The sequence below is a fragment of the Pantherophis guttatus genome, chromosome 3, assembly GCF_059756535.1.
Source record: "Pantherophis guttatus breed Tessera chromosome 3, ASM5975653v1, whole genome shotgun sequence".
NCBI lineage: Eukaryota > Metazoa > Chordata > Lepidosauria > Squamata > Colubridae > Pantherophis > Pantherophis guttatus.
The window spans coordinates 207,730,203-207,802,291 of record NC_142065.1 but is presented as its reverse complement, the minus strand read 5'-3'; the positions used below and the strand labels follow the sequence as shown (position 1 = coordinate 207,802,291).

The 72,089-nt window shown below is 42.8% G+C and overlaps 1 protein-coding gene and 1 long non-coding RNA gene across 2 annotated transcripts; both read left to right on the top strand.

Moving 5' to 3' along the window:
* Positions 1-18,659: 18,659 nt before the first annotated feature.
* On the top strand, positions 18,660-29,131 carry LOC148114967 (uncharacterized). The gene is made up of 3 exons (XR_015733455.1): positions 18,660-18,759; positions 26,162-26,306; positions 28,999-29,131. It is a non-coding gene; the product is annotated as an uncharacterized LOC148114967 (long non-coding RNA).
* Positions 29,132-54,515: 25,384 nt separating this feature from the next.
* LOC117676515 (mas-related G protein-coupled receptor member A6-like) lies at positions 54,516-59,110 on the top strand. Its single transcript, XM_034436026.3, has 2 exons — positions 54,516-54,618; positions 57,950-59,110. The coding sequence occupies exons 1-2, from the start codon at positions 54,529-54,531 to the stop codon at positions 58,961-58,963; spliced, it is 1,104 nt and encodes a 367-aa protein (XP_034291917.2). The 5' UTR covers positions 54,516-54,528; the 3' UTR covers positions 58,964-59,110.
* The last annotated feature ends 12,979 nt before the right edge of the window (positions 59,111-72,089 follow it).

The window sequence follows — 72,089 nt, the reverse complement described above, 5'->3', positions numbered from 1 at the left end:
AATTGTAATCTATTTAAACTCTGCTGGATGGAAGGGACCATTCAACACCCACCCATCTAACAGCTCGCTGTCCTCAGATTTAGGTAAAGAATAAATAACTTCATTCATTCTGTCAGATTATTCATGAACTGGCAGAGACATTGTAACAAGGTCAGCCAATGAATAGGCATAGCAACTAAGTCAGCCAATGGGAGCTGAAACAGTTGGGAGACTGGGCGTGGCTGAGCTCTGTGCTGTGCTGAAAAACAAAACTGAAACCAGTCTGGACTTGCGTCTCTGCTGTACTGGTGCCTGTGTGTTTTGCTTGTAACTGCTACCAAGTTGAAGAAGAATCTATATTGGTATTGTACATTTGTCTTCATGTGTTATTATGTATATAAAGAAATTAAGGAATCCTGCTGCATCAGTCTGCCTGTGTGTGCTTTCTGGATTTGATGTTTGCAAGAAACTCTGACACATTCATCGGTCTGTTTATGGCCATTTTTCACAGTTACGATCTTTGCAGCATTCCCGTGCTCATGTGATCAAAATTCAGACATGTGGCAACCGGTTCATATTTATGACCATTGCTGTGTCCCAAGGTCACGTGATCATCTTTCGTGACCTTCTGACAAGCAAAAGTCAATGGGGAAGCCAGATTCGTTAACAACCATGTTACTAACTTATCAACCGGAATGATTCATTTCATAACTGTGATAAGAAAGTTTGTCAGGTTTCGATGCTATCTCAAAATAAATGAACTTCCAAACTGCCAATCTTTAAGGAAATTTTCTCTTTATTCGAGCACAGCAATCTGATCCTGGCTCTTTCACGGTCAGTACTGACCTTTGCCCCCCAATCCCTCCCTTTCCGATCCCCAATTCTCTGCTTCTCATTGGCTATCTTCCAAGTCACTTTCCTGATCCCTTCTTCATCAGGTCACAGGAATGTCTCCCCCCTCCCCATCTCCGAGGAGACCGAATCTTCAAAGGGATTTAGCAGGCATAAAACGGGGTGAAACTCATTTAACAAATGTCTCACTCAACAAAAAAGATGTTGGGCTCAGTTGTGGTCATAAAGAAAGGATTAGCTGTATGATTTCCTCCATTTGCTATTTATATGTCTACTCTTCCAATGTTGTTCCTTCCACCCTGCTTCAGTTGAGACTCTAGAAAGAATTGAGAAAAGAGCAACCAAGATGATGAGGGGACTGGAGGCTAAAACATATGAAGAATGGATGCTGGAACTGGGCATGGCTAGTCTAGTGAAGAGAAGGACCAGGGGAGACATGATAGCAGTCTTCCAATGTCTCAGGGGCTGCCACAGAGAGAAAGGGTTCAAACTATTTTCCAAAGCACTTGAAGGCCAGACAAGGAATAATGGATGGAACTAATCAAGGAGAGATTCAACCTAGAAATGAGGAGGAACTTTCTGACAGTGAGAACAATCAACCCATGGAACAGCTCTCTTTCGGAAGTTGTGGGAGCTTCATCACTGGAGACTGTTAAGAAGAGACTGGACTGCCGTTTGTCAGAAATGGGATAGGATCTCCTCAGGGGTGGGTTCTAAATTTTTTTACTACCAGTTCTGTGGGCGTGGCTTATTTTGTGGGTGTGGTTTGGAGGTCATGTGACTAGGTGGGCGTGGCTAGCTGGTCAGAGTCATTTCTGGAAGGTCCTCGCACTTACGACCAGTCCTCGTACTTACGACCCGACTCATTTGTTTGCTTTTAACACTGATCAGCTGTAGGACGGCCCTTTGAAGCCCCGCGGCAAGAGTTTAAACAGTTTTTTTTCCCCTCTAGTCATCAGCTGGGACTCAGGAGGCAGCAATAGATTGGGGGTGGGACCAAATAAAAGGTAAGAATAACGTGGGGGGTGGGGGGATGGGAGGGCGCTGGGGGGGAGAACCGGTTCGGTGACATCATATTGTCACCGCTACTAGCTCTGCCGAACCGGACCAAACCGGGAGGAACCCACCACTGGATCTCCTGCTTGAGCAGGAGGTTGGACTGTAATGCCTTGGTAAGGCCACACTTGGAATATTGCATCCGGTTTTGGTCGCCACGATGTAAAAAAGTTGTTGAGACGCTAGAAAGAGTGCAGAGAAGAGCAACAAAGAGGATTAGGGGATTGGAGGCTAAAACATATGAAGAATGGTTGCAGGAACTGGGTATGTCTAGTTTAATGAAAAGAAGGACTAGGGGAGACAGGATAGCAGTCTTCTGATATCTCAGGGGTTGCCACAAAGAAGAGGGAGTCAAGCTATTCTCCAAAGTACCTGAGACAGGGGTGAAATGCTCCTGGTTCGGACCGGATCACCTGATCTGGTAGCGATGGAGGTGGGTGGTTCAGAGAACTGGTAGCAAAAATCCCTGCCCTACCCCCATGCCCAGCTGAGGCACACAATCATCAGAGGCTTTTTTTTTTTTTTTTTACTTTTAAAAGCATTTTTTCTACAATCTCTTCTGATGAAAAAATGCTTTTAAAAGTTAAAAAAAAAGCCTCTGATGATCGCGTGGCTCAGCTGGGATCATCAAAGGCTTTTAAAAGAAAAAAAAACCCTTTTTTTCTTTTAAATGCCTCTAACGATCAGGTAACTCAGCTTGGATCGTCAGAGGCATTTAAAAGAAAAAAAGTCTCTGCCTTTCAGGCAACTCAGCTGGGATCGTCAGAGCCTTTTGAAAGCATTTTTTTTACAACCTCTTCGCCGAAGAAGTAGTAGAAAAAATGGTTTTAAAAGTAAAAAAAAAAAAAAAGTCACATTACCCCACCACCACCAAGCCACGCCCACAGAACCGGTAGTAACAATTTTAGATTTCACCCCTGACCTGAGGGTAGGACAAGAAGCAATGGGGCGGAAACTAATCAAGGAGAGAAGCAACCTAGAACTAAGGAGAAATTTCCTAATATTTAAAACAATTAACCAGTGGAACAGCTTGCCTCCAGAAGTTGTAAATGCTCCAACACTGGAAGTTTTTAAGAAGAGATTGGATAACCATTTGACTGAAGTGGTGTAGGGTTTCCTGCCTAAGCAGGGGGTTGGACTAGATGACCTCCAAGGTCCTTTCCAACTCTGTTATTCTGTTAACAGTTCCTGCACAGAAATCACAACATCCCGGAAGCTCAGCTGCCATTTTAGATAACAATGTTGTGAAAGGCTTCACATAATGGGGTGTGTGTGTGTGTGTCTATTGAAGCAGCTGAGTTTCCGGCAAAGGTATAAGTAGAGTTTTGAGGTTGTTGTTTTTTCTTTTTTGTTTTGTTTTTTTGCTTTTCAGTACCTGTCACTCATGAAATATTAGACCTCATTGTTTGGGTTACAAGCACAGACCCATGGAAAAACGCAAATGGTCTTGATAAAAGGATGGTTTTGATACCTACATTGCCTTTGGCTTTGGAGTCAGCTGCAAATGGAAACTCTGGCTGATTAACATGCAAGCACGTTACTCTAAATAACACCTTTAGCCACTCCTGCGATGATACTGACAACATTATTGCAGGCTGACACCCGGGAGCACTCACCTGACACACAGTTGTGTTTGTCTACAAAACAAAGGGGATCGGAAGAGTGGAGGGGGGGTGGGTGAGGAGAGGGAGCGTTGGTTCAATGAATGTCACGGGCTTCTATTTATACACATTGCATATTGTTCCTGCCAGGAACCTTCCCATTAAGTGCCTCCAGATGATTTGCACGATAGAAGGGGCGCCTGGATTGAATGGCTGTAAAAAGAACCGACGCCGGTTTTTAGAAAGAAAGAACGTTGTGCTATCTTCTTTCTTTGCTCCATAGAACACATGGCCAAGAAAACTGGAAGCATGTATAACTAAGCAGTTTCGGTAGGCTCAAGATGTAGATGCTCACAGATGACAAAGCTGCTTAGATGTTCCTTCAAAAAGGCCACCAGCGACTTCTCGGAGATTAAGAATAGCTGGCGTAAATGATCAGAGCATCGATGTTCCTGTAAAGCTTCAAAGCTATAAATCTGCATGTGGTATGGAGGAAGGGTGAAATTCAGCAGGTTCTGGAGAACCGGTAGCGGAAATTTTGAGCAGTTAGGAGAACCGGTGGCGGAAATTTTGAGCAGTTCGGAGAACCAGTGGCAGAAATTTTGAGCAGTTCGGAGAACCAGTGGTGGAAATTTTGAGCTGTTTGGAGAACCGGTGGTGGAAATTTTGAGCAGTTCGGAGAACCGGTGGCAGAAATTTTGAGCAGTTCGGAGAACCAGTGGTGGAAATTTTGAGCTGTTTGGAGAACCGGTGATGGAAATTTTGAGCAGTTCAGAGAACTGGTGGTGGAAATTTTGAGCAGTTCAGAGAACCAGTGGTGGAAATTTTGAGCAGTTCGGAGAACCAGTGGTGGAAATTTTGAGCAGTTCAGAGAACCAGTGGTGGAAATTTTGAGCAGTTCGGAGAACCAGTGGCGGAAATTTTGAGCAGTTCGGAGAACCGGTGGTGGAAATTTTGAGCAGTTCGGAGAACCAGTGGCAGAAATTTTGAGTAGTTCGGAGAACCAGCAAATATCATCTCTGGGTGGCCCCAGAGTGGGGTGGGAATGGAGATTTTGCAATATCCTTCCCCTAGAATGGGGTGGAAATGGAGATTTTGTAGTATCCTTCCCCTGCCATGCCCACTAAGCCACGCCCACCAAGGCACACCACAGAACCGGTAGTAAAAAAAATTTGAATTCCACCACTGGTATGGAGCCTTTCCTTCTTAGGTTTAAAAAAAAACACCAGAATAACAGAATGACAGAGTTGGAAGGGACCTTAAGAGATCTTTTAGTCCCACCCACCCCCACTAAAGCGGGAGACCCTAGACCAGGAGTGTCAAACACAAGGCCCATGGGCCAGTTTCGGCCTGCGATGTAGTCGGATCTGGCCCGGTGGGCTGTCCTGGAAAGTGTAAGGGGCTGGCCCATGTTGCTTCAGCCTGGTCTACCCAATGCGAAGAGGAAATTTTGGGCCAGTGTGGCCCGGTCTACCCAGTGTGAAGAGGAAACATGCCAGCAATTTGGGGAGTGGTGTCAAACTGATCACGCCCCCCCCAGTCAGCCACGCCCAGTGAGTGGCATCAAGCTGGCCATGCCCACCCAGTTGGACACACTCACCCAGTCGGTCATGCCTGGCCGGGCCCCCGAGGTTGGGGGGCCAGCCAACCACAACCCTGATGCGGCCCTCAATGAAATTGAGTTTGACACCCTGTGCCCTAGACCATTTCAAACAATAGTTATCAGATCACTTCTTAAAAACCTGTATTAGAGCACCCACAATTTTTGGAGTCAATTCCACTGATTAATTGTTCTAACTGTCAGGAAATTTCTCCTTCGTTCTAGGTTGCTTCTCACCTCGATTAGTTTCACTTCTCACTTCATTCACAATGCTGGTAGCTCATTGTTTAAGCCCATTTCACCTACTTTTAAGACAATCGTTTTGCTTTCTATCAACATTACCCTGCATTGCCTCTGTTCCTTTTATCTTAAGGTCACTCTTTGAATTCTCAGTAGCTCCCTTGGATCCTGCTTGCTGAAACATAACTTTTTCTTGCCATTTTGAGAAGGATAGGACACACAACTGGAGTTTAACATCCAAACTAGGCGGAAGAAACATCTCTGAACATTGCCACAGCTTCAACTCTGCCCACGGGTAATGAGGTTCCACCATCTAAGCTCCTAAGACTGTCCTCAACCCAGTGGTGAAATCCATTTTTTTTACTACCGGTTCTGTGGGCGTGGCTTGGTGGGTATGGCTTGGTGGGCGTGGCAGGGGAAGGATACAGCAAAATTCCCATTCCCTCCCCACTCCTGGGGGAAGGATATTGCAAAATCTCCATTCCCACCCTACTCTGGGGCCAGCCAGAGGTGGCATTTGCCGGTTCTCCAAACTACTCAAAATTTCCGCTACCGGTTCTCTGAACTGTTCAAAATTTCTGCTACCGGTTCTCCAGAACCTGTCAGAACCTGCTGGATTTCACCCCTGCCTCAACCGACCTTAGCTATAGATAGACAGTTAGATGTAGGCAGTGACTCAGTAGGGTAGTGATGGCTAACCTTTTCCAGACCAAATGCCTAAAGCGCCTGAACCCCCAAAATGCAATGTGTGCATGGTCCCCATGCATGCGCCCCACCCCACGTGCATGTGCGCATGGCCCTCGCACGCGCCAGGCATCCCACACATGTGAACACGGGCCCCCACATACTCCCTGCACATGCACGTCTGGCCCTCCTGCATGGGCCCTGCCCCTGCACGCATGGACCCCATGCGCACTCCACCCCCATCCATGCACACATGCCCCCTGCATGTACCCCGCCCCCGCGCATGCACGGCAGAGACCCTAAGACCAGCTAGCCAGCGGGAGACATGCGTGTATGCGTGGCAGAGCTGAACTGGGGTGACGGCTCATGTGCCCACAGAAAGGGCACTCGGGGTGCCACCTCTGGCATGTGTGCCATAGGTTTGCCATCACGGCAATAGGGCGTTTTCTGGAAATGGATATTAGGCTGTCCTTCTACTGAACCAAAGAGGCTGTATGAATGTGTCAATGTTAGCGCTACCATTTCCATGCTGCAAAATTCAAAAGTTTTCTGCCTTTCTTTGCTCCTGTTTAGTCATCCTCTCAGTTTTTTGGGGTTTTTTTTTTTTGCAGCCCAGATACAGTTGCCCTGTTTGGTGGCTTAAGCAGCAGTGTCATAACAGAACAGATTTGGGGCATAGCTAGATTGGATTGCCTTACTTGCAAATTCCTCCAAACGGCATTCGGTCCAAAGCTTTCCCCTGATGTACTAAGCTAGCAACAAAAATCAAAGAAGGAGATTAGGTTAATCTGGCACAATGTGTTTGCGATGAACTCCTGCTGGCTCCTGTGAATTGTAGCATGTCTATTCAAGGGCTGCTTGATAATCTGTTTAAGCACCTTGCCTGGTGTAGATGTTAAGCTGACAGGTCTGTAGTTTCCCAAATGCTCCTTTTTCTCCTTTTTGGGTGATAGGGATAGCATTTGCTCTCATCCAGTCTTCTGGGACCTCATGAGTCCTCCCGAAGTTCTCAAAGATAAGTTTCTTCTCACAATCACTTCTGCTAGTTTCTTCCGTTCTGCAGCATAATCCTTGCGGCTCGAATCGATTTAAATTAGACAAGTTTTCTCTCACCAATTTTAGTCAAATCTACCCCGCCTCCTTGTCAATCCTTCGTTTCAACTCCCTCCTTCCCCAGCGGTGTCATAATAATCAAGGATAACTCCATTCCTGTTTTGATGCAAAATAGGAGTATTCGATGTGCTTTCTCCTCCACGGTGGCACAGTGGTTAGAATGCAGTATTGCAGGCTGGCTCTGCTCACAGCCATGAGTTCGATCCTGACCGGCTCGAGGTTGACTCAGCCTTCCATCCTTCTGAGGTCGGTTAAACGAGGACCCAGATTGTTGTGGGCAAAAATGCTGTCACTGTAAACCCCTTAGAGGGGACTGTCAAGGACTATGAAGCGATATATAAGTCTATTGCTATTCTCACCATTATTTCCTCATTGTTTTCTCCTTGCAACTCACTTTTCTTTTTATTTATAATTTACCCAAGTAAAAGTGTTTCTAGCAAGCTCAGCTCATTTCTGAGCTTTATCCTTCCTGACACAATTCTTACAATTTCTGAAAGCTAACTTGTATTCTTGTTTGGGTACGTTCCTCTCTTTCCATTTTCTGTGGATATCCTTTTATTTATTTTTTCCCTTCAGCATTTTACAGAACTCTGCACAGCATCTCTACTTCTTCTTCTTTCTTTCTTTTTTCCCACCATTTTCTCTTGGGATGGTTTGTGATTGTGCCTCCAAGGTGTCTTTTTAGTAGAATTTTCACCTTCAGGTTTCAAGTCTTCAGATCCAGCTTAACTTCCTTTAGAAGAAATCAAAATTCACTCTACTGAAGCCCAATGTGTCAGCCTGACTCTTCTATCTTCTAGGTACCCCAACTTTCAAGAATAATAGGATCCCTCTCGCTTTGGGTGCCAGTTGCCTTCCACCAATTCCTGATGTTACTGAGGATAAAATCTAGAATAGCAGCCTTACTTATTCTTCCTTTTACCTTCTGACACATTGTCAGTAAAAGATTTCCAGTAGATGTGAGGATAATCGAAGATCAACATCTAAAGAGCACCCGGTTGTGGAAGGCTATACATAAAAGGGGATAGCTAAATTATACAAAACTGAAAAAAAAAAATTAATGGAAGCAAATGCCATTCATATAATCTATATTGCAACTGGAATTAAGTTTTAGACATAAGATCAAGCTGATAAGCAGATCTGTGGGGTTTTTTTTTTGACAGCCTAACTTTCTCTCAAACATGGGAAACTAGATCTAAGACGATGGGACAACCTAGGATTGTCAACTCTTATAACAAGGAGTACATCGAGTCTGACAGGTGATTTTGTGTATGGTTTTTTTTTAAAAAAATAACATTTCTGGAGATATTTTTTTTAGCCGAAAATGGAGGACCAGCCACAAGCAACTGCAAGAAAGGAAGAAGAAGGGAAGTGAGGAGGGGAAGGGGGGAAATCGGTAGAGATTACTGTCCAGCAAGGTTGCACTTGACTTTGATATAGACGAGCTGCTCTCGACCATCACAAAGATGTTTATCCTTGTGGAAAATTGGCAGCGTGGGGGTGGATTGCTCTCAGCTCACCGCACAAAAGATGTGACAGTGACTCTGAGCTAATGGAAAGCCCTCTACGGCATGAAAAGGGGGAAAAAAAAAAACGGCAAGCCGTGGCTTTTGAAAAGCAAAAGAGTTTTCGACTTGTTTGAACTTTAGTTTTATCTGATGGAAACATTTGCTGTCAGCTCAGCTCGGCTTTTCTTTCTTCTTTACCGAGACTGCTAGATGGCCCCTGATGGAGATAAGCTTTAGAAAAAGAGAGAGATAGAGAAAAAAGAGAGAGAAGCAGAGAGAGAGAGAGAGAGAGAGGAAAGGGCAGAAGTAGGCAGCAAAGACAGCTCCGCCAACAAAAGTGAGGGAATGAGAGTTGATGAAGAGGGTTTTGATAGAAATGAATGAGTAAGTAACTCCGGGAGAAGAGGATTATTAAGGAACTGTGAGTCCATTATACTTTCGGCCTTGACCGCGGGAGTCATGTTTCCATGCTCCTCTTTTGAACAATTGGCTACTGAAGGCCGGAGGAAGCCAATGTTGTTTCAGTCCCTGGTTATTGAACAATATACGTTCGGTGTTTGATCGTCAAAATAAATTACATTTCGAAATTGCATGAAAGAGCTAGATCCCTGCACTGCAGCGCCGAACTATTCTGGAACAAACACACAAGGAATCAAGAGTTTGTTCTCCTTTGCAGGTGATTGATGGTGAGAAGGGGAGTGAAACGGCTCAGCGGTTAAAAGGCTGAGGTTGTTAGCTGGAGAGCTGTCAGCCTGGGTTTGAGACCCGAGCTCTGTGCGGCTTGCCCCAGCTCCTGCCCACCTAGCAGTTGGAAAGCATGCTAATGCAAGTAGATTAATAGGTACCACCACTGGAGAGGTAACAGCATTCCATGTCCCTTTGTTGAACAGCCATGCTGGCCACATGACCATGGAAAGTAAGCTAGAACTAACTTCCTGACAGTTAGAACTATTAATCGGTGGAACAACTTGCCTCCAGAAGTTGTGAATGCTCCAACACTGGAGGTTTTTAAGAAGAGATTAGACAACCATTTGTCCGAAATGGTATAAGTTTCCTGCCTGAGAAGGGGGTTGGACTAGAAGACCTTCAAAGTCCCTTCCAGCTCTGCTGTTCTGTTCTGTTCTGTTCCATTGTATATTCTATTCTTCTATATTCTTCTATATTCTCCTCTCCTCTCCTCTCCTCTCCTATTCTATTCTATATTATCTCCCTCTCCTACACACTCCTCACTTTCCAACCTAACTCTAAGGTAAAATGAGACCTGTGAAATTCCTAGCAGGATTTGTACAAGTGAGGAAGGGACACAAATTTAAGTGTACAGTTCATTGAAAAATGTTCCAGTTCCTAGAAAACACAAAACTTTTGGGTTACTCTGGATAGGCTTGATAGGCTCTATGTAGGCCTTGCTTGTTTTCCTCAGACACTTCTGTTGCTTTTCATTGTATGAAAAAAAAAATACATTTTTTAAAAAAGATTAAATTACAAAATGAGGAGAAGAGGGGAACATTATCCCAGAGGGTTGAGGTCATTCCAAATTACCGTTCCACAGGGTGCCTCATATCTGTTAATCCAGCAGCGGCTGGAACAACTTCCAAAGCTCCCCCATTGTGTTTTTTGAGATAATCTTTCTCTCATTCACTGCACCCCATGCGAAAAGAACATTGTTGTCATTTCTCTCTTGGCAGCCTGCAGAACATTGTTTACTACGCAGCTGAGCAATTGTGGAATGCAGAGAATTAGCTATTAACTTTGGGAGATGACGCTGATATTGTGAGGCAAAATACTGGGATTGTTATACACGATTAAAAATTACGGTGTCCAGAATGACGGACTGGACAAAGCATGTGCAATTTTCAACTGCTGCCAGTTGGAAATATGCCCCCAAAACAGTTCTCCAGCAATGACAACAATAATATTTGTGGAATCTTTGCAACAGCAAGTAATGTTTCAGTGCGGGCAGTTTGTGTTGTCTGTCTCTTTGTGGTGTGCTTGGGGTCATATGTGTGCGTACCAAATACTTTTAAATTAAGCTTGATTCCTGATGTTTACATGTAAGTAGCATTTCCCAAGGAGTGTATGTAACTCAGATAGTGGTTGAAGTGTTGTAATCAAAGAGGTGTGTGTGTGTGTGTGTGTGTGTGTGTGTGTGTGCAGGTGTACATTTGTATGTGTTTTCAAGTCATTATGGACTCCTGGCGACAAATCTCTGCAGTTTCCAAGACAAGATTCTTTAGAAGTAGCTTGCCATTGCCTCCTTCCTAGGGCCAAGAGAAAAGGACTGGCCCAGCGGTGGGTTTCCAATATTCTTACCACCGGTTTGCTGTGTATACACGTGCCATCCACCCATGTGCCCAGCCTTCTGTGCATGTGCTTTGCTTGCGCACGCACTTTCCGCGCATGTGCCCAGTCTTGAAAACGTGACTAAATAGGACGGCATTACGTCCGGGTGGGAGGCGAGTGGGTGGGCCCAGCTGCAGTTGCTGCTACCGGTTCACCTGAACTGGTATGAACCAGCTGAATATCACTTCTGCACAGCTGACCTCTCTACCAAGGTTAGCTAGTTGGCTTTGTACCTAAGGTGGGACTAGAACTCATGGTCTCCCAACTTGCAGCCTAATACCTTAACCACTATACCCAACTGATTTGGAATACTGCACAAATAAAAGAAAACATGGAATACTGCATCCAATTTTGGCCACTACAACATAAAAAAAATGTGTAAACTCTGGAAAGAGTGCAGAGAAGAATGACAAAGATAATTAAAGGGCCAGAGGCTAAAACATATGAAGGACAGTTGCAGGAATTGGGTATGTCTAGTCTAGTAAAAAGAAGAACTAGCGGTGACATGATAGCAGTGTTCCAATACTTCAGCGGCTGCCGCCAGAAAGAAGAGGGGACAATCTATTTTCCAAACACCCAAAGGCAGGACAAGAAGCAATATATGGAAACAGGACAAAGAGAGAAGCCACCTAGAACTAAGGTGAGTTCCTGACAGTAAGAACAATCAACCAGTGGAAAAATTTGCCTTTAGAAGTCGCGGGTTCTCTAACACCATAGGTTTTTAAGAAGAGACTGGATAGCCATTTGTCTAAAATGGTATTGAGTCTCATGCTTGAGCTGCGCAATGGACTAGAACATCTCCAAGGTTCCTTCCAACTCTGTTATTCTGTTATTTTCTGATTTTCAATGTTCTAACTGTGTGTAAATCCACCTTTTTGTCAGGCATGAAAGACAAGGGAAGAAAGGGATTCAAAGAATTTCCACATGACTTAGCCTCACTACAGCTAAAAGGTTGGGAATTGCCTCTTACAATTTTCAAAATTTCTATCTACCCAGGTTGTCAAGGAAGAGACCTCCTCAAATTCCCATCGTCCTTGCTACTATGATCTGTGGGGCTTAGTCCAACCTCAACACCATTTACAGACATGCCACATAAATCATCATCTTCTTCTTCTTCTTCTTCTTCTTCTTCTTCTTCTTCTTCTTCTTCTTCTTCTTCTTCTTCTTCTTCTTCTTCTTCTTCTTCTTCTTCTTCTTCTTCTTCTTCTTCTCCTTTTCTCCTTCTCCTCCTTCTCCACTGCCACCTCCTCCTCCCTCCTCCTCCTCCTCTTCTTCTTCTCCTCTTCCTTCTCCCTCTCCTCCTCCTCTTCTTCTTCTTCTCCTCCTCCTCCACTGCCACCTCCTCCTTCCTCTTCCTCCTCCTCTTCTTTGTCTCCTCCTCCTTCTCCCTCCTCTCCTCCTCCTCCTCCTCCTCTTCTTCTCCTCCTCCTCCACCGCCACCTCCTCCTTCCTCTTCCTCCTCCTCCTCCCTCCTCCTCTCCTTCTCCTTCTCCTTCTCCTTCTCCTTCTCCTTCTCCTTCTCCTTCTCCTTCTCCTTCTTCTCTTCCTTCTCCCTCCTCTCCTCCTCCTCCTCCTCTTCTTCTTCTCCTCCTTCTCCCTCCTCTCCTCCTCTTCCTCCTCTTCTTCTCCTCCTCCTCCTCCACCGCCACCTCCTCCTTCCTCTTCCTCCTCCTCCCTCCTCCTCCTCTTCTCCTTCCCCTCCTCCTCCTCCTCCTCCTCCTCCTCCTCTTCCTCTTCTCCTTCTCCTTCTCCTTCTCCTTCTTCTTCTCTTCCTTCTCCCTCCTCTCCTCCTCTTCTTCTTCTTCTCCTCCTTCTCCCTCCTCTCCTCCTCCTCCTCTTCTTCTTCTTCTTCTCCTCCTTCTCCCTCCTCTCCTCCTCCTCCTCTTCTTCTTCTTCTCCTCCTCCTCCATCACCACCTCCTCCTTCCTCTTCCTCCTCCTCCTCCCTCCTCCTCCTCTTCTCCCTCCCCTCCTCCTCCTCCTCCTCCTCCTCCTCCTCCTCCTCCTTCTCCTCCTCCTCTTCCTCTTCTCCTTCTCCTTCTCCTTCTCCTTCTCCTTCTTCTTCTTCTCCTTCTCCTTCTTCTACTTCAGGGTCATTTTCAGTCCTGCTGATGTCGACAAAGCACCTACAAAAAAAGTTGATCAATTGAAGTAGAGCAGCCAAAGCCAAGTCAATCAGATGTTGGCAAAGAGTAACATGAAGGACAGGGCTGTCTCCTATATATCCCCCTCATCTTTCAGATCTGGGATAAGGAAGACAACAAAAGAGGAGACAAGGAAGGAGAACCCTCGGCTCAGCTCTTCCCTTCTCCTAGTATCTTGCCAACCAGGGCCAAGCAGCAAATTAAGCTACTACAGCACTTCTTTTCAAACTTTGCTTAATGGCATCTCCCGCAATTACATTTCTTGCTGAATGGAAAAGATAAGCTGACACAGCTTCGACCGGGCTCCTCTGAAGTTTTGTTCTGCTTTTCTATTGGCAAGGCCCAGCTGTTTGTCTCAGCCACTTGTAAGAAGAGATGATGTGATATGCAAATAGACACGGCAATATTGAACACGGGAAGCCATTCAGATTTTGCATCGCATTAAAGAAACCCGTCGCATGTAAGAAATAGATTATTTGCTCAGCATGGCTTCCCTTCGCCCACTGAAATTTTCTTTTAATAGTGATGGGTGTGTGTGCATGTGTCTGTGTATGTCTATGCATATATAGCCTCTGTGTCTGTGTGTCTGTGTGTCTGTGTGTCTGTGTCTAATGTCATTAATGATTGACTTTCCCTCCACGTGAAGTAAGTGCGTGTCAGTTTTGAAACTTTGCTAGGGGAAATTGCTAATGGTAATCAAAAAAACTCCCTTCCCCCAGAAAGTCATATGCGCTGTGAAATTGTTGTTTTAAATAAGATTGGCTAGAGTTTATGAAGGAGGCTCCTTGTGGTTAGGAAATGTCAGGGGCTTTAAAGCATATTATTTTCTTGAAAGCTATTTTCTAAAATAAAGAAAGGAGCCTCTCTTCGGTGAATAATATTTAGGCCCAGCAAATGAATTTCCAAATCAGGCATTGAGAAGAAAGAAAATAAATTCGATGAAATAATAGTCATTTGAAGAAGGCAGCTCGATGCCATTGTAAGTGGTATGGGTCTCGGAATTATTCCATATGTATTTCTTTCATATGATTTATTTAAGAAGTCTCACCCAGCTTTTTATTTAAATTACATCAATGCAGTTTGCGGGATAAATTTAGACTCTTTTAAGGCAGTTGAATAGTTTTAAAATAGAGAAGCCCATAAACAAATAAACAAACAAACCTTCAATAAGATCTATGTCTAGAAATGCACAATGCAGTTATGCTAAAAATGCAATTAGAAAATCATATGATGGGGTCACATGTCCTAGATCTACATAAATCTAGTTTATTGGTGTTTACGACTTAAAGTTTCTCCTCCCAAAAGTTTATTTATTTTTTTAGGTAAAACTGTTAAAGAAAGTATTCTGCCTATTTTACATCTTCTTATACAATCAATAATTCACGGGAGAACTCTTTTCAGAGAAGGGAATTTAAGAGCAACTCTTATAGGGATGTGGTATGTTCTCATTGTTATATTATTATGGGGTAGCCAAGAGGTGTGCAACAGTGCCTTTCACATTGCACAATCATACCTCCCACTCCCCCTCCATTTTGCAGCCTCCCGGGATTTCCACATTCCCACTAAGACTCAATCACTAAGACTCAAGGGTAGATACTGAGAACCAGTTTGGTTTAGTGGTTAAGGAGCTGGCCTAAAATGCAGGAGACAGTGAGTTCTAGTCTTGTCTTAGATATGAAAGTCAATTGGCTGACTTTGAGCCAATCACCAAGAGACATTGAGTCCTAAGTACCACCTTAGGAATGAAAGCCAACTGGGTTGCTTTGAGCCAATCACCAGGAGATGCTGAGTTATAGTACCACTTTAGGAATAAAAGCTGGCTGAGTGATTTTGGGTCAATCACCAGGAGATGGTGAGTTCTAGTACCACCTTAGGAATTAAAGCCAGGTGAGTGACTTTAGACCAATCACCAGGAGATGGTGAGTTCTAGTACCACCTTAGGAATGAAAGCCAGCTGAGTGATTTTGGGTCAATCACCAGGAGATTGTGAGTTTAGTTTAGTTAGTTTAGTTTATTTGATTTGTATACCGCCCTACTCCCGAAGGACTCAGGGCGGTGAACAGCCACAGGATAAAAACACATAAATACAAAATTTAAAACTGGATAAAAACCGAATTAAACAATTTGGCCAAAGACAGATTTAAAACCCCCCAATAAATTAAGAACGAATTAAAATTTGCATTTAAAAAAGGGAAAAAAGGGAAAAAATTAGGCCAAGCCAGCCTGGTGGAATAAAAAGGTCTTGAGAGCGTGGCGGAAGGTGCGTAGATCCGGGATCCTCCGTGTCTCTGGGGGGAGCTCATTCCAGATAGTAGGTGCCCCCACAGAGAAGGCTCTCCCCCTGGGGGCCGCCAGTTGACGTTGTTTGGCCAACGGCACCTGGAGGAGCCCCTCTCTATGAGAGCGTAACGGCCGGTGGGAGGCTACTGATGGCAGCAGGTGGTCCTGTAGATAACCAGGTCCTAAGCCATGGAGCGCTCTAAAGGTGGTAACCAAGACCTTGAAGCGCACACGTTCTAGTACCACTTTAGGAATGAAAGCCAGCTGAGTGACTTTGGGCCAATCACCAAGAGACATTGAATCCTAAGCACCACTTTAGGAATGAAAGCCAACTGGGTTGCTTTGAGCCAATCACCAGGAGATGGTGAGTTCTAGTACCATTTTAGGAATGAAAGCTGACTTTGGGTCAATCACCAGGAGATGGTGAATTCTAGTACCACCTTAGGAATGAAAGCAAGCTGAGTGACTTTAGGCCAATCACCAGGAGACTGTGAGTTCTAGTTTCACCTTAGGCATGGAGACTGGCTGGGTGAATTTGGACCAGTGACTCTCTTTCAGCCTAACCCCTTTCACTGGGTATTATTGTGAAGAAAATAGGAAGAGGAAGGAGTATGAGGTATGTTAACAGCTTTGAATTCCTTAATAAGTAAGTCAGAAAGTAAGTAGTGAACTCTTGACACAAATTCTTTTCCCCAGAGTTGAGGGAATCAACATCATCGCTAAAAGGTACTCCTCCCTTTGAGTTGAGGGAAGAGAATTTCTCCTGAAATTAATGAATTGGTGTTGAATTTAAATAAAGCTCTTTCTGCACACTTCTCATTCTAAGTGTGTCTTTTGGGCACAAATGTAACAGTAAAGGAACAGTAACAGAGTTGGAAGGAATCTTGGAGGTCATCTAGTCCAACCTCCTGCTCTTGCAGAAGACCTATAACATTTCTGATAAATGGTTGTTTAGTCTCTTCTGAAAAGCACCCGGTGATGAGAAACCCACAACTTCTGAAGGCAATTTATTCCACTGGTTAATTGTTCTTGTTGTTAGGAATGTTCTTAGTTCTAAATTGCTTCTCTCCTTGGTTAGTTTCCATCCATTGCTTCTTATCCTGCCTACAGGTGCTTTGGTCAATAAGTTGGCCCCCTCTTCCTTGTGGTGGCCCTCCAAATATTGGAAGACTGCTATCATGGTCCTTCTTTTCACTCAACTAGCTATACCCAGTTCCTCAATCATTCTTCGTATGAGTTGCTTACCCCTGGCCTACCAGACCACAGTAGTAGTGGTGAAATCCAAATTTTTTTACTACTGGTTCTTTGAGTGTGGCTTGGTGGGCATGGTGTGGCTTGGTGGGTGTGGCTTGCAAGGGAAGGATACTGCAAAATCTCCATTCCCACCCCACTCCTGGGAGAGGATATTGCAAAATCTCCATTCCCACCCCATTCCAGGGGAAAGATACTGCAAAATCCCCATTCCCTCCCCACTCCTCGGGGGAAGGATATTGCAAAATCTCCATTTCCACCCCACTCCAGGGGAAATATACTGCAAAATCTGCATTCCCAGCAGTGGTGGGTTGCTCCTGGTTCGCACTGGTTCACAAGAACGGTAGTAAAAATTTGTAGTAGTTCGGAGAACCGGTAATAACATTGGCTGCCCACCCCCCACGAACTGGTCTCCAGCCCGGTCACCACTCGCTTACCCCGCCCACCTCATTAGAGGCTTTTTTTTTTTACTTTTAAAAGCATTTTTTGTACAACCTCTTCGGCTGGAAAAATGCTTTTAAAAGGAAAAAAAAACAACCTCTGATGATTGCGTGGATGTGACCAGCACACATGTGCAGGGGAGCCTTTATCTTACCTGTACTTACCTGGGAAAGGACACACAAGGATAAAACATTTGAAAAATAATCAATATTGCACTACTACGATACAATTTGATTATTTCCAAATATAGGATCAATCCACTCAAGGCTGTCAATAGAGCAGGACAAGAAGTAATGAATGGAAGCTTATTAAAGAGAGATGCAACCCAGAACTAAGAAGAATTTTTCTGACAGTGAGAACAATTGATCAATGGAATAGCTTGCCTTCCATTGATCAATTGTTGGTGCTACAACACTGAATTGTGGCTGCTACAACACTGAAGGTTTTCAAAAGTAGGTTGAGCACCCATTTGACCAATTCTGAGTGGTGTGGTGGCCTAGAGGAGGAGCTCTTGCCTCAGAATCAGGAATCTGTGGGTTCAATCCTAGGTAGGAGAAAACATTTCTCTCTCTGGATGCAAAAAGAAAATGTCTGCTGCAAACTCAATGTAGGCATCAGGAAGGGCATCCAGCTGGTAAACACTCAGCTCAATTCAGTTGCCCTAATTCTGGTTGTGCATAACATCAAGTCATGGTAAATCTCCAAGAAATTCATTTCCTCCAAATGAAACTCCACTTCATAGAACGGATTCTGTATTTTTCTACCGTGGGGCAAAAAAATACGTTCAAACAACACTTTCACCTTCTTACTTTTGAATTTGGAATGGGCAGATCCTTATCAATATTGAGAAGAGCTAACCTTGATCCTAGGTGAAGAACTTAATGTGTCAAAAAAAAATTAGGGAGTTAAAATGTAGTATATCAGATATCTGCCATAAGTATTAGAAACGCACTTCAGACGTATTTTGTAAACATTTTACTCAGAAACCAGTGGTGGGTTCCTCCCGGTTCGGTCCGGTTCTCCCGAGCCGGTAGCAGTGACGATATGACATCACCAAACCGGTTCTCCCCCCCGCCCACCCACCTCCCCACCCCCCACGTTATTCTTACCTTTTATTTGGCCCACCCCCAATCTATTGCTGCCTCCTGAATCCCAGCTGATGACTAGAGGGAAAAAAACTGTTTAAATTCTTGCCCTGGGGCTTCAAAGGGCCGTCCTACAGCTGATCAGTGTTAAAAGCAAACAAATGAGTCGGGTCGTAAGTGCGAGGACTGGTCGTAAGTGCGAGGACCTTCCAGAAATGACTCTGACCAGCTAGCCACGCCCACCTAGTCACATGACATCCAAGCCACACCCACAAAATAAGCCATGCCCACAGAACCGGTAGTAAAAAAATTTAGAACCCACCCCTGTCATAAACCCCTATCGAGTGGTGGGATTCCAGTAATTTAACAACTGGTTCTCTGCCCTAATGACCAGCTGGGTGGGCGTGGCCATGGTGGGTGTGGCCAGGGGGTGTGACAGGCAGCACTCGGTCTCCTGCACCCCCCTGGGGGTGAAAATAGGTCATGGGGGGCCGTACCGCACCTCCCTGCACCCCGTTTTGGGCCTAGGAGGCTTCCTTGCACTTACCTGGGAGCCAAAAGGGATGCGTGGGGACTCCTGGAAGAGGTAGGTCAGGGAGGGGTGGGGCCAGCCAGCAATTTAACTACCGATTCGCCCGAACCGACCTAAACTGGTTGAATCCCACCAGTGCCCCTATCAGGAAAGGCTCTGCCCTTGTAATGGCATAGGGCCTAGCTATCTTCGAGACCGCCTACTGCCACCGACGACCTCCCATCGACCCGTGCACTCCCACAGAGAGGGCCTCCTCGGGGTGCCATCAGCCAAACAATGCAGGCTGGTGACCCCCAGGGGGAGGGCCTTCTCTGTGGGGGCACCTACCCTCTGGAATCAGTTGCCCCCAGAGATAAGGAGAATCCATGACCTCAGTGCCTTCTGCCGAGCCCTTAAAACCTTCTTTTTCCAACAAGCCGGGCTGGCCTAATTCTTTTTAAGTGTTTTTAATTGTTTTGTTTATTGTTTTAATTAATGGGGCCAAATCTATATATATATTTAACTGTATTTTAATATTTGTATTTGATGTTTTTATTTGGCTGTTCACCGCCCTGAGTCCTCAGGGAGAAGGGCGGTATACAAATTCAAAATAAAATAAAAAAATAAAAATAAAATAAATGCCCCGTCAGACTGTAGAATGCCCATAGAGGGTTAATTTATCCTACCATTAAAAAATGGCAAAGTATCGTAAGATTTGATTGCTGTAGTTCAGGTAATGTTTTCTGCTCAGCTCTTCTTTTATTTCAAGTTGCTAAAACCTGATCCGATTTTATTCTTTGCCTCTGGCTGTTGCTGGTGGTACAGGCAAAAGTAGGTCAACGATAAATATGTTTATTCTGTCTAATATTTTTAGTGATACCGAGCAGTTAAATAGAATCCACCCACACTGATTTCTCAGGCCCTGCCATCTTCCTCACCGTGCTCTTACTTCCGCAGGTGAGGCCGTTCTTAAATATCATTTGTTTCCCATTCAAAACGTCTTATCGCAGAGCTGCAGAGTGGCATGCAGTAAAACTGAAGCGCTTTTCTAACCCCCAAAGAAGGACAGTAGGAACACAACGGGTCATATAATTAGGACTGAAAGCTGAAGGGAAATTTTCTGTCTGATTATTATGACTGCCACCGAGAGTTACTTGAAAGAGCTTCCAGTTCTACCGTTTAAAAGGCAAGATTAGGTGTACTTATTACTGGAAAGAGGAAATTATTGTTACCCAGGGAGAAGAAAGATTAGGGCTGAGAAATAGTCATAATTATATGCATATATACAGAAATAGGCTCCCGTTGAAACTTCTGTTGGTCTCAGATTCAATCGCTTTCTAGAATTGACTGAAAATGGCATTTTTCAATGTGGGGATCGGCACTAGATGCTGTTCGGGCTTTAAGATACTGTATTTTTGAAATTTTGTTATTGCATATTGTCTTGTTATAGGCTAAGAGTTGTGAAGAGTCTCTGCATAATTGTGGTAGAATGTAAATATGTGTGAGAGAGAGAGGAGAGAGAGAGAGAGGTGAAGGTATTAAGAAGATAGATAGAAGAGGGTATCAAGAAGGGAGAAAAATAGATAGATAGATAGATAGATAGATAGATAGATAGATAGATAGATAGATAGATAGATAGATAGATAGATATACTGTAGATAGATAGATGATAGATGAGAGAGAGAGAGAGAGAGAGAGAGAGAGAGAGAGAGAGAGAGAGAGACCGTGTTTCCCCGAAAATAAGACCCTGTCTTATATTTTTTTGAACCCTGAAATAAGCACTTGGCCTTATTTTCAGGGAGGTCTTATTATTTTGGGGTGCCTGGAGCAAGACGGGGCTCCTATTGCCGTCTTACCTGATTTCCAGCTCTGCATTTAAATATTTTCGGGGAGGGCTGTAAAGCACTGTGAAACGGTATATAAGTCTAAATGCTATGGCTATTGCCATTGTTCTCACTGTTACGATAGGAAGTTTCTCCTTAATTCCAGGTTGCTTCTCTCCCTGCTTAGTTTTCTTCCATTCTTGCCTTCTGCTGCTTTGGAAAATAAGTCGACTCCCTCTTCTTTGTGGCAGCCCCTCAAATACTGGAATACTGCTATCATGTCACCCCTAGTTCTTATTTTGTCTAGACTAGACATACCCAACTCCTGCAACTTTTAAATCATCTTAGTTGCTTTTCTCTGCAGTTTTTCCAAAGTACAGATACAGATTAACAGAGTTGGAAGGAACCTTGTAGGTCATCCAACCCCCCCCCCCAACCCCCCACCACCCAAGCAGACCCTACATCATTTTCGACACTTGGCAGTCCAGCTTCTCCTTGAAAGCTTTCAGTGATGAAGTCTCAACATCTTTTTTTGTAACATGGTGACCAAAACAGGATGCATTATTCCAGCTGTGGCCTTAATAAGGTTTTATAAAGCAGTACTAATACTCCACGTGATTTTGATTCTATGCCTCTGTTGATACAACCAAGGATTGTATTACCTTTTTGACTGTTGCCACACACTGATGGTGCTCCAAAGCACCTGAGGGTAGGACAAGAAGCAATGGGTGGAAACTAATCAAGGAGAGAAGCTGAATTTTGCTCTCCATTGCGGATGCCAGATCGGCCCCCCGCAAACTCTCGTCTCTCGAGGAGCCCAACCAAAGTTTCCCGCACCACTTCAGGGAGCGCTCCTCGAGAGACAAGAGCTTGCAGGGGGCCGATCTGGCATCCACAATGGAGAGCAAAATCCGGCTGCTCCCCGAACCAGACGCTGTTTACCGCTCCAAGTCCCAAGTGGCAAGAAACGAGGGCTGTTTGCACCGCAAATATACCAAGATGGAATCCTGATGCCGCACTCACAGCAGAGAGAAAAAGCTGGATTTTGCTCTTCGTTGCAGACACCAGATCAGCCCCTGCAAGCTCTTGTCTCTCGAGGAGCCCGAACAAAGTTTTGTTGTGGCCCCGCCCTCTGAGCCTATCTCATCGGAGGAAGAAAGCTCCGAACATGAGGAAGAGGAGTCAGCCAGGCCTCCCTCTCCAGGCCCCTCCCCTCTGGCACTGTCTCAGGTGCCAGCCGAGGGAGAGGAGATTGACCAGGAGCCAGGTGTCTCAGATGAGAGCGAAGGAGAGCCGTCATTCCTGGATGCACGCCAACGAAGGCGTGATAAACGGTTGCAGCAGTTAAGGAGGCGTGCTAGGGATTAGAACTGAGTCACTGGACCACACCCCAGAGACTATATAAGAGAGGGTGGTGGCTGGTAAAACTCCGTGACGAACAAAAACTAACTCTGGCTAGTCACTTGAACAACGTCTGAAGCTGCCGAAAGGGATATTGTTTTGCTGGACTATTTGCAATGCGTATGTAATTTTCTGTTATCTGTTGCAGTAAAAGCTCTTGGCAGACGGTGATTATATTGCTGCCAAGTTTGAGATAACGACCTGTGTGCGTGCCAGGTACTTTCTTAACCCTCGGCTGGCTGTGTTTGTGTGTGTGTGTGGACGGGGACAGATCAAGTTTCCAGCGCTGCTTCAGGGAGCGCTCCTCGAGAGATGAGAGTTTGCAGGGGGCCAATCTGGCATCCGCAATGGAGAGCAAAATCCAGCTGCTCCCCGGACCAGTCACCATTTACCGCTCCAAGTCCCAAGCGGCAGGAGACGAGGGCTGCCTTGCACCACTGGTTGGTGCAAATATACCAAGGCGGAATGCTGTTGCCATGCAAATGAAAGTAGTGCTTCGCTCCTGCAGCTTCCAGCCATTTCTTCCCGCTTGTGCCACCTCCTCCCCCACCGCCACAACAGCACCATTCATTCCGGATGGCGAGGGCTGCGCTCCTTTTTCCGTATTGCACCACCTGCAAAAATACGAAAATTTCTCCGCAGACCACCAAAACTTTCTCGCGGACCATCGGTGACCACTGCTCTACACAGTTACTGTTTGTAATTGTGACATAGTTACTTGGCGGTGGGGACTGTTGTTTTGATTCTCTTTCAAAGCATGTGGAAGAAATGCATAAGTCTCTGTTGACCTCCACCCTTACCGTGTGGAGCTAATGAAGTCCTTTTTCTTCCTCCCAGTCGTCATCTGCCTGCATTCAAATGATGGTCCCTGTTCCAGACATGGTTATTGTAGACGAGCAGCTGTGAAGCCCTGTTGTGATTCAGAATATCAAAGTGTTTAGGAAGATTGTCGAATTTGCATGTTTATGAAGTCTACAGAAAAGAATATAATTTAATTGATGATGTTCGCTTTGCTGGAGCCTGGTTTCTGTGGTGCTCCATATAGGAAATAAATTGCCTGAGAGAGACACTGAATCTTATTAGGATCATGATCAAGTACTCAGGAAACAGGCGAGATAAAAGTCTTGTAGCCATAAGGCTGATAAATGTCAAAGGAGAGTTTTTAAAACTAAACTAAACTAAACTAAACTAAACTAAACTAAACTAAACTAAACTAAACTAAACTAAACTAAACTAAACTAAACTAAACTAAACTAATCTCGCCTCTTTCCTGTGTACTTAATCATGATCCTAATAAGATTCAGTGTCTCAGGCAATTTATTTGCTATATGGAGCACCACAGAAACTAAACTAAACTGTAAGGCAAGAAGATTTTTAATATAATGAAGAAAAAAAGAAACTTCTAGGAAGAGTTTTCATTGGCAGAACCAGAAGCAATACATGGAAATTAATCAAGGAGACATCTAAGCTAAAAATAAGGAGAAATTTCCTGACAGTTAGAATCATTAATCAGTGGTGTTAGGATATGGTTTGAGCCTAACTATGTTGTCCAGGCAATATAAGTGTACTGTAACTTTAATCTGTAAATGTATTATGTGACTTTAATGCTGAGTCATGCTGTAATTACATAATTACTGGTTGTGAGAATATTTAAGCAAGGTACTGTAACGTATTCAGTCTGCTGTTGATGATGAAGCTGCTATGATATGCTGCCATTGTGTATGAAGATGATTGATGATGAAGCTGATATGATAAGCTACCATTGAGAGGAGTTGCTATCTGCTAATCATTGTTTGATGGATCTGCAACCATCGTGGCTTGTGAACCAGAGTGAGTTTGTTATTCTAACCAACTACTGTTTGTTGAGTAAGAAGATTCTGTAACTACTGGACTGATTTACTGGCAAAGACTTGGAACGTTTCCTTGTGCATACACTCTGTGGTTGGTAACACAACAACAATATCCTTAACAAGTGGAAAGACTTATCTCCAGAAGATGTGGGTGCTCCAACATTCTAGTTTTTAAAGAAGAGATTGGACAATAATTTGTCCGAAATTGTATAGCCGTGATGGCGAACCTATGGCACGCGTGCCGGAAGTGGCATACAGAGCCATCTCTCTGGGCATGCAAGCCATTGCCCATTGCTTTTCCGGATTCCGGTGTGCCAGCTAGCTGGTTTCCATGTGCGTATGCCCACCAGGCAGCTGCTCTTCTGGTTTCCAGCATGCACATGTGCACCAGCTAGCTGGTCTTCATGCACGCATGAACACCAGAAATCAGGTGGCCGGTGCGCATGCGTGCACCAGAAACCAGAAGACCAGCCGCCCAGCATGCACATGCGCACCAGGAAGCTGCTCTTCCTGTTTTCTGCACAGATGCGCATGTGCGTTTCAGCACTCAGTGCCGAAAAGGTTCACCAACACTGTTGTATAGGGTTTCTAGAGTTGGACTAGAAGACCTCCAAGGTCCATTCCAACTCTGTTATTCTTTTATTCTATGGTTTGGCTTGAGGATATGAGATAATTAATTTAATGGATGAATATTCCTTTCTCTTTTCACATTCCATGAAGTAATACATAAGTAATAATAATTAAATAAGGATAATATTTGCGCAAAGATGGAAAGCAGAGAAAAGCCCTACAGAGGTAGAAGTAATTAAGAAAATATTGGACTGTGCAGAAATGAATAGATTGACTTTGACAATTAAAGAAAGAGAGGAGTCGGAATACTTTAAGATATGGGGGCAATTTTATCATTGGTTAGGGAAGATATATATATAAAGGGCAATGCTGTAATGAAATGAGCAAAGAAGAAAGAGGAGAAAGAAGATAGATAAATATATTAATAGAAAAGTAGAAATGTGGGAGAAATGTTATAATAATTGAAATGATAATAGTAAGATATGACAAATATTGGAGGAGTAAGAAGAAGATACAAAAGATGTACTCAGATGGTACACTGAATGATTGATTATGTATTGTATGCTTGTTTGTCTATAAAATATTTTTTTTAAAAAAAGAAGTAATAAATAAATGCAACACATCAATTAAAAAACACCAAGACTTCTCCCCATATCAAAAACCTTTTCCCTGGATACAGAAGAAATATATCTTAACATCTAGTTGACCTACATGTCAAGGAAATCAGGGGATTCAGGCAATTCCAAATGAGTATAATGATTTATTGCAAGCTTAAGCTCTGTACAAGAATCTGACCAACTAATGCTCAAGGGAAATGAGCGGGAGATAAGAATGGCATTCAAGGTGGACTGGACTTAGATCTTTTGTGAGTGTGTGAGACTCATGACTTATGATGCATTTGACCCCACCCTCAAACTCAGCCTGGGCATCTCCTACAGCAGGGGTCTCCAACCTTGGCAACTTTAAGTCTGGTGGACTTCAACTCCCAGAATTCTCCATCCAGCTGGGGAATTCTGGGAGTTGAAGTCCTCCAGGCTTAAAGTTGTCAAGGTTGGAGAGCCCTGTCCTACACTACATATGTGATATAGGACCGTTCATTTTGTCTCATTTCCATATTCATTTCTCTTCCACCCAAATGTTCAGTGTGGCAATCCGTCTATCCAATAGATAAATTGTTCAATTGAATATCAGATTGATTTAAATGCCTCCTAGTGGAGTGCATAATTTGACTCTTTTTGCAGAGTGTGAAAAGGCCTTGTTTGTGAATTGAATCCATCTTCTAAACCAGACAGCCTCTGATTCTCAATTTTTAGCCATCTAATTTGAACATTCAAGTACTGACCCTGTCAATGCTGGGGCCACCAAAGGGAGCATTGGATTAAATTGTTCATCGCTGCATTGTTCTTTCATAAATAGTTGCAGTAATATTTTCATTTTGTGGTATGCTAGCAGGTAGTTAGCAGGTTAATAAAGATCACTAAACATATTTAGGGTAGACTCCACGCATCTTCATAATATTACTGAGTTTCATATCAATGCACCAATGGATCTAATCCAGTTTATACAACATTGGGGTTAAGATGAGTTCTAACTAAAATGTCCAAAGTTGTATTGTGTGCCTTTGTACGGAAATTGGCCATGATGTATTTTGTCTTGCTTGGAGGGCAGAAAAGATATATTCATAAATGCAGCACTAATATTTCATTTTGCTTCAGGTGGAATATATTGTGGATATAATGTATCTCCATGGGGAAACGTCGGTTTTAGCTTCTAGCGCAGTTAAAACAAATTGCTGGAATTAAAGATCCTTTTTTTGTGTGTGTATTTCCCCAGAATGACTGACCTGCCCCATGGCCTGGCCACAGTGGACCAATAAGGATGGATTATCCATAACCTCCTTTGAGTGGTGGCCAATTCCACCCAGCACAGAGAAGAATGGGGATAGAATTTGATCAGGAAAAGTCCCATCATCTCCAAGGTCTCAGCATGGTTAAGGAACCGAATTTATTTTATTTTTATTTATTTCATTTATTTATTTTGTCAAGCATGTATTTTATGACAGATACAAGTGTAAACATAATTATAAATACATGAAAAGGATACGAATAAAAGGAAACATTAGGACAGAGATGGTAGGCGTGCTGGTGCGCGTATGCATGCCCCTTAAAGACCTCTTAGGAATGGGGTGAGTAGACAGTCTAAGGTTAAAGTTTTGGGGGTTTGGGGAAGAAACCACAGAGTCAGGTAGTGCATTCCAGGCATTGACAACTCTGTTATTGAAGTCGTATTTTCTGCAGTCTAGTTTGGATCAGTTTACCATGAGTTTGTATCTATTGTGTGCTCTTGCATTGTTTAGTTGAAGCTGAAGTATTCATTGACAGGTAGGACATTGTAGGAGATGATTTTATGTACTATGCTTAGGTCAGACCAAAGACGGCGAAGTTCTAAGTTGTCTAAACCCAAAATTTTGAGTCTGGTGGCATAAGGTATTTTCTTGCGAGCAGAGGAGTGGAGGACTCTTCTTGTGAAATATCTCTGGACTCGTTCGATTGTATTAATGTCCGATATGCAGTGCGAGTTCCAGACAGATGAGCTGTATTCAAGAATTGGTCTGGCAAAAGTTTTGTATGCCCTAGTTTGCAGTTCAATATTACCGGAGAAGAAACTACGCAAGATTAGGTTAACAACTCTTAATGCCTTTTTAGTAATGCTGTTAAAATGAGCTCTGGCACTTAGATCATTTGAGATGAGTACTCCAAGGTCTTTGACAGAGTGAGGGTCGTCTGTTAGGTCACATCCGTCCAGCTTGTATTTTGCGTTCTGATTTTTTTGCCAATGTGTAAGACAGAGCATTTGTTGGTTGAGGTTTGGAGTTGCCAATTGTTTGACCATTCTGACACATAGTCGAGGTCTTTAGTAGAATAGCAGCATTGTCAGTGGTGTTGAATATTTGTGTTGAATAGCAGTGTTGAATAGAATGAAGGAAGAGACAAGAAGTGGAATTCTTGCTAAAGAAATGCACAAGAAATAAGTTCAGTTTTGGCAAAATAATAGAATTCTAATATTTTGCCAAATATCAAGTGTGATTGGACACACAAGGAATTTGTCTTTGGTGCATATGCTCTCAGTGTACATAAAGAAAAATAAAATATATTCAACAAGAATCATAAGATACAACACTTAGTGATAGTCATGGGATACTAATAAGCAATCAAATCGTATTAGGAAACAAATAAAAAATAAAAATAAAAAATATAAGTCGTAAAGATACAAGCAACATGGGTATAGCCATAAGTGGGAAGAGCTAGATACTAGTAAGGATGAGAACAAGAATAGTAATACAGTCTTAGTAGTTAATTTGATAGTGTTGAGGGAATTAGATGTTTAGCAGAGTGATGGAATTTGGGAAAAAATTGTCCTTGTGTCATTTTAAGTCTTGAGATATGATAGAACCTAGAAACTTGAAGAACTCTACTGCTGATACTTTGTTGTCTAGTATTGTAAGAAGTGGTAGTATAGGAAAGTTTCTCCTAAAATCTACCACCATTTCTACAGTTTTGAGTATATTTAGTTCAAGATTGTTCTGGTTGCACCACAAGGCTAGTAGTTCAACCTCCTATCTGTATGCAGATTCATAATACAGCTAGTTTTCAATTTGCAACCATTCATTGGACAGATGTTCAAAGTTACAATGGTGCTGAAAAAAAAAGGGCTTGCAACCGAAGAACGCCGACTGAAGCAATTTGCAGGGAACAAGTCCGTTCACATACCTTCGTGTCTTGTCTTGCTTATCTTATCAGCTTCCTGCAAATTGCTTCTGGGCATTCTGCCAACCATAGTAAGCTTTCAGTATTATTCTTTGAATTCTTGGTGGCTGTTAATGCAGTTAATTAACAGCCATTGTTGTAAAAAACTGGTTTATTTAGTAAACTAAGATTTGAACGGACTTTGTGTGTGCTGCGTTCTTTGGGGTCCATAGCTGGGGCAGAACAATTCTACGCCATTTCTGACAGATGGCAGTCCAATCTCTTCTTGAAAACTTCCAGTGATGAAGCTCCCACAACTTCCGAAGGCAAAGCTGTTCTTGTTCCAGTTGTTAAGTGAACCATTGCAGTTCTTCAGTTAGTAACACGGTTGTTAAATGAATCTAGTTTTCCCATTACCTTTGCTTGTCAGAAGGTCGCAAGACTCTGCAGCCATCATAAATATGAGTCAGTTGCCAACTATCTGAATTTTGATTACGTGATTATGGGGATGCTTCATTGGTCTTAAATGTGAAAAATAGTCCTAAGTGCCATTTTTTTTTCAGTGACATTGTAACTTTGAACTGTCACTAAACGAAGTGTTGTAAGTCGAGGACTACTTGCATTGGGAATATTAGGAAAGAAACATCATTGAGTCTTGACTAGGTGGCTCAGTGGCTAAGACACTGAGCTTGTCGATCAGAAAGGTCGGCAGTTTGGCGGTTCGACTCCCTAGTACGGGTCTCCGGCGTGACCAGGGGGGTGGACTAGATGACCTCCAAGGTCCCTTCCAACTCTGTTACTGTTAGACAATATGACTCCTGATAATGCTATTGCTAGGTATAATTTTGGTTTTCTTGGCCATCATTTACGGTAGAATGAATTTGTCATTCTCCAGGATTTTTTTTTTTCACCTTTTACTTCTAGGGTACATGACCTGATATTTGCATCCAAGCAATAACCAGATTTGACCCTGCTTGGCTTCCAAACACCGACAAGATTTGGCAAGTTCTACCACCTGCTAAGACAAAGTTGAAAAATAAAACTGCCCGTATTGAAATATACGGTGCAATGAGACTTAAATTATTATGCACAATGTGGATTGTCGTATCCACAGAGCTGGAAAAAGTACAGAAAATGACAATTGAAATTATCAGGAGGGTTGGCAAACCCCATTATGAGGGACATTTACAACTTGTGGGCTATTAACGGGAACATGACAAAGGTATATAAAATTACGTTCAGCCGAGAGAAAATGAACCGGGAATAAAATTTTCTACCACCCTCATATTATTAGAACCTGGAGTTATCCAATTTACTTGATAAATTTAGGAGATTCAGGAGAAATAAAAAGAAATATTTATTCCCATAGTACCTAGTTAAGCTATACAATTCACTATCATCAGATGCGGCGGTGACAAACAATTTTAATGGTTACGTAGAAATTCACAGTGGAAGAAGCTATCAACGTTATTATGTTAGCCATGATAGCCATATATTACCTCTTGTAATGGAGGTTGTGTACTTCTTAATACTAGGTGCTGGGGAATACGTGTAGGAGAGAGTTATCGCTTTCATTTTCTACTTTGGACTTTGGTTTCGAATCCATCATGGCGGGAAACAGGATCTGAAATACAGCAGCTTGTGGCCTGATCCATGAGGGCCCTTATTATTCATTTTGATTTTTATGTACTTGAGTTCTGTCCCACATTCTCTCCAAGAGAGATGCCCCTTCATTTTATCTTCACAAGAGAGTTCTGAGGTATGTAGAGATTAGAGAGAAAGAGAGGAGCTGGCCAGTGGTGAAATTCAATTTATTTTACTACCGTTTCTGTGAGCGTGGCTTGGTGGGCGTGGTGTGGTGTGGCTTGGTGGGCGTGGCAGGGGAAGGATACTGCAAAATCTCCATTTCCACCCTACTCCAGGGGAAGGATACCGCAAAATCCCCATTCCCTCCACACTCTGGAGCCAGCCAGAGGTGGCATTTGCCGGTTCTCCGAACTACTTAAAATTTCCGCTACCGGTTCTCCAGAACCTGTCAGAACCTGCTGGATTTCATCCCTGGAGCTGGCCCCAAATCATGCAGTGAGTTTTTTTTGGTCCATGAGCAAGTTTCAAACTGAAGATTCCCAGGACTCACCCAACACTTACATCAATATTCCAAAATTAGGGGACAGCCTAATTCTTCAGGCTCAAAAGTTTTCTCCAAATGCATCTGTTTATGTGTCTTAACCTTTTATTTACAATACTGTATTGTCATCTATTAATAGCAACCTTTGGGAAGAGAGAGAGAGGGGGGGGAAGGAGGAAGGAAGGAAGGAAGGAAGGAAGGAAGGAAGGAAGGAAGGAAGGAAGGAAGGAAGGAAGGGGAAAAGAGAAGGAAAGGAGAGAGGAGGGAAGAGAAGGGAGGGAGAAAAAAAGAACAAAATGGGGAGAGAGGGAAGGAAGGGAGGGAGGGAGGGAGGGAGGGAGGAAGGAAGGAAGGAAGGAAGGAAGGAAGGAAGGAAGGAAGGAAGACGTAAATATTTTTCCTCTCTTTTGAAATCTTTTCTAAAAAATATTCCTGTTAATTTAAACAAAAATTGGAAGGCAGAAAGTTCAGAGAAACCATAAAATTATCCCTAAATCCATTTTTAGTCAAAAACAGCATCATTAAGACCAACAGACAAAAAAAAAAAAAAAAAAGAATGAGTAATGTTCAAGATCTATAAGATAGAGAAATATTTTTGAAATTTAAATGATGGGAAGGAAAATGATTTCTCTGGACTCTTGTCTGTTGAAAGGAGAAATAGTTCACCTAAAAAAAGAAAAGAAAAGACCAACATTTTTTTTTTTTAAAAAAACATCCTTTGTGGTAAATTTCCTCTGCCTCACTAAGTCAGATAGGCCTGTCTTTCACTGCCAAGCATCTAATCTCTAATAATAATAATAATAATAATAATAATAATAATAATAATAATAATAATAATAATAATAATAATAATAATAATAATAATAATAATAATAATAATAATAACAACTTTATTGCCATTGTCCACAGTATACCCATACAACAAAATTCACTATCCGTGGCTGTAAAGCACTAAAAGTCATCCAAGAAAATTAGGCCAATTAAAGCAGCTTAGGTTTAAACATTTTACACACTGGGCTGGAACAATTGTTAAAAACAATGCAAGGTGCCAGATGATGTCTAAAATGGATGTAACCAGTGGTTCCAGTGGTGGGATTCAAATAATTTAACAACCGATTCTCTGCCCTAACGACTGGCTGGGTGGGCATGGCCATGATGGGTGTGGCCAGGGGGTGTGACAGGCAGCACTCGGCCTCCTGCACCCCCCTGGGCGCGAAAACAGGCTGCAGGGGGGCGCCTCATTCCCCAGTGCCCCATTTGAGGCCTAGTAGGCCTCCCTGCAGCCTCTTGAGAGCAAAAACAGGGTGCAGAGGGACTCCTGGAAGGGGTGGGGAGGGGAGGGGCCAGCCAGCAATTTAACAACTGATTTGCCTGAACCGGCCCAAACCGGCTGAATCCTACCACTGAGTGGTTCTGAATCTTTTCTTCACCACAAACTCCCTTTAAATCAGTGGTGAAATGTAAAATTTGTTACTACCGGTTCTGTGGGCGTGGCTTGGTGTGTATGGGGGAGTAATGTGACTGAGTGGGTATGGTCAACTTTTTTTTTTTTACTTTTAAAACCATTTTTTCTACATTTTTTTTTTACTTTTAAAACCATTTTTTCTACATTTTTTTTTTACTTTTAAAACCATTTTTTCAGCTGAAGAGGTTGTAAAAAATGCTTTTAAAAGCCTCTAATGATCAGGCAACTCAGCTGGGATCGTCAGAGGCTTTTAAAGGCATTTTTTTTTTCCTACAAGCTCTTTGGCCGAAGAGGTTGTTAAAAAAATGCTTTTAAAAGCCTCTGATGATCCCAGCTGAGCCGTGGGATCATCAAAGGCTTTTTTTTTTTTTTTTACTTTTAAAAGCATTTTTTCAGCCGAAGAGGTTGTAGAAAAAATGCTTTTAAAAATAATTAAAAAAGCCTCTGATAATTGTGCAGCTCAGCTGGGCATTGTGGGGGGGCAGGGATTTTTGCTACTGGTTCTCCGAATCACCCATTGCCATCGCTACCAGATCGGGCAATTCGGACTGAACTGGGAGCATTTCACCCCTGCTGTAAATATATTTTAAGGCCAGGGACCCCGTAGTCTTAACTCAAGATTTAAATCATAAACATTTTTTCAAGCCTTCATGGACCTCCTGTGCTGACATTGCTCCCCCCTGGGGTCCACGGACCACAGGTTGAGAACCACTGGATGTAACCACGAACCATTTATTTTGTCATCATCAAACCATGAAAGAAATCAAAGTATGTTAAATCAGTGATGGCCAGTCTTACCGAGATCTCTTTGGCTATATTTATTGCCCTGTAAAACTATTTTCTTGCATTATAGGCTATAAAAAATTATGCATGTCAGAAATTGTGTATGTTTGTAGACTGGTAGTTTCTAGTTTTCCCTCAGAGCTGTCTTGAGGCCATTTGATATTAAGGCAGCATATATAAATATATCTTCTGCAAATGAATGAATAAATATATTGTTTTCCCAAATGTGTTATAAGTCATCTCCCATGTATAGGAGGCTGCCATCCTGAGGCTTGGGAAACAGAGATATGGCTCTCCATCTTCATATTAATGAACAGATTAACAGAGTTGGAAGGGACCTTGTAGGTCATCTAGTCCAACCCCCACCCAAGCAGGAGACCCTACACCACTTCTAACAGAGGCCAGGTTAGTCTCTTTTTGAAAGCCTCCAGTGATGAAGCTCCCACAACTTCTGAAGGTAACTTCTGTTCCATTGGTTGATTGTTCTCACTGTCAGAAAATTTCTCCTTATTTCCAGGTTGAATCTCCCCTCAATCAGTTTCCATCCATTATTCCTTGTCTGGCCTTTGGGTGCTTTGGAAAATAGGTTTTTCCAAACTACTTCTGTCAGCACTCCAAGCTATATTCACTCCAGTGCTGACATAAGAAAGAGAAGAGGACGCTTGACTCTTCACCTACTTATTTTCCCTGAAGATATTATCCCCTAGGTCTAGGAGATGGGATGGGAGGGGGGACATTCCTGTGAGCTGAAGTAGTAGATATGGGGAGAGTGACTTGGAAGATGGCCAATGAGACGCAGAGAATTGGGGAACGGAAAGGGAGGGTTTGGGGTCAGAAGGTCAGTGCTGACTACAATGGAGTCGGGGACAGATTGTTGTGCTCAATAAATGAAAGATTTCATCAAAGACTATTTGTTTGGAAATGCAATTTATTTGAGACGACATCGTAACCTGACAACTTCCTTTCCAACCACAGAAATGACTGAGATGAAAAAAGTGTTTTGTCCATTTTAGTGTAAGCTTTTAACTACTTTATGCTACACAAATGGACAGGCAGAGAAGAGCAACCAGGATGATTAGGGGACTGGAGGCTAAAACATATGAAGAACGGTTGCAGGAACTAGGCATGGCTAGTCTAGTGAAGAGAAGGACCAGGCGAGACATGATAGCTGTCTTCCAATATTTGAGGGACTGCCACAGAGATGAGGGGGACAAGCTATTTTATATCAGTGGAACGACTTGCCTCCAGAAGTTCTGAGTGCTCCAACACTGAAGGTTTTTAAGAAGAGATTGGACAACCATTTGTCTGAAATGATACAGGGTTTCCTGCTTGACCAGGGGAGTTGGACGAGAAGACCTCGAAAGTCCCTTCCATCTCTGTTATTCTGTTATTCTGAATATTTGTACAGACATGCATTGAAAGGAGATTTGTCATTTATTTATTTTTGCCAAATTGCATGAAGCAAATCAAAGAACACCTGTATGAAGGAAGGACAAGAGACTTAGCAAACAGAATGTTGATAAATTTGCCATTTCCTGGTCCTCTGGAAAGGTTGACTGAGTTCTCACCCCTTTCCTTTTGACCCATCTCACACATCGTCTGGGACACACAACAGGCTATTAACGCAAAGAAGGGTATTTCCAATCTGTCTGCAGGGGGAAAAAAGAACACGGTATAGGTAATTAAATGAAATGTACATTCAAATGGTTTCTCGTCAGCTGTTGGGCTGACATCTGCATAAACAGAGGGATAGAATCAAGATCATGTAAAGTGTTAATACCACTTTACAATGCCTTAGTAAGGCCACACTTGGAATATTGCATCCAGTTTTGGTCGCCATGATGTAAAAAAGATGTGGAGACTCTAGAAAGAGTGCCGAGAAGAGCGACAAAGATGATTAGGGGACTGGAGGCCAAAACATATGAAGAACGGTTGCAGGAACTGGGTATGTCTAGTTTAATGAAAAGAAGGACTAGGGGAGACATGATAGCAGTGTTCCAGTATCTCAGGGGTTGCCACAAAGGAGAGGAAGGCAAACTATTCTTCAAAGCACCTGAAGACAGGACAAGAAACAATGGATGGAAACTAATCAGGGAGAAAAGCAATGTAGAACCAAGGAGACAGAACAATTAACCAGTGGAACAACTTGCCTCCAAAAGTTGTAAATGCTCCAACACTGGAAGCTTTTAAGAAGAGATTGGATAACCATTTGTCTGAAGTGGTGTAGGGTTTGCTGCCTAAACAGGGGGTTGGACTAGAAGACCTCTAAGGACCCTTCCAACTCTGTTATTCTATTCTATCTCCTTTCGGAGTGATGTTGTATTTATAAGGCATTGGACCTTGAGCAAAAATGAATGGGCAATGATAGATTTTGTTCTGAATACGTTTCCTGTGCTTTTCAAGGGAGACAGAAATCGATCACACTTTAAATAGATGTTTTCCATATGTCTTGGGTGCAAGGGTGTTACTTGTACATGCGGCTGGAAGAGAAGCTGCTGCATAAAACATAGGAGGCACGGCCGTCTTTTAATGGGCTCTTTAATCTGTGGAGTTTAGGCATTATTTGGGATGAAGGGATTCTAAGAAATGAACATCTGGTATTAATAACTTCTGAACATGAAAAACTATAATGAAAGCCGAACCCATTGTCGCTGGCAGATGTGTTGCCGCTAAATAAGAAAGCAAGGAAGAGAGATCTCACAATAATGCCAGCTCGATTAATCCCCAGCAAAACAGAATTTGATTTTCATTCAGCTTGCATAATGCATTGATTCGTAACAATGGGTTGCCTTGTGCGATGTCTTTTCATATTTAGCTGCATTTTGGTAATGAATAGTCACATACAAACAGGCTCCCCCATTTTTCCCTTTTTCCTGCCTTGGCTTTCAAATTAATTGCCACTTTATTTTGACTGCCAGAGCAGCTCTCCTCTCAATGGCCAATATCATTTTGGCACCTAATGATTTACTGACAAAAGACAGTAGGAGCTGCGAAAATATTTGCAGTTTGTTTTTGTGATTCTTTTGTTCCAAAGGCAAGGATCCTAAGGCATTCGTGCCAAGTTGTCTCTGTGGAATTTGCTGAACTATAAATCCCAGAAGCAGTAATAGTAACAGAGTTGGAAGGAATCTTGGAGGTCATCTAGTCCAACCCCCTGCTCAAACGACCAGCTGTTTGCAAGGAATATAAATCTTTCCATTCCCCAGCATCCAGTCAGAGCTGAAGAAGCTTCTTGGATGAGAAGCGAAACATCTTCAAAGGAAAAACAAGAAAGTTCAGTTGCCTCCTGAAAAAGCATCTTTGGGATCTATATCTATATCTATATCTATATCTATATCTATATCTATATCTATATCTATATCTATATCTATATCTATATCTATATATGCCGCCCTTCTCATATATATATGCCATATATATGCCATATATATATGCCGCCCTTCTCCGGAGACTCAGGGTGGCTTACAATGCGTTAAGCAATAGCCTTCATTCTTTTGTATGTTTTATACAAAGTCATCTTATTGCCCCCACAATCTGGGTCCTCATTTTACCTACCTTTGAAAGGATGGAAGGCTGAGTCAACCTTGAGCCTTGGCGAGATTTGAACTTGCAGTAATTGCAAGCAGCAGATGTTAATAACAGTTCTTTAGTCCACTGTACTATCAGGCTCTAGGTGGATATCTAAGATATCCACCTTAGAGTTGCTGAGGTTGAGAAACAATGATCTAGACATTAAGTTGTGTACTTGCAATGAATTCATTAACCAAAGGCTCATCTTTCCACACTGGAAAAGACCCTGATGTTGGGAAAGATAGAAGGCCAAAGGAGAAGGGGGTGGCAGAGGATGAGACGGTTAGATAGTGTATTTGATGCAACGAACATGAATTTGGGCAAATTATGGAGCAGGGAGTTGGACTAGATGACCTCCAAGGTCCCTTCCAACTCTATTACTGCTACATAGGAGGACATGGGGGCCTGACATTCTATGGTCCATGGGGTGATGAAGAGTTGGATATGACTCAGTGACTGAACAATAACATCTTTCCACAGTCAAAACTATCTCAATGAGGGAATCATTATCTAGTTGCTAGACACCAAACATATTATTATTATTATTTATTGAATTTCTATACCGCCCTTCTCCCGAAGGACTCAGGGAGGTGAACAGAATAAGATTTCATATATATATATATGGCCTTCTTGGACCTCTTCAGCCAGACACACCCATATTTTATGACTCCTCCCTGTAGAGCTCAAATATTTATTTATTTTAATTCATAGGTATAAATGTGTGATATTTTTGCAATCAGGGTTTTTTTCTTATGTTGAAAGATGTTAAATGGCCATGGTGGGATGAAATCTCTATTCATCAATATTTGAGCTCTACAGGGAGGAGTCATAAAATATGGGTGTGTCTGGCTGAAGAGGTCCAAGAAGGCCGAAATAGTGCTATCCCAGTCTCCCATAAGTCTCAGAAGAAACAACATAAAATGTCTGACAGGCCTGAAAGCGATGAATAGAGATTTCATCCCACCATGGCCATTTTAACATCTTTCAACATAGGAAAAAAACCCTGATTGCAAAAATATAACACACACACACACACACACACACACACACACACACACACACACACACACCAGTGGTGGGATTCAAATTTTTTTACTACTAGTTCTGTGGGTGTGGCTTGGTGGGCGTGGCTTGGTGGGCATGGCAGGGGAAGGATACTGTAAAATCTCCATTCCCACCTCACTCCAGGGCAAGGATAGTGTAAAATCTCCATTCCCACCCCACTCCAGGGGAAGGTTACTGCAAGATCCCCATTTCCTCCTGATCAGCTGGGACTTGGGAGGCAGAGAATAGATGGGGGAGGGGCCAGTCAGAGGTGGTATTTACCGGTTCTCCAAACTACTCAAAATTTCTGCTACCGGTTCTCCAGAACTGGTTAGAATCTGCTGAATTCCACCTCTGATATACACATGTGACAGTGAGACCCAGAGCCCCATCAAAAGAGGATTAGTAAGACTATGTTTTAGATATTACATCCCCATCAGACAAATGAATCCAAAATGGCTAACTAGAAAGAGAACAAGTATGCATGAAAAAAGTGAATAAATGAATCTTCCATAATTCATCATATAGTCAGCAGCCTTCTTGGCTGCCCAACACCCTTTTTTTTTTAAATGACCCTGCAATCTCTTGCATCAGGATGGAGTTGGGGGTGACTGAACGGAGCTGAGCGTTTACTGGACGGTGTTCTGTCCCCGTCTCACACACGCACACAAACAGATAGTCAGGGGTTAAATAAAACTGGCAGACAACAAATTCTTTCGATAAGAGGCTTGGCAGCAACCCAGTAGCTGCTAGCCAAGAACTTTAGTCATAGAGGGAGGGGTTGTTCCTCCGACAGATAAACCCAAACAAGAACAGTTCAAGAATTGTCAAGTCCAGTCCATATTAAATCCAAGGCAGATAACGTTGCTTCAAAGATACAATGTGACTCGCTAGTAGTTTGTTTTGTCTGTCACAGAGTCTGAATGGCCACCTCACCCCCTTTTATCCCCTGTGGGGTGTGGTCCAGTGACTCAGCTTAATCTCTGGCACGCCTCCTCTTCTGCTGCGTGCGCCTGTCTCTCCGACACTGGCGTGGATCCAGCCAAGACTTATCTCCGTCACTGTTTGATTGCGAGGAGATACCTGGCTCCTGGCCAATCTCTTCTCCTATGGGAGACACCTGAGGCATTGCCAGAGAGGAGGGTCCTGGAGAGGGAGGCCTGGCCAACTCCTCTCCTTCATGTTTGGAGCCTTCTCTCTCCGATAACACAGGCTCAGGTAACGGAGCCACAACAGACGGATGCCCTTCCTGATGCCTATTCAGAGTTCACAGCAGATATTTCCTCTTTGCTCCCAGAGAAAGAAATATCTGCCGCTAGCCTAGGATCAAACTCACAGCCTCTTTATTGTGAGGTGAGAGTTCTATCTCTAGGCCACCATACCATGGGTGGGATTCAGCCAGTTCGGACAGGTTCAGGTGAACCGGATGCTAATTTTACATCTGGTTCACCAAACCAGTAGTTGCAAGGACTGTCTGGCCCCGCCCACCCTGCCCCTCCCCTCCCAGGAGTCTCCCTGCAGCCCATTTTGGAGCCCGTGCAGAAGCTCTGGGAGGGTGCAAAATGGACCTCCCGGAAGTCTGGAAATGGGCCTGTTTCCTGCCTCTGGAGGGCCTCTGGAGCCCAGGGGTGGCTGTTTTCATCCTCCCTGAGGGTTAGGGTTAGGGTTAGGAGGCTGAGTAGGCCACACTCACCCAGCAACCGGGCAGAGAACCAGTTGCTAAAATTTCTGAATCCCACCCTTGTGGCTTCTCAACACGGTATGTTCATAAAATTCTAAAGGCCTGCTTTGGGAACCTCAGGACTTCTTACATGGTTAAATACAGCCTAGCAATGATTACAGAGAAGAAACAGAGACAGAGAAAGGCTCAACTCTGCAGCGTTCTAGAAGCTTCCTCCGCTGCTATGCCTTCACGGATAGATTTGTCATACTTAAAACACACTTGCAAAAAGGACCAAGCTATGATTGCCTAATTAACATATGCAAATAGCTACGACTTGCATAAACAGCATTCCTAAGGGAATTTCTATTAGAAGGATGAACTGCATTGAGGGTGACAGTCTTTTTAGTGTCATTAGGGTAAATGAGGTGGTAATGGGCTGTGCCGATGATGGCAAAGTCAATAATTTATTTCTCCCTTCTCACTGGGGTAGCTTTTGCAAACAGCCAGGAATCTTAATTGAAATGTAAATGCATGATAAATGAGAAAGGAGGGCTGGTGAAAAAGTGAAACTGGGAAAATGAAGGAACAGGAACATTAAGGAAGGGTTTTAGGAAGGACGAGACAAGAGCGGCCAAAATTAAAAAAAAAGAAAAAAGAAAAAGAAAGAAAGGAAAAAAGAGGCCCAACTGAGAATTGGTTCAAAGTTTAGAATAGCTTAGCCTGATCTTGTAGATGTGTGGTGATAACTGAAGAAGGCTAGAATCCAAAAACAAGATCAAAAGCCTTGTGCGGTGAAATTCAGGAATGAGATATCGCAAACTCCCTCTGGACAGAGAGGTAGACATATGCAAGCGTTGACTGAGGAGAAGAATATGAGAGGGGAGACACGACGATTCAAAGCAAGTGAATCCGAGGTGTTTATTTATTTATTTAGCGTATGGCGATGTTACATTAGGCAGGCGACCACAATGCTAATGCATCTTGGCAGCCTTAGATTGCTAGCCCTGTTTGGTTCATAGAATAGAAAACATAGAATAGAGTTGGAAGGGACCTCGGAGGTCTTCAAGTCCAACCCCCTGCTCAAGCAGGAGATCCTATACCCGTGATGGCGAACCTATAGCATGGGTGCCATAGGTGGCACACAGAGCCATATCAGTGGCCACGAAAGCGTTGCCCTAGTTCCGGTGTTCCGGTGTCCCTAGTTCCGGTGGAACTGGAAGTCAGGAAACCAGCGGTTTCCAGCCTCCGAAGGGCCTCCAGGGGGGTGGGGAAGGCTGTTTTCGCCCTTCCCAGGCTCCTAGAAAGGCTCTGGTGCCTGGGAAGGGCGGAAAATGGGCCTACTGGGCCCACCATGCTATCGTGTGCCAAAAGCAGTGGGAGTGAGGGGGGGATCATGCGCGCATGCATGGGGGCGGGACACATTGAATTATGGATGTGGGATGTGCATGCATGACTTCCCCCACGTTTCCCCTGCTTTTGACACACTACGGCAAAAAGATTAGCTATCACTGTCCTATACCATTTCACACAAGTGGTTGTCCAGTCCAGATTACAGATTAACGGAGTTGGAAGAGATCTTGTAGGTTATCTAATCTAAACCCTCCACACACACAAGCAGGAGACCTTACACCATTTCTGACAAATGGCAGTCCAATCTCTTCTTGAAAGCCTCCAGTGATGAAGCTCCCGTAACTTCCAAAGGCAAGCTGTTGATTGTTCTCACTGTTAGAAAATTCTCTCAGGCTAGCTCTGGGAGTTAGGCTAACTCTGCCCACTGCCAGCAGTTCATTCCTGACTGGCTCAAGGTTGACTCAGCCTTCCATCCTTCCAAGGTTGGTAAAACGAAGACCCAGATTGTTGGGGGCAATATGCTGACTCTGTGAACCGCTTAGAGAGGGCTGTGAATGTCACTGCGTTTTTGTATTTACGAGATGAGCTCTTATTTTTGAACTTTCAGACATGCCGTAGCTTGCCAAGTTCTTATCTCTAAGCTAACTGCGCATGTCCACATTCCTTAACTTTCTTCTATCTTTCTTTGTTCTCCGGCCAAGAGAGGTGGCCGAGAAAGTTTTGCCAAGATGTAACTAATTAGCTAGTGAGATGTTTTATTTTCTTTATAACAAATAAATGAGTTTTTTTTTAGAAAACATATCTTCGGGTTTATTTTCCTAACGTATACTTCAAGGAAAGGTCACGATCCATTTCTCTAAATCAAGGTGCAATTACCCAAAAGCAGAATGGGATTAATTGCCACCCTGACAGTAAAGCACTGTGAAGTGGTATATGCTGGTATGTCTAAGTGCTATTGATAAAGTCAGAAGAAGAATAGAATAGAATTCTTTATTGGCCACGTGTGATTGGATACACAAGGAATTTGTCTTGGTGCATACTTTCTCGGTGTACATAAAAGAAAAGATACATTCGTCAAGAATCATAAGGTACAACACCTAATGAGAGTCATAAGGAACAAATAAGCAACCAAATCATATTAGGAAACAGTCAATATAAATCTTAAGGATACCAGCAACAAGGTTACAGTCATACAGTCATAAGTGGGAGAAGCACACTACAACAAGGAAAGGACCTATCTCTTTGCAAAAAATCAACAAACATCCAGCTCAGCTCCCAAGAAACTTTACTTTTTAAGCAAAAAAAAAAAAAATTAAGATCACTGAGCTAAAAAAGATTATACAGGTAATGAACATTTCAATCACAAAACCCTTCTTCTTTTTCTTCCTTTCATTCTATCCATGATTGCACGACAGCTTCATAACATCCGAAGTATTCATTACAAATGTCAATATAAAAGCACATTAACTAGATAAAGTGAATAAAAGAGAGAAAGTAAATAATGAGTCTTTTAGAGGAATTGAAAAATCCTGGCTGGGTTTATACAACCTGTTTAATTTGAGTTAACAGAACACAATGGTTTTTACACAATATGCTTTGTTTCTATCTTCTGCATTTTTAGAAGTACAGTATTTCTCATCTGAATTTTCAGTTCCAAGTGAAGAGAAAACTGTCAAAAATCCTAGGAACCAGCCTGGGTCTGAAGAAGTGAAGGAAATGCTTATCAAATTTTGCAGATGACATAAAACTGGAAGACAGACATCCTAGAAGACAGACAGAAATTTTCAGATGACTTTTTTTTTTTTTTAATTTGATTTATATGCCGCCCTTCTCCAAAGACTCAGGGCGGCTTACAATGTGCTCAGCAATAGCCTTGATAAATGGATAGAAAGAAAGGTAAAGGTAATAGAGCAAAGAATGAGGGATAATGATCTGGTAATTGAAAAGATCTTGAAATAGTAGTTGGCTAGACATTAAATATAAGCCAGCAGCATGATGTGGCTGCAGAGAAGTAACAAATTCAATTTTAGGCCTGGCCTTCATAAATATAATTTCCAAATCATGAGACACATGCTCCATTTGATTCTACTTTGGTCAGATTCCATCTTCAGTGCTATGTTCCATTCCAGAAACATCTAGGATGGTCAAGAAATTAGAAGATAAGGCCTGTGGAAAGAGCTTGAGGGAACTGGTCAAATTTTGCCTTGAGATAAGACTTATGGGAGCATCTTCAAATCTCTGAAGCAAGTGTAAGACCTGTTTTGTAACATTCTCCAAAATATTGGAACCTCATCTTGGAGAATAGAATAGAATAGAAGAGAATAGAAGAGAATAGAAGAGAATAGAAGAGAATAGAAGAGAAGAGAAGAGAAGAGAAGAGAAGAGAAGAGAAGAGAAGAGAAGAGAAGAGAAGAGAAGAGAAGAGAAGAGAAGAGAAGAGAATTCTTTATTGGCCAAGTGTGATTTGACACACAAGGAATTTGTCTTTGGTGCATATGCTCTAAGTGTACATAAAAAGACAAGATACATTCATCAAGAATCATAAGGTACAACATTTAATGATATTCATAGGTACAAATAAGCAATCAAATCATACTAGGAAACAAGCAATATAAATTGTAAGGATACAAGCAACAAAGTTACAGTCATGCAGTCATAAGTGGGAGGAGATGGGTGAGAGGATCGATGATAGATAAAAGAAGTGATATCTAATAGTAGAGCATGAACTTAACCCGGGAAAGCAGGAGAATGAATCTCAAAATTGTCTTGTCTTGATACTCTTCAGTATAAGAGGGAGGGGGGTGAGGAAACCCTGTTGTGCTTTCAATAATGTGTTATTATGGCCACCACCAGTAGAATTCTAGTATTGCTTGTGGTATCTGTTTCCTGACCTAGCTGAACTTGAAGCTCTGACACATGAGTTCTGGACATGTTCTAGCACAGAATGGAGAATCATCTTTGGGGATACTTTTATCCAAATTTCCCCACCAACCCAGTCAGTTGGGCTAGGTCACAGATGTCCAACTCACCATGTCATGTTGCCGTCACATGATGTATCATGATGTTTTTTTTTTCCTTTCGTGGAGCTGGGGTGGGTGTGGCCTGCATGTGATGCATCCTGTTGTGGCTCCGTTACCTGAGCCTGTGTCATCGGCAGGAGAGGACTCTGAGAGTGAAGGAGAGGAGTTGGCAAGGCCTCCCTCTCCAGGACCCTCCTCTCTGGCAATGCCTTCGGTGTCCGCCGAAGGGCAAGAGATAGGGCCGGGGCCAAGCACGTCCACGCAGCCACAGGTGGATAGTGATGAGGGTAATGAGTCTTGGCTGGATCCTTGGCAGCGTCGCAAAGATAAGCGCGTGCAACAGAAGAAAAGGCGTGCCAGAGATTAAGCTGAGTCACTGGACCACACCCCACAGGGTATAAAAGGGGGTGAGGTGGCCATTCAGACTCTGTGACGGACAAAACTAACTACCATCGAGTCACATTGCATCTCTGGAAACAACATTATCGGCCTTGGATTTATTTTACGAACTGGACAATTCTTGACTGTGTGTATTTTGTTTATTGAGTAAAAGTCCTTGGCAAGTAGCTACTGGGTTGCTGCCAAGCATCTTATTGGAAGAATTGGTTGTCTGCCAGTTTATTTAACCCCCGGCTGTCTGTTTGTGTGCGTGTGTGAGACGGGGACAGAACACATCCAACCTGCAGACCACCAGTGTGACACCCCTGGTCTATGGCCTCAATAGCCATATTTTGTTTTCAGGCCAATAAACTCTGACATTGTGGACTCCTTGGTTCTTGGTTGTTTGCTTGTAAGTATTTCATAATCCAATTAGATAACATGACTCATGTTGAGGATGTTACCTCCTAGTTGGATAATGAAACTTCTGAAAGCGAGAAACCAAGATCAGAGAGCATCAAGGATTCCACAGCTCAACCCTGAGCTGCTTTTCTATATGCTTTTCTATTGAAACTCTGACATTGTTTTCTCATATGTAAAAAGAATTCAAAGGGTGACGTGTTTAGGAGTCATAGTCCTGGGTACCCTTACTGGGTCAACTTTGACATTTCCTTTCAATATCCTGTCTAGGACTTCTTGTCCTGTCACTTCTCCAGCTTCTCAGGCTCCTTCCTGATGTTGCTGTCACTTGGCATGGCTACATCTGTCTGTCTGTCTGTCTGTCAATCATCTGAATCTTCATTGCTACTTATTCAAAAAGAGTCATTGAGGGGGTCTTTAGTGCTCTCTGAACTTGGTTGTTTTCTTGTAGATGTTTTGTTATCCAAACTAGATAATATCACCAGTCATCTTCTTTTAATGACACCATAATCCCTTATGGGGTGGAGTCTGGGCAACTGAATGGAGCTAGCAGAGTGTTTAATGGCCCGATGCCCTTCCTATCGCCAATGCGGAATTTTTTCCAGCAGATATATTCTTTGTGTGCCCAGAGAGAGAAATCTTTGCCTCTACTTAGGATCGAACTCACAAACTCCTGATTATGAGGCGAGAGCTCCACCTCTAGATGGTATTCAGCAGGTTCTGACCAGTTCTGGAGAACTGGTAGCAGAAATTTTGAGTAGTTTGGAGAAGTGATAAATACCACCTCTGAGTGGCCCCACCCCCATCTATTCTCTGCCTCCCGAGTCCCAGCTGATCAAGAGGAAATGGGGATTTTACAGTTTCCTTCACCTGCCACGCCCACCAAGCCACGCCCACCAAGCCATGCCACGCCCGCCAAGCCACGCCCACAGAACCGGTAGTAAAAAAATTTGAATCCACCAATGCACCGCACCACTACAAATAACATTGTCACTGCTGGTCTAGAATTGATAATGTTACTGTCAGCACTCCAAACTACATTCATTCCAGTGCTGACATAAGGAGGAGAAGAGGGGGCAGCTGGCAAGAGGACGCTTGACTTTTCACCTACTTATTTTCCCTGAAGATAATATCCCCTAGGAGATGGGATGGGAGGGGGGACATTCCTGGGAGCTGAAGTAGTAGATATGGGGAGAGTGATTTGGAAGATAACCAATGAGACACAGAGAATTGGGGAACGGAAAGGGAAGGTTTGGGGTCAGGAAGTCAGTGTTGGCTACGACGTAGTCGGGGACAGATTGTTGTGCTTAATAAATGAAAGATTTCATCAAAGTCTATTTGTTTGGAAATGCAATTTATTTGAGACGACACCGAAACCTGACAGTTATCTTGTTTGGGTAACGAAACATTTGAAAAAAAAAAACAAAACAAAAAAAAAATAACCAAGATCAGTGAGCACCAAAGACTTCTCATTTCAACTCTGAGCTACAAATATTCTCCTTTATTGGTATCATTTGTTATTGTTGGCTTGCTTCATATCCCGATTCAATCCATGGAGTAAATACGCTGTATTGTACAACTGCCAGATCTCCTCCCTACATTTACATGCCACATTCGAAGATAATTGAAGGTTTTATTGAATGAAAGATGCCGTAGGAAATAAAAATGGCATTAGAAACATAAAAACTCCTTTACAAAAAATACACACAATGAATAATACCAATTCCAATTCTTTGAGTCAATTGCCAAAGCTAAAAGAATATTTTTCTTTTTTAGCAAGTCTTCCTAAAATATTATTATTAAAGAGCCCCTTCAGAATTGCATGCAAAAGGCTGATGGTTTGTCTGGACTTTTGCCCGAGAAACCATCTTTCCTGAGTGTCGGGAAGTGCTTCCTCTTTTAGGAGCAAATTACTATTAGAAAAGAGGTTGGAAAACGAAATTCTGTTGTCAATGTATTGGGTATGCAAAATAGATTTATTGGCACGCCTCACTTCTCCAGTTGCTTTAGAGAGAATGGTTTGACTTCAACATAGCATCATAATCCTTTCATTTAGAGAAAGAATTTTTTCCGACATCTAGGAAAATTCTCTTTTCCAAACCCATATGGTTTATGGAGTTGTCAGGTTCCAAAAATCATTTATTTATTTATTATTTATTTATTTTGTCACATTTCTATGACGCCCAACTCCCAAGGGACTCTGGGCGGCTTACAACAGAGAATAAAACAATGCAACAATATCCCATACAAAAGTTAAAAGAAGACATTTAAAACGTTAAAACGTTAAAACACATACACTCCAATTTGTGGCCGGGTCTCGCAAGATCACTATAACAAGTTCAATGGGTCGGACCCTGAACTACTTGGGTCAGGTCCATGGTTGTCATGGAAGCCATGAACTCCTGAGCCCCATCTGAGGAATCGCCAAGTGACGGTAGGTTGAAGTTCCCCAGTACCATAAGCCTGGGGAACTCCACCGCCAACCTGGCTATTGCCTCTAGCAGCACAGGCAGGGCTGTTGTCACACAGCTGGGAGGCAGGTACATCAACAACAAGCCCAACTGAACCCTTGAGTCCAACCTCAAGAGGAGACCCTCACACCCAACAATCTCCGGAGCAGGGATCCTGCGAGGTCAAAGGCTCTTCCGGACAATAGCTGCCACTCCTCCTCATGAAGGACAAGTTGTGATTCTTCCCAACAGACTTCTTGATTGTTCCTCACCCAAAGACAGAATCTTGCCAAACTAAAGCAGACTACCACCCTCATAAAGCAATACACTCTGGGAACTATTAAGGAGGAACTGTCTTCACCCTCTTTCTCGTAGCTTCGGTTGGTTGTTATGTTGTTGATTTGAGTTCTAAGTTTGGCAATTTGGTTGCAGAAGATCAACCTATTCTCCAAAGCAGTGGTGAAATGTAAAATTTGTTACTACCAGTTCTGTGGGCGTGGCTTGGTGGGGGGTAATGTGACTGGGTGGGTGTGGCCAACTTTTTTTTTTAACTTTTAAAAAGTTGAAGAGGTTGTAGAAAAAATGCTTTTAAAAGCCTCTGACAATCCCAGCTGAGTCGCGCGATCATCAGAGGCTTTTTTTTTTTACTTTTAAAAGCATTTTTTTGGCCAAAGAGGTTGTAGAAAAAATGCTTTAAAAGTAAAAAAAAAAAAAAAAAAGCCTCTGATGATCAGGTGACTCAGCTGGGCAAGGGGAGGGGCAGGGATTATTGCTACCGGTTCTCCGAACCATCCACCACCATCGCTACCAGATTGGGCGATCCAATCTGAACCGGGAGCATTTCACCCCTGCTCCAAAGCACCTGAAGGCAGGACAAGAAACAATGGATGGAAATTGATCACGCAGAGAACCAACCTGGAACTAAAGAGAAATTTCCTGACAGTGAGAACAATTAATCGGTGGAACAGCTTGCCTCCAGAAATTGTGGGTCGCTGGCGGTGTCTACGGAGATTCTCAACCATCCAGGCCATGGTTGTCCAAAGGTGCTTTTTCAAATGGCAACTGGGCTCTCTTGGTTTTCCACTGAAGATTTTTAAGGGATTGGACAGCTATTTGTCTGTTTTGCCCCAGCTACGGACCCCAAAGAACACAGCATACACAAAGTTTAGTTTACTAAATTAAATAAGGGTTTTTTTAAAAAAAACAAAGGCTGTTAATTAACTTTCTTAACAGCCTACAAAAATCCAAAGAATAAATTATCATAATCTTACTATGATTAGCAGAAAGCCCAGAAGCAATTTGCAAAGAACGAAGATCAAGGCACGAAGGAGAGTGAACAAGTTGTTCCCTGCAAATTGCTTCAGTCGGCGTTCCTCCTTAAATAGGCTAAGGGAATGGCCAATTAGCCCTAAACCTTATTCTCGAGGAGACCTCCTCCTAAGGAGCCATTCCTGCCTTTTGGCAGCTCTGCGCGCCAGTGCATCAAGAAGAGGCTCCTCCTCTTCTTCCTCTTCACTTATGGGAGCTTCTGGAGGTTCTGAAGGCCCTGGCTGAATCCCCGCCTCTGGCACCACATCTTCTCCAGCCTCCTCACTGTCTGACTCGAATGCCAGCTGAACAGGCTGCTGGCGCAGGACCATACCATCCTCCTCGCTGTCTGAATCAGCCACCAGCTGCACAGGCTGTGTACGGGCCACAACACTGTCTGAAATAGTATAGGGCAGTGTTGACAAAACTTTTCAGCACCAAGTGCTGAAACAGGAGCATGTGCATGCCGGAAACCGGAAGAGCAGCCGGAAACAGGAGCGCATGCACATGCCAGGAAGCTGCTCTTCCGGTTTCCGGCGCGTGCATGCACACCAGCCACCTGGTCTTCTGGTTTTTGGTGTGCATGGCACCTGAGAAGACCAGTTGGCTGGTGCGTATGCATGGAATTAGAAGATCATTTCCCTGGCACACACATGTGCTCTGGGCAGTTGCTCTTCTGGTTTCTGCTGCTCCCATGTTGTGAAGACCAGCTGGCCGGTGCACTGGAACCCAGAAGAGCAACAGGCGATGGACTCACGTGCCCAGAGAGATGGCTCCATGTGCCACTTCTGCCACACGTGCCATAGGTTCACCATCATGGGTATAGGGCAGGGGTGGGTTCTAATTTTTTTTCTACCGGTTCTGTGGGCGTGGCTTATTTTGTGGGTGTGGCTTGGAGGTCATGTGACTAGGTGGGCGTGGCTAGCTGGTCAGAGTCATTTCTGGAAGGTCCTCACACTTAAGACCAGTCTTCGCACTTACGACCCAACTCATTTGTTTGCTTTTAACACTGATCAGCTGTAGGACGGTCCTTTGAAGCCCCACAGCAAGAGTTTAAACAGTTTTTTCCCCTCTAGTCATCAGGTGGGACTCAGGAGGCAGCAATAGATTGGGGGTGGGACCAAATAAAAGGTAAGAATAATGTGGGTGGGGGGTGGGAGGGCGGGGGGGAGAACCGGTTCGGTGATGTCATATCATCACCGCTACCGGCTTGGCCGAACCGGACCGAACTGGGAACCCACCACTGGTATAGGGTCTCCTGCTTGAAGGGACTCCAAGTCCCTTCCAACTCTTGTATTTCGGTTCTGTTTATATTCATTGTAAAGAAGAGGGTGACTCTATTCCTCGGTACAAATGACCTTTTGAAATTCTTCATCAAAATTGGACCCGGAGAGGAACTACCGTATTTTTCGGACTACAAGACGCACCCGAGTATAAGACGCACCGAGATTTCGAAAAGGTGAGTAAGAAAAAAAGGTTTTGCCTGCCCCCCCTCGACCCCCAGGAGCACTCTGCAGGCCTCCCAAACCCTCTGCGCATCCCGTTTTTGCGAAAAACCAGTCCATCTTTTGCAAAAATGGGACGAGCGGGGCAGGGCTTCGGGATGCCAAAAACAGCTGTATTCGGTGAATAAGATGCACCAACATTTCCACCCTCTTTTAGGGGGGTGGGGAAGTGCATCTTATACTCTGAAAAATACGGTAAGTGGACTAATTTTCTTCAAAAAGAAAGGGGAAATATTCCAGTGTTTTCTCAACAGCAGCCTTTCCTTCTTGAAATAAGAGAGACAGCCATTGTAAAAGATACAACACAGTGGTGAAATCTAAAATTTGTTACTACCGGTTCTGTGGGCATGGCTTGGTGGGGGGGGGGGTGTTTAATGTGACTGGGTGGGCGTGGCCAATTTTTTTTTAACTTTTAAAACCATTTTTTCTACAACCTCTTCAGCGAAGAGGTTGTAAAAAAAAATGCTTTCAAAAGGCTCTGGCGATCCCAGCTGAGGTTTTTTAAAAAGCCTCTGCCGATCAGGCAACTCAGCTTGGATCGTCAGAGGCATTTAAAAGAAAAAAGGGGTTTTTTTTCCTTTTAAAAGCCTTTGACGATCCCAGCTGAGCCGCACGATCATCAGAGCCTGTTTTGTTGTTTTTTTTTACTTTTAAAAGCATTTTTTGGCCGAAGAAGTTGTAGAAAAAATGCTTTTAAAAGTAAATAAAAAAAAAGCCTCTGATGATTGTGTGGCTCAGCTGGGTATGGGGGGCGGGCAGGGATTTTTGCTCCCGGTTCTCCGAACCACCCGCCTCCATCACTACCGGATTGAGCGATTCGGTCTGAACTGGGAGCATTTCACCCCTGATACAACAGTAGCACACCAAGTCCATGGCAGGAATTTCCTCTTGGTGTTTCTGCAATTCAATTGGGAAGCCAGGAACATTTATCCACGAAAGACTGAACACTCTCGGCCTCAGCACTGTCCAAAATTATAATAGTGGTGTCAGCAGCACATGTTGCCCCCGAGAAACTCTCCAAAATTCTGTTTCTTCTAAAAGAAATTTGAAAAAAACAATTCTATTTTACCAGACCAAATGAGAATCGAAAGAAGGGGGGGGGGAGAATGTTCGGGAGAAGTTTCCTGTCTGAATTTCCTTAAGCGAAATTAATTATAAGAAGAGATTTACCCATCAACTGTGAAATAGGCTTGGAATCACTTTTTAAAATAGGAAGAGTTCTTTTTCTTTTTTCCAGAAAAGAAAGTGCTATTTAAATTGTGTTTTGTGTTGACATAATTTCAGTAACAGAATAACAGAGTTGGAAGGGACCTTAGAGGTCTTCTAGTCTAACCCCCGTCTCAAGTAGGAAACCCTATACTATTTGAGACAATTAGCTGTCCAGTCTTTTCTTAAAATCCTCTAGCGTTGGAGTGCCCAAAACTTCTGGAGGCAAGTTGTTCCACTGATTAATTGTTCTAACTGTCAGGAATTTTCTCCTAGTTCTAGGTTGGTCTTCTTCTTGATTAGTTTCCATCCATTGCTTCTTGTCCTGTCTTCAGGTGCATTATTAATTATTATTAATTACTTATTATTTATTAATATACATTATAATAATAAGTAATGAGTAGTATTTACAATATGTAAGGAATAAGGGAACCACACATATCAATATGTATTAGTAAAACGGTTTTAAATATACAATGTATGTTAAATAATATAGTGATATAATAGTATGTATAATAAGTAAGGAGTAGTATATAAAATATGTAAGGAATAAGGGAACCAAAAATATAAATATGTGAATAGGTAGGGGAGGAAAATATAAATTGTGGATATATACCGATACGGAACTGTTGCAAAATGGAAATTTTAATGTTCTGTTGAAGCACCTGGTCTACCCGAATATGGGAAGGAGCATATTGTTTCCCTTTTGCCTTTCAGCTCCAATCCAAGAACCCTCAAGCATTCACGACAAACCATTTTATACCAAATTTATATTTGCTGATATAATATTAATATTAAATATTAATAATAAATATTATTTCTTTATCGGCAAATATATATATTTTTATACACACATATACACACACACACACATTATTAAGGTAATTATTGGAAATCCAAAGGCATGTTTGTATGCCTTAAATCTTCAGACGACCCAGTAAAAAAAATATTGCCTAAAACGTGTTTTAGGATACTAAAGGTGAAAAGATGTTGCTCCTACTGATGGAAACGGATGGATAAATTTCCCCCTAAATCGGATGGAGAATTCTGAACATCATTTTCTAGCATCATAGTGGATGGAACGTAAGAGCAGTGACATAAATGTTGTAGAACATGGGGATAGAACCAAGTGGGGATAGAACCAAGTCACCGTTAGTGACAGTTGGAGGGGGAAAAAAAACCAGCAAAAGAGAAGAAGGAATAAGAGGTCGGAGGGGAGAAAACAACAGGGAAAGGGTTAGAGAGAAAACTCAAAGCAACATAACAGAACTGGTAGGATGGATGGAAAACTCCGAAATACAGACTCACATTCACATAGAGGATGAGTAGCGATATCGTTAAGCCTATTTCCAACAGCACTTTATCATTCGTGTTGTGGCTTCCTGGGTTCATAGTTATGACCCCGATGGACTTATGAGAACAAGGGGTGTCTTGATTATCTTTCCTAAAGTATAATTGGGAGCGATGTGTTTCATAACCTTTCTTTTTTTATGGCATAATAAAACTCAGGCACCTGAGTTGGCACGGAGCTGGAAAGAACAGGTCTTATGGTCTGTTGTGTGGATGTTTGGGTGGTTTAGGGGTGGGGAATTTGTGGTGGGTGGGAGTGTGTTTGGGGATTGTTATGTGTGTTGGACCTGGTTTTTGGGTGTTAAGTGAACTTCGTTGTATGGGCATACTGTGTATACATGTACAATGACAATAAAATTATCATTATTATTATTTACACAAAAATGACTATACACAGCAAACAAGGTAACCATGCTGGGTTTCGTATCACAAATCTCTTCTTCTTCTTCTTCTTCTTCTTTCCTCCTCCTCCACCGCTTCCTCCTCCTCCTCCTCCTCCTCCTCCTCCTCCTCCTCCTCCTCTTCTTCTTCTTCTTCTTCTTCTTCTTCTTCTTCTTCTTCTTCTTCTTCTTCTTCTTCTTCTTCTTCTTCTTCTTCTTCTTCTTCTCCTTCTCCTTCTCCTTCTTCTTCTTCTTCTTTCCTCCTCCTCCACCGCTTCCTCCTCCTCCTCCTCCTCCTCCTCCTCCTCCTCCTCCTCCTCCTCCTCCTCTTCTTCTTCTTCTTATTATTATTATTATTATTATTATTATTATTATTATTATTATTATTATTATTATTATTATTATTTTCTTGGTTCGAATTTGTAATTTTTGCTTGATGAATAAAATGAATAAATAGCCCCTGAATTTGAGAAAGCAATGCCTCCCCCCCAAAAAAGAGAGAGAGAGCAATGTCCCATACCTTTGTAAAGAGGCTTTTTTTTTTTGCTCTCAGATAATAATAAGCATAACAAAGTTGGAAGAGACTTTAGAGGTCTTGTAGTCCAACCTCCTCTTCAGGCAGGAAACCCTGTATCATTTCAGAAAAATGTTGTCCAATCTCTTCTTAAAAACGCTCCAGTGCTGGAGCACTCACAACTTCTGGTGGCAAGTCATTCCACTGATTAACTGTTCTGGTGGGTAAAATGAGGACCCAGATTGTTGGGGGCAATACGCTGACTCTGTAAACCACTTAAAGAGGGCTGTAAAAGCACTGTGAAGCGGTATATAAGTCTAAGTGCTATTGCTATACTGAGCTAAACTACTGTGTGACGTTAATTAGTTCCATAATATAACGTATGAATGAAGCTACTCTGGTTTATAAATCACAGCTTATGCTTTGGGTTATAAAGGTAGTTTATGTAAAAGTATTGTGGAAGCACAACCAGTTGTGGCTTAATTAATTAATTAATTAATTAATATTAATTAATAATTTAATTAATAAATTAAACATTACTCAACTAACCATGACTTGATGTAATGTCAACAAATGCCATGATAATTCAAAGGCACTTCAAAGTTCAAGGGCAGAAGGAGAACAGGGGATTTATAGATTTTCTATTTGGGACTCATGGGAGAAAATGGTCCATCCAGTGGTGGTCTGCTGCCGGTTTGGACCAGTTCAGGCGAACCGGTAGTTCTGACAATCATCTGGCCCCACCCACCCACCCCTGCCCTATCCTGTCCTATATTTCCTGCTTTTTAGCTCATCTCAATTGTGCGGCACAGCTGATTTCCTCCCCCCTCACTGTTCTGCTTACCATTGATGACTTGGAAGGTAAGCAGCTGAGCTTCAAAATGCTCCATTTTCAGCGCTGTACGGAAGCGCCTTAGGCGCGCATGCACGCAAAGCGCACGCTCACCGAACCAGTTGTAAAACTGGTTGCAGCCAACCACTGGGTCCATCGATTAGAAAACTGGACAGAATACAGAATAATTCGGTTGGAAGGGACCTTGGAGGTGTTCTAATCCAACCCCCTGCTTGAGCAGGAGATCCTATATCCGTGATGGCGAAACTATGGCACGCGTGCCACAGGTGGCATGCGGAGCCATATCAGTGGGCACACGAGCGTTGCCCTAGCTCAGGTCCGGCACGCATGTGCGCGCTGGCCAGCTGATTTTCGGGCCTTCCAGGCCCACCAGAAGTCGGGAAACAGGCTGTTTCCGGCCTCCGGAGGGCCTCTGGGGGGATGGGGAAGGCCGTTTTCACCCTCCCCAGGCTTCTAGAAAGGCTCTGGAGCCTGGGGAGAGTGAAAAATGGGCCTTCCAGCCATTTCCAGCCTCCGGAGGGCCTCTGGAGGGTGGGGAAGGCCGTTTTTGCCCTCCCCAGGCTACTAGAAAGCCTCTGGAACCTAGGGAGGGTCGTCACGTACCAAAAGCAGGGTGTGTGTGTGGGGGGGACGCATTGAATTATGGGTGTGGGAATGCGTGCGTGACCCCCACCCCTGCGCTCCCCCTGCTTTTGGCACGCGACAACAAAAAGGTTAGCCATCACTGTCGTATATCATTCTGGACAAATGGCTGTCCAATCTATTCTTAAAATATCCAGTGATGGAGCACCCACAATCGTTCCACTGGTTAATTGTTCTCACTCTCAGGAACTTTCTCCGTGATTCTAAGTTGGATCTCTCCTTGACAAGTTTCCATCTGTTACTTCTTCTCCTGCCCTCAGGTGCTTTGGAGAATAGGTTGATCCCGTCTTATCTGCAATATCTCCTCAGATATTGAAAGACCTAGTTCCTTCTCTTGGTTAGACTAGACATATCCCTCAAAACCGGTATGTCCCACGCACAGCTGATCTTTTTCTCTTTCTTTAGGAAGAAGGAAAGAGCAAGTGATGTCATTCCTCTTCTGGCTCAGCCTTTGGTGCATTGTGAGAGAAGCCACTGTGACATCCTCTGTTTTGCTCAACTGTTCAGTTGCAAAGGTGAGTGAAAGGATGAGGAAGATGTTGCTTTTGCCAGATGAATTGGCCTACTGCAAATCGAAGCTAAGAATAGGGGGAAAGCAAGTTTCTCCTCCCTGAATTCATTTCACCAGGGGTGGGTTCTACTTAACTTTACTACCGGTTCGCATTGCATGCTCTTCTGTACATGTGCAGATCACCTATGATGACGTCCAGGTCAGTGGGCGGAGCCTCCCGCCGGTTTTACTACCGGTTCTTGCGAACCGGTCCGAACCGGGGACAACCCACCACTCCATTTCACCCTTGTTTAAGATGCCTTTTTATTGAATCTACTGGATGACAAACAATCAACTGTTTGCTTCCTTTTAGTGAAGACCAGTTTCATGATTCCAAAATTACATTGATATGGTAAGGTCTGACTTTTGAACTGTAGGGGTAGAAAAATACTGTCCCAATGTATGAAGTGTTCAGCAATGACTTTTCCCTTATCACCTTTAGAGCGCTCCATGGCATAGGACTAGTTATCTTCGAGACCGCCTGCTGCTACCGACGACCTCCCATCGACCGGTGCGCTCCCACAGAGAGGGCCTCCTCGGGGTGCCATCAGCCAAACAGTGCAGGCTGGTGACCCCCAGGAGGAGGGCCTTCTCTGTGGGGGCACCTACCCTCTGGAATCAGCTGCCCCCAGAGATAAGGAGAATCCAAGACCTCGGTGCCTTCCGCCGTGCCCTTAAAACCTTCTTTTTCCAGCAAGCCGGGCTGGCCTAACACTTTTTAAATGTTTTAATTGGTTTGTTACTGTTTTTAATTATGGGGCGAAATTTATATATATCTTTTAATGGTATTTTAATATTTGTAGTCTATGTTTTTACGTGGCTGTACACCGCCCTGAGTCCTTAGGGAGAAGGGCGGTATACAAATTCAAAAATAAATAAATAAATAAATAAATAAATAAACAAACAAACAAACAAACAAACAAACAAACAAATAAAAGGTTCATTAGCATTTCCCCCCAGCAAATATAAAATGCTGCAAAACAAGATATTATTACAATTTGTCTTGATTCTGGATCTTTAAAAATAAAAAATTGCTTTGTTCTTTGGATCAGTACTGCTTTAAAATGTGAAGATTAAAGTCTGTTTTATCCACATCAGTTTCTATTGTCTCATTTGACAATTTTTTTAAAAAAAATAGATTATCTATGCAAATGACTTTTTGGATAGTAATACTGAATACTGGTTCTTAACTAACCTGATTTCTGTTAATTATTAATATTTCATGTTTTGTTTGTACTTTGGTGATGTTCCTTGACGGAGAGATGAGTGGCATATAAAATTAATAAATGCATAAAATAAAATATTTTAAAAAATTATCTCTCCTTAGGTTTCTGAATGAAATCTGTGCAGTTTCTTTTTTTATTATTTACACCTTCCTTGTTTTGTTTTCTTGACTTATATTTTTTTTAAAAAAACTAAACTTTTTTTTTTTTAAAAAAATAGGCATACTGTAAATCAAATAGTTGCAGAGAGCGATTAAAACTTTGAGGGGGAAAATAATGGGGTAATTAATTAAGAACGTTTGCAGGAATTGGGTAGGTCTAATCTAAAGAAAAGAAGGACTAGGAGGGACATGATAGCAGTGTTACAATATTTAAGGGGCTCCTACAAAGGAAAGGGGGGGGTGTCAAACTATTTTCAAAAGCACCAGAAGAAAAAAAGAATGATGGATGGAAATTAATTGAATTATTTCAATTCAATTGAAATGAATTGAAATAATGCTTCTTTAAGAGAAGAAGCATAATTGAAATAATGCTTCTTTAAGAGAAGCAACCTAGAACTAAGGAAAAACTTCCTAACGGTGAGGACAATTAACCAATGGAACAGTTTGCCTTCAGAAGTTGTGGATGCTCCATCACTGAAGGTTTTCAAAAAGAGACTGGACAACCATGTGTCTTGAATAGTATAAGGCATTCATGGCTAACCTTTTTACCATCGCGTGCCAAAAGCATGGGGGGCGTGGGGGCATCATGCATATGCGTGCCCACACCCATAATTCAATGCACCCCGCCTCCCCGTGCATGCGCGCATGACCTTCTCCCCACACTCCCCACGCTTTTGGCATGCAATGGCACGGTGGGCCAGATAGTCCTGTTTTCCATCCTCCCCAGGCTCTAGAGGCTTTCTTGGAGCCTGGGGAGGGCGAAAAAAGCCTTCCCCACACCCCCGGAGGCCCTCCGAAGGCCGGGAACAGCCCATTTACCAACTTCCAGTGGGACCGGAAGGCCCGAAAATCAGCTGGCCAGCGCACGCATATGCACTGCAGCTGAGCTAGGGCAACGCTCGGGTGCCCACAGATACGGCGCCGCGTGCCACCTGTGGCACACGTGCCATAGGTTCGCCATCACGGGTATAGGGTCTCCTGCTTGAAGAGGTGGTTGGACATTAGAAGACCTCCAAGGTCCCTTCCAGCTCTATTATTCTATGTCAGAGGTCTTCAAACTTGGCAGCTTTAAGACTTGTGGATTTCAACTCCCAGAATTCTCCAGCCAGCTCAGCTATGCTATGCTATGCTATGCTATGCTATGCTATGCTACGCTACGCTAATCTGGGAGTTGAAATCCACATGTTATAATTCTCTCATTCAGCCATTCTTCATTGCCAACGAAATTTGATTTGTCTCTCTCTCTCCTTCCCTCTCCCTCTCTGTCTCCCTCCCTCCCTCCCTCTCTCTCTTTCTCCCTCCCTCTCTCTCCCCTTCTGTCTCTGTCTCTCCCTCCCTCTGTCTCTCTCCTTCTGTCTCTCTCCCTCCCTCCCTCCCTCCCTCCCTCTCTCTCTTTCTCCCTCCCTCCCTCTCTCCCCTTCTGCCTCTGTCTCTCCCTCCCTCTGTCTCTCTCCTTCTGTCTCTCTCCCTCCCTCCCTCCCCCTCTCTCTTTCTTTCTCCCTCCCTCCCTCCCTCTCCCCTTCTGCCTCTGTCTCTCCCTCCCTCTGTCTCTCTCCTTCTGTCTCTCTCCCTCCCTCCCTCCCTCTCTTTCTTTCTCCCTCCCTCCCTCTCTCTCCCCTTCTGTCTCTGTCTCTCCCTCCCTCTGTCTCTCTCCTTCTGTCTCTCTCCCTCCCTCCCTCCCTCCCTCTCTCTCTTTCTCCCTCCCTCCCTCTCTCTCCCCTTCTGTCTCTGTCTCTTCCTCCCTCTGTCTCTCTCCTTCTGTCTCTCTCCCTCCCTCCCTCCCTCCCTCCCTCTCTCTCCCCTTCTGTCTCTGTCTCTCCCTCCCTCTGTCTCTCTCCTTCTGTCTGTCTCCCTCCCTCCCTCCCTCTCTTTCTTTCTTTCTCTCTTTCTCTATCTCCCTCTCTCCCTTTAGGAAGGAGAGGACGTACACCTTCCTGCAGATGACGAGACTGATTTTGGGAAAAAGCAACATTTCAGAAGTGGCCTTTTCAACCAGAGCGAACTGAATGCCACCTTCTCCCCAACTTTTACCTGGAACGGTTCCCATTCTTTCGGCGCTGAATGTGACTGCATCATGGACCTGTTAGCCTGTTTGTTAAGAGATCGTGTTCTTGCCGGCTTCTTAGTTTTCATTTTCACCGTGGGCCTGCTGGGAAACCTAATCCTCTTCTTCTTCCTTCTCTTCCACTTCAAGAGAAATTTGTGGACCACCTGCATTTGGAATTTAGCTATTGGCAGCTTCGGGGTCCTTATCTTTTTGTGTAGCATTTGTCTGTTGGCGTTCAGTAACTATATTTGGGAGAACTCCAGCGATGCCCTGGTGAAGTTGCTCCTCCCCCTGGCGTACCTCTTTCTCGTCATGCAGGGTTATAACGCTCATTTTTTCATATCCATCGGGGTGGATTGGTGTTTTGACCTCCTTTCTCCAAGTTGGTACCGGTGCCACCTATCGACCTATCTGTCTTCTGCTACACCTTCCATGTTGTCTGTTCTTTTCTGGCCTCTCACTTGCCAGCTCTTATTCTTCTTCAACCTGAGGATCGACACTCACGTGATTGTCGTCGTCTCCCTCATGATTTTCATTCCAGTCATGGTCATCTCCTCTCAAACCCTGATTATGAGGATTTGGTGCAATCTGCACCAGCAAGGGAAAATCTCTCTAGAAATTGTCCTGGGAATCTTGTTTTCTCTGGTCACTTGGGGACCCATATACTTATTCCTTACTCCAAGTAACCATTTTGCTGTCGTCTCAGTATTAGCGTTTGTGCTCACGTCCGTCAGCAGCACCATCAATCCTGTGTTTTATATCCTTATTGGCAAAGTACTTCTTCCTGAGGCCAGAAGCAAAAGATTTCATTTCAGGAAGGACAAATCTGGTAAGCCACTGAGACTTTTATCATATTGGGCCACAAAAGAAGAAATGTAAGGAAGGGAATCCGATATTTGATGCGAGACTGTGTTTTGTTTGCTTGGTTCTCTTTTGTGAACAAACACAAGCAAGTCTATGCCGGATAATAAAATCTTAAGTGTTGAATCAATGCCCAATTGAATAAAGCTTATACCTTTAAACTGCTTCCTTTCATATCAGTGTTTCACTTATTTTAAAATGTTCCTGAAAGGTAAGAAGATTGGTTTTGTAAATGCTAAAGCTTCTAAAAATTGATCTCAAAGAGAGAGAGAGGGAGGGAGGAAGAGAAAAATCCCTTTCTCCACCTAACAAAGATGAAGCGTGAAAAACATCAGAAATTACTTAGGGGAAAACCAAAAAAAAGAAAAAAAGGATAAGAAAGTTCCAGAGTGTGAAAGTGGAAAAGAAAATACTATATGTGTATTTGTCAGTGTGGGGTAGGAGGGAACGGTTCAAATTGACAGTTCATAGCAGAACTTCAAATCAATTTAAAGCAGGGGTCTGCAACCTTAAACACTCAAAGAGCCATTTGGACCCATTTCCCACAGAAAAGAAAACACCGGGAGCCACAAAACCCTTCCCGTGCCTGACTATTTCTTGAGTGGCCACAAAACTAGGATATGTAGTTGAATTAAACGTTCTGTTTTCTTCTGAAATTTTTCTTTTCTTGCATTTATCCATGGTTGGCCTATCAGGGGTTGAAAAGCTCAATAAATCGTGTGCCGGCAGGTGTCGCACATTGGCGGTTGTGATGCATGTTTTGAGTGAGACGGAGCCACAGCAGAGGAGTGAAAGAGCCACATGCGGCTCCAGAGCTGCAGGTTGCTGACCCCTGGTTTAAACCAAAACTTCGCTACTTCCATGAAGTCTCACAGCAAGCTGGGAATAATCCCCTTTCACTTCTCAATGGCTTTTATTCACATTTATCAATGTGGAGGTGAGATCTGAAGTTGCAGTCCAGCTAGGGTGAAATGGAAAAACTCTTGCGTATTACTCTGTAAACTTTCAAACGCACTAATGCTTACTTTTTTTTCTGAAGCTCTGTTTCAGAGGCTTTCAGAGGGAAGAAAGAAAGTTTTTTCTGAAACAGAGTTTCAGAAGTTTCAGAGGCAGAAAAAAAAGCAAAAACAAACAAACAAACAAAAAGAAAAAAAAGAAAAAACCCGCAAGGCACAGAGCTGACAACCAAGGAATCTATTGCTAAAATTCACCTCTGGGAACAGCTGATTGGGGGTATCCCGGGAGGCCAATCCACCCACCAATCAGCTTTTTTCTTATTTTCCTCCCCAAAACCTAAGGTGTGTCTTATACTCTGAAAAATATGGTAGGTAGTCCTTGACTTAGAACCACAATTGAACTTCCATCACTAAGCAGTACAGTCATTGAATCACACCCAATTATACAACTTTTTTTTTGCTGCTCTTCTTGATTAAATCTCCCTTCCCTTGTTGACTTTGCTTGGTTTTTTTTTGTTTTTTTTTTATTGGAAAAGTTTTACAATTACATTTTCTCCCCATTCCCCCCCCCCAACCCTCCCTAACCTCCCTAACCCTCCCTAACCCCCCCTAACCCACCCCTCCCCCCCGGACTTCCACAGAATATAATCCAAATCAAAATCCCCTTTTTATAAAACTTAAACCCCCTATATATTTTTCACATCTTTACAAAATTCAAATATTTCTATCTTTATATAATACTTTCAGTTAAAAGCTATCTGATACTTCCTAGTTTGATATTTATTCTGCACATAATCTATCCACTTTTTCCACTCCCATTCATAAGTCTCTTGTGAGCGATCTTTTAGATATGCTGAAATCTTCACCATCTCTGCAAAGTTGGCCATCTTCAAAGTCCATTCCTCAATAGTAGGCATAGCTTCATTTTTCCAATATTGACTTATCAGTAATCTCGCTGCTGTTATCATATACAATATCAACTTTGTTTCACCCAATGTAAAACCCTTAACTATACCCAATAAAAACAATTGTGGAGAAAACTGATTTTTTTTTCTTCAAAACATTCTGCATAACCCACCAAATTTTTATCCAAAAAGCCTTCACTTTCTTACAAGTCCACCACACATGATAATATGTGGCATCTAAGCAATCACATCTCCAACATTTTGGTTGAACATTAGGGTACATGCACGACAATTTCTTAGGATCTAAATGCCATCTATAAAACATTTTATAAAAATTTTCCCTCAAATTCTGCGACTGTATAAATTTAACATTCTGAACCCATATTTTTTCCCATGTTTCCAACATCACTGGTTCTGCAAAATTTTGTGCCCACTTAATCATGTGACTTTGCTTGTTGAAAGCTCCTTGAGAAGGTTGCAAACGATAATTACATGACCTCAGAGTGTTGCAACTCTCGTAAATGCATGCCTGTTGTGAAGATCCTGAATTTTGATCGCGTGACCTCAGGGATATTGTAATGGTCCTAAGTGCAAGGACTGGTTGTAATTCCCTTTGTTTCATTGCTGTCACAACTTTGAAAGTTTGTTAAACGAATGGTCATAAGTCAAGGATTACCTGCAAATGACAACCAAACTGACTCCTCATTCTGCTTGATTCTGTCCTGCTCATCATGAAACCTCCATCAGATGTTAGTCCTTGGAGTTAGTTCCACCAAAAATCACAACAATGAATATTAACTCTATGTTTTAGTGTTCCTGAAGGAAATCAACCCTGACAGTTTATTTGTTTGTTTGTTTGTTTGTTTGTTTGTTTGTTGGTTGGTTGGTTGGTTGGTTGGTTCAATTTAATGCCGCCCTTCTCCGGAGACTCGGGGTGGCTTACAATGCGTTAAACAATCGCCTTCATACTTTTGTATATACCTGCTTAGTAGGGCTTTCGCCCCGCCCCCCCAAGCAGTGTTCTTTTTTATACAAAGTCAGCTTATTGCCCCCACAATCCAGGTCCTCATTTTACCTACCTCGAAAGGCTGAGTCAATCTTGAACCTAGTGAGATTTGAACTTGCAGTAATTGCAGGCAGCTGGTGCTACTTAACAGCACTTTAGTCTGCTGTGCCATCAAGGCTCTTGGTGGTTCTTTGGAAGGACAGATCCTGAAGGTGAAGCTCAAATCCTTTGGCCACCAAATGAGAAGAGAGGACTCCTTGGAGAAGACCCTGATATTGGGAAAGACTGAAGGCAAAAAGAGAAGGGGGCGGCTGAGGATGAGATGGTTAGGTAGTGCCTTCAACACAATGGGCATGTATTTGAGCAAGCTCCAGAAGACAGTGGAAGATGGGGAAGGAGGTGGAGCTGACATGTTATGGTCCATGGACTGGCAAGAAGTCAGAGATGACTTGTCAACTGAACAACAGAAACAAATCCTTAGTGTAAGGTTACAGTAACAGAATCTCTCCTCCTTTACTTTCTCTACCCTCAAAACTAGGGAGGATCCTTTCTGAAATGCTTCCTATGGTCTCTTTTCCTTCTGTGGACTGAAATCAGTGGTGGGATTCAACCGGTTCACACAATTTCAGTTGAACCTATTGTTAAAATTCCTGGCTGGCCCCTCCCCTCCCCACCCCACCCCTTGCAGAAGTCCCCTCATGCCCCCACGTAAGTGCAGGGAGGCCTACTAGGCCCAAAACAGGTGCAGGGTGAGTGCGGAGTGCCCCCTCATGGCCTGTTTTTGCTTCCAGGAGGCTACAGGGAAGCCTACTAGGCCCAAAATGGGGTGTAGGAGGGGACGGTGCGGCCCCTCAGCGGCCCATTTTTGCTCCCAGGGGGGTGCAGGAGGTCGAGTGCTGCCTGTCACACCCCCTGGTCACACCCACCATGGCCATGCCCACCCAGCCAGTCATTAGGGCAGAGAACCAGTTGTTAAATTATTTGAATCCCACCACTGATTGAAATGCCTGTTGCATGACAGTTATCTGCTCTGCGGCTCTTCCTCCTGGCTCCCGAGATCATCCCCACATCCTATTTCAGACTATGCCAAGAGAATGCAATGTTAAGTAGCAAGTGGTCGCAACCAACAGCACCCCTAATGATTCTACGTCATGTCTAAAATTGTCCCCCTGTATTAAAAAAAACAAAACAACAACAGTGGAAAATATGGATTAGAAATGTAAAGTTTACGCAAGCCCAAAATTTAAGAGAGAATTTTTATAAAATGTTTTATAGATGGCATCTAGATCCTAAAAAGCTAGCCTGTATGTATCCAAGTTTGCAACCTAAGCGTTGGAGATGTGAATGTGATGATGCCACTTAATATCATATATGGTGGACATGTAAAAAAATTAAGGCATTTTGGATAAAAATATGGTGGATCATCCAAAACATTCTCAAAAAGAAGATAAGATTTGTTCCACAATTCTTTTTGTTAGGTATAATTACAGATTGTATGGTCATAGAGACTAAATTGATTTTAAATTTAATAACAGCAGCCAGACTTTTGGTGGCGCAGTATTGGAAGAAGGAAGACTTACCTACTATTGAAGAATGGGCATTAAAAGTAGTGAATTTAGCAGAGATGGCAAAAATTTCAGCATACTTGAAGGACCATTCAAATGAAAGATATATATTGGAATGGAGAAGATGGATTGACTATATTCAAAACAAATATCGGACTAAAAAGTTTCAAACAGCTTATGAATGAAACCAACATTTTATTTTTGAATTATGTTTTGTTAGTTGAAAGGGGAGTTAAAGAGCAAGAGGGAGTTTGGAGCCTACAGAAAGTTAGCATATTCTAGTTTATGTTTGTTAAATGTTATACCCTGTATTTGCTCTGGGAAGTCTGGGGTGGGTGGGTGGGGGGAGGGGGGTTGGAGGGAGAGGGGGGAATGAGGGATGGGGGGTGGGTGGAGAAGGGAAGGGGGGGAGGAGGAATGGGAAAAAGTTGTAATATTTGATAAAACTTTTTAATAAAAAAAAAACACGAAACCTGTAGTCAGGAGACAAATCTGAAGTCTCTTATATGCTCATTTCACTGTGAAGTCATAAAATAATGGTGGCAGGTCTTCAGGGTTTTTTTTTTTTCAGATTGAATCAAGTAGAGCACCAATAGTATCTTTCTAAAGACACCTACCATTAAACTCATTTTTTAAAAAAATAGAAGGTTATTATATCATACTGCAGAAGCCAATTATCCAGTTTTGCTTGCATCCCAAACCATATGATCTTAGAACAGTGTGTCAACTCACAAAGCATCCCTGGCCTGCTCTTGAATTGCCATAGGCAAGGGGGATGGGAAACCGATGAAGCAGCCCAGCAGCCAAAAACAGAAGCACATTCCAGACGTATCTCTCTCAAGGCTGTCTCCTAGGGTTACCCACAGCAGCCGGAGGGGAGTGATCTCTACAACCTGCGAAATGTTGGCGAATGTGATTGATGACACACTCTGGGGAGAGGGGGAATACAGGGTCATGATTGGGGCATATATTATGTGGGGTCAGAGTTGGCTTCACCTGGAACATGCCAACATTAAGCTCCTAATAAATAACTTGATTTCTTTTGAAGCTTAGCTTGAGGCTCACGATTTCATTAGGGCATCCGCCGGAACCCTGACCCAGTGTTTCTTGACCGTGTCAACTTTAAGATGCGTGAACTTCAACTCCCAGAATTGTGGAAGTTGAATTCCACACATCTTAAAGTTGCCAAAGTTGAGAAAGGTTGATCTACACTCGCTCATCTCCACAATTTGACAGCACCTTCATCACAACGTTGTAGGTTGTTTGCACAGCTGGTTTTATTTTTTTTTTGTTGGAAAAAGTGATAAAACACTTCTTAAAAAGCAGACTAACTGGATATCACTTTAGGCTGCCTCCAAGGGACTCTAGAGAAGACAGAGATGATGGCCATGAGGACTTATCCCTCAAAAATAGCTGGTAAGGCATTGTCATATCACAGAAGGCAATGAGGATAATCCATGTATATCCCAGGCTGGTTGCTTGCCTTAAGATGTTGCCTAGTTAATCGATCCAAATAATTTGTACGTTTTCATAACTTGATTCTTTAGCGACAGGATCAAGGTTCGATTCCAAAAGGTTTTATTCTCCTTTTTCTTTTTTTTTCTTTTTTTGTTTTGTTTCTGTCCTAGAAATATTTGCCTCTGGAGACTGAGAATTTTCAGCTTCCATCATGTCATGCTTCTTCAAACACAATAGCTCCTCTTCAGAGAACTCTTCAGGTGTCCTTCTGAATTAAAAACAAGAGAAGAGAAACACGTACCCAAAGCTTTCAGAGCCTGTTTTATAGCCTGTAGATCTTTTATACATCCGGTCTACCAGATCTCTTTTTTGCCTTTATTTTTATTATTTCACTATGTCCCTTGCTTTCAGGAAATGTTGTGGCCCCGCCCTCTGAGCCTATCTCATTGGAGGAAGAAAGCTCCGAACATGAGGGAGAGGAGTCAGCCAGGCCTCCCTCTCCAGGCCCCTCCCCTCTGGCACTGTCTCAGGTGCCGGCCGAGGGAGAGGAGATTAGCCAGGAGCCAGGTGTCTCGGATGAGAGTGAAGAAGGAGAGCCGTCATTCCTGGATGCACGCCAACGAAGGCGTGATAAACGGTTGCAGCAGTTAAGGAGGTGTGCTAGGGATTAGAACTGAGTCACTGGACCACACCCCAGAGACTATATAAGAGAGGGTGGTGGCTGGTAAAACTCCGTGACGAACAAAAATGAACTTTGGCTAGTCACTTGAACAACGTCTGAAGCTGCCAAAAGGGATATTGTTTTGCTGGACTATTTGCAATGCGTATGTAATTTCATGTTATCTGTTACAGTAAAAGCTCTTGGCAGACGGTGATTATATTGCTGCCAAGTTTGGGATAACGACCTGTGTGCGTGCCAAGTACTTTCTTAACCCTCGGCTGGCTGTGTTTGTGTGTGTGTGTGGACGGGACAGATCAGGAAACAACAACAACAACAACAACAACAACAACAACAACAACAACAACAAACAATTGGGTCTGAGGATACTCGAGTCCAATAAAATTGATTTTTCTGGAATCCCCATCAAAGCAGTTTACTGACTTCTCATGGTGTAACAAAACTTAGTAGGTTTGACTCTAATACTTGGGTCTGCAACTCTCCAGGAAGACTGGAATATAAAATAACAGAGCTGAAAGGTATCTTAGAGGTCATCTAGTCCATCCCTCTGGTTAAGCAGGAAATCCTATAACATTCTGGCAAAAATGGCTGTCCAACCTCATTTATTTATTTTTATTATTTATTATTCGTATTTCTATGCCGCCCACTCTCCGAGGACTCTGGGTGGCTTACACCAAAGACAGTATACTAAATAGCATATTGCCCCCAACAATCTGGGTCCTCATTTTACCCACCTCGGAAGGATGGAAGGCTGAGTCAACCTTGAGCCGGTGAGATTTGATCCACTGATCTGCTGAACTAGCAGTCAGCTGAAGTAGCTGCAGTACAGCACTCTAACCACTGCGCCACCTCAGCTCTGTCATCTCAAAAATCTCCAGTGATGGAGCACCCACAATTTTCTGGAGGCAAAACCATTCCACTGATTAATTGTTCTCACTGTCAGGAAATTCCTCCTTATGTCTAGGTTGGATCTCTCCTTGATAAGTTTCCATCCATTGCTTCTCGTCCTGCCTTCAGGTGCTTTGGATATTACCGTATTTTTCAGATGCACCTTTTCCCCCAAAAAAAGAGGGTGAAAATCTGGGCGCGTCTTATACTCTGAATGTAGCCCCACCCAGCTTCTCAAATGGAAGTTTCAGAGGCTGAAAAAAGCATCAGAAATAAAGCTTCAGAAAAGAAGCCCCCAAACAGAGCTTCAGAGACTTTTTTTTCTGAAGCTCTGTTTTGGAGGCTTTCAGAGGCAGGAGAATTTTTTTTTTCTGAAACAGAGTTTCAGAAGTTTCAGAAGCAGAAAAAAAAAGCAAAAAAAAGGAAGGTACAGAGCTCACAACCAAGGAACCTGTTGCTAAAATTCACCTCCGGGGACAGCTGATTGGGGGTATTCCGGGAGGCCGATCCCCCTGCCAATCAGCTTTTTTCTTATTTTCCTCCCCAAAAACTAAGGTCCGTCTTATATTCCGGTGCATCTTATACTCCAAAAAATACAGTAGTCTGACTCCCTCTTCTCTGTGACAGCCCCTCAGATATTGGAAGACTCCTATCATGTCACCTCAGACCTTTCTTAAGTAGAATAGATTTATCCAGTTCCCGCATCTGTTCATCATATGTTTTAGCCTCCGGTCCCTTAATCAACTTTGTTGCTTTTCTCTGCACTCTTTCCAGAGTTTCAACATCATTTTTGTACGGTGGTGACCAAAACTGGATGCTATGTTCCAAACCAACCAAATTGTAAGGTTAGGTTAAGTTAGGGTTTCTTGGTTGGCTAATCTAAACATTGTCTCCCCACCCCCAAAAAAAACTTTCCTGGGGGAACAATGAAGGCAACATAACCCCTTCTGCATGACCATATCCATGTAATTCCCTAGAAGAGTTCAACTTGAAGCAATCTTAGTTTTAAAGGATTTGTGATGGTGGAAGATTATTTTTGGAAGGTTTGAGGGTTTTGACCTTCAATGCGTCTTACTCATGCAATTATCCTTTGAAATGAGATTGATGGAAAGATAAGGAGATGATGATAATGCTTAAATGTTGGATTTGTCTGTCTTGGATTGAGGGGAAAAAAGCAGAGTTAAGTTAAAAAAAAATCAATTATCCTTTTGAGCTCTGGCAAATAAATGTTCTTACTGATATAGTAAGTAACAAAGAAGTTTAATGATAAATTCACCTGAAATAAAGATAGTTCTGAATTTATATATTTTTTAAAAAAATCTTTTTATATGTGTCAAAGAAAGAATATGCCATCATCATGACATTTCCATTATTGTACTCTACATAAATCTACATTTTTTTTTTCAGTTTTGAAGGAAAATGACTGGAGAGAGTTTTTCTTTTCTTTTGTATAAATATAACATTGCTTACAAATTGTACCAGCTACAATTAGCCTGAATAATTTGTATAACAGGAAACAGTGATTTATTATTATAGTTATGTATATATCATTATATATACAATTATAATTTAGAGGTTATGTCCAGTTAAAGTCACAGGATTTTCCTTTTCAGTTTTTCCAAGCCTAATTATCTTAACCAAGATCACCAAAGTTTGGCTATGTGCTGGATCTTGAATTCACTGTAATGTTTTTCTAGAATCCTAACTTCTTTTTTTTTCAATAATAAACCTTTATTAACATTCAAAATATTAAAATAAAAATACATCTATGACAAAAATACATCCGTAATAATTATACAATTCAACGTCATTCTGACTACCTAATTCTTAACTTTGTTCATATATTCCAAAATATTCCTACTTAATCAGACATATATAAACACAATTTATATCTGATTTTATTCTATACATTCCCTATTTTTAATTTCTATTCATTGATACCAATTTTCCCAAGTTTAGTAGTATTCCGAGTCTTCCTTATTGTTTAATTCTATAGTAAGTTTGTCCATTTCTGCACGTTCAAAAATTTTCCGGATTATTATTCAGTTTGTTGGTATAGTGGACATTTTCCAGCCTTGTGCGAGTACAATTCTTGCTGCTGTAGTAATATGAATAATCAAATATTTAATCTTTTTAGGATAATTTCCTTTAATAATCCCCCGGAAGAAACAATTCAGGTTTCAATTCTATGTGACAGTGTGTGATTTCTTTTAGCCATTTTTCTATTTTAGTCCAGTATTTTTTGACTTCTGGGCAAAGCCACCATACATGGAAGTAGGTACCTTGTTTACATTTCCAGCAATTAGGTTTTAGGTTGGAGTACATTTTTGCAAATCTTGTTGGGGCTAGATGCCACCAATAGAACATTTTATACTGATTTTCTTTATATGCAGCGGATTTTGTTAATGTATAATTTTTCTACTAAATTTTTTCCCAATCTTCTAATTCAATATTGTGTCCAATATTTTTAGCCCATGCTATCATTGATCCCTTTACAATTTCTTCTTCTAAATCAAAATTTAATAAATAATTATATATAGAATCCTAACTTCTAAATTCCTTCTCATCCAAGAAGTTTCTTCAGTTCAGGAGTCATACAAGAGACAGATACATCTGAGCCAGAGGTGGTATTCAGCCGGTTCGGACCAGTTCAGGTGAATCGGTAGTGAAAATAGTGGGTGGGCCAGCCCTCTTGCCCTGGCTCTTGCTGTCCTATTTAGGCATATTTTTGAGGCCGGGCGCATGTGCGGAAGGCATGCGTGTGAGCAAAGGGCATGCACGTAAGGTCAGGCGCCTGCACACACGCTCACATTTTCAGTGCTGGGCGAACTGGTAGGTAAATTATGTGAATCCCACTTCTGATCTGGGCCTTTCTTTGAGAGAAACCAGTCAAATGCTTTATTAGGGGAGCATCTGTTCACCACCAATTATTTCTAAATGCCACACCTCTCCGTCAGGGGTGAAATGTAAAATTTGTTACTACTGGTTCTGTCGGTGTGGCTTGGTGGAGAGGGTAATGTGACTGGGTGGGCGTGGCCAACTTTTTTTTTTTTTAACTTTTCAAAGCATTTTTTCTAATGCTTTGAAAAGCCTCTGCCGATCAGGCAACTCAGCTGGGATCATCAGAGACTTTTCAAAGCATTTTTTTTACCACCTCTTCGGCCAAGAGGTCGCAGAAAAAAAATGCTTTGAAAAGCCTCTGACGATCCCAGCTGAGCCTCACGATCATCAGAAGCTTTTTTTTTTTAACTTTTAAAAACATTTTTTCGTCGGAAGAGGTTGTAGAAAAAATGCTTTTAAAGTAAAAAAAAAAAGTCTCTGATGATCGCACAGCTCAGCTGGGCATGGGGGGGGGGCAGGGATTTTTGCTACCAGTTCTCCGAACCACCCGCCCCCATCGCTACTAGATCAGGCGATCTGGTCCGAACCAGGAGCATTTCACCCCTGCTCTCCGTGTATTTATTCCTTAACATATTTTTTGATATCAAAATTACTGTTTACCAGCTCTTCTTTTGATATGGTTTTGAGCTGAGAAAACTACTGGAGAATCTGTAAATTGTGGGAACTGATCATATGTAGTCAGTTTTCGTCTGTACAGTCACCTGGGAAATCTGGACCAATCCAGCTCATATCATACCAAAATTTGCAAAGTTCCCAACCTCCCAAACCTGCTAAATCTATCCGTTCATATATCGTTTTTATATTTGTTGATAAAATACATCAGTGGTGAAATCCATTTTGTTTTTACTATCGGTTCTGTGGGCGTGGCTTGGTGGGCATGGTGTGGCTTGGTGGGCGTGGCTTGGTGGGCATGGCAGAAGAAAGATACTGCAAAATCTCCATTCCCACCCCACTCTGGGGTCAGCCAGAGGTGGTATTTGCCGGTTCTCCAAACTACTCAAAATTTCCGCTACCGGTTCTCCGAACTACTCAAAATTTCCGCTACCGGTTCTCCAGAACCTGTCAGAACTTGCTGGATTTCACCCCTGAAATACATAAAGCACTCTTCTAATGTCCGTTAATTCACATGCTCTGTGTATTGAACCAAAGTTGCTAAACAGATTTCAGAAGGCTCCTGAACAAAGAGGAGAAAAATGAGGAAAGAAATATTTTTAAAATGACAAATCTCCTTTGAAAGGCTCCATAAGCCCTGTCCTATTCATCAGCTCCATGTCACTTCACCCTTTCAAACGGGACTGAATGTTTACTTGCTCTGTGGAGGACAGATGTTTCACAAATCCCCATCTGTTGAAGACAGATGTTTGAGAAATTTAAAACTTATCACCAGAATGGCAGTAATGGTATAAATCTTCACTTGGTGAATTCCTGTTTTTGCCACTATATATCAAAAACAGGCTTTCGAAGAGGGAAGGAGAAATTGTAGAATCCTGAAAGGATGGAATTAATAAAGCTAGACACCAGTTTTTCAATCAAGATTTATGCTTTATAAAGTATTTCTAAGTAATTTATGCCCTGTTGGCTTATCATTTCAAAGGTATTTTCTTACCTAAACAGAGAAACAGAGTGACCAAGTGTGGACAAAAAAACTGACTTCTTGCTGGCTTCCCCAATGAGTTTCCTTATGGTGAATCTGGCAGGGAGCATCAGAAATTTCCCTTCCTTTCCTTTTCCTTCCCTTTCCTTCCCTTTCCTTCCCTTCCTTTCCCTTCCCTTCTTTCCCTTCCCTTTCCTTTTCTTCCCATCCTTTCCCTTCCCTTCCCTACCCTCTTTCCTTTCCTTTCCTTTCCTTTCCTTTCCTTTCCTTTCCTTTCCTTTCCTTTCCTTTCCTTTCCTTTCCTTTCCTTTCCTTGAACTCAGTCAAAAAAGAGGAACCAACTTCTTCCCTGGTCCAACACCTCAAAGCCACAGGACATGATATTGACTTTAAAAAGACCAGAACTATCGCCAAAACTGAACACTTTAACAACAGAATAATCAGAGAAGCCATCGAGATAGAAAAACATCCACACAGCATGAATAAACGAGATGATACCTCCCGCCTACCAGCCATTTGGAAACCCGCCCTTATTGACAAACGAGTCCCTAACACAAAGAATGACACCAGACCCACACTCACGAGAGCCACACAGGATGTAACCACCACACATCCACGCAGAAAGCAGACTCAAACCCACACTGATGATGAAGCACGACCCCGGACCAGAAGCCAGACCACAGCTGCATCATTAGCCACCTTAAACCCCTCCAATCCATACATGAAGCAGACTGACACCCACCATGAAGAGATAGCACAGCCATGAACACGAAGCCAAACAACAGCAACACAGCTCACCAGCTCAAATCCCCCTGCTACTCAGACTGACCCGAGCACAACCAAGCCCCCACCTAAACAGAACACACACCCAGCCAATCAGAACACAGCCAACCCCCCATCCAATCAGAGCACAGCCAAACCCCCAACCAATCAGAACACACCTCTGCCCAATCAGAACACAGCCAAGCTCCCACCCAATCAGTTCACACCCCCACTGGCAGTTAAAAGGAAGAAACAGCTGCGATCACACACATTGCTCCTAGAAGCACGAAGCCGAGAATACCAGCCTGAAGATGACGAATGAGACTTCGTCGAAACGTTGCCAAGAAACCTCCAATTTTACATGGGAGAAAACCCGAATAACCAAAGACCTACATACAAACACCCGCGAAAACCTCAGAAAACATATATA

Bases quoted from the DNA above. Each gene is read 5' to 3' on its own strand.
- LOC117676515 (XM_034436026.3), top strand. From the start codon at position 54,529: ATGTCATTCCTCTTCTGGCTCAGCCTTTGGTGCATTGTGAGAGAAGCC. The intron at 54,619-57,949 runs GTGAGTGAAAGG...CTCTCCCTTTAG, and splicing joins TCAACTGTTCAGTTGCAAAG to GAAGGAGAGGACGTACACCT.